At 47.3% G+C, this 72,089-nt stretch overlaps 1 protein-coding gene and 1 pseudogene across 1 annotated transcript; both read right to left on the bottom strand.

Annotated features, from left to right (window-relative positions):
• Positions 1-30,008: 30,008 nt before the first annotated feature.
• On the bottom strand, positions 30,009-33,033 carry LOC125506417 (KHG/KDPG aldolase-like). The gene is made up of 10 exons (XM_048671232.1): positions 32,826-33,033; positions 32,658-32,712; positions 32,412-32,447; positions 32,267-32,311; positions 31,824-31,907; positions 31,439-31,504; positions 31,293-31,331; positions 30,863-30,962; positions 30,359-30,637; positions 30,009-30,268 (listed from the first exon to the last, which is right to left on the bottom strand). The coding sequence occupies exons 1-9, from the start codon at positions 32,954-32,956 to the stop codon at positions 30,486-30,488; spliced, it is 708 nt and encodes a 235-aa protein (XP_048527189.1). The 5' UTR covers positions 32,957-33,033; the 3' UTR covers positions 30,009-30,268; positions 30,359-30,485.
• Positions 33,034-42,654: 9,621 nt separating this feature from the next.
• Positions 42,655-43,423, bottom strand: LOC125507588 (annotated as a pseudogene).
• Positions 43,424-72,089: the final 28,666 nt, after the last annotated feature.

The raw sequence follows: 72,089 nt of genomic DNA, 5'->3' as shown, positions 1-72,089 counted from the left end.
TCCTTGAAGTGGGCACGCGATGACTGGGCGCGGGCGGAGCTGGAGAGCCAGCGCCTCACCTACGAGCGGTTCGAAGCTCGGCGCCGTGGCCTAGACGAGGGAGGCGTCGTCGTCCTCGACGACAGTGACGACGACGTGCCGCGACCACCGATCCGCCAGGGCGACGCCGGGTAGGGGTCCAGCAGGGGCCGCAGCGTTAAGGAGGAGAAGGCCGCCGCCGACGACGACGAGGATATAATGTCGAATATATGTCCAGTTTGCCGAACTTTAGCCGAATACTTTGTCAAATTTGCCAAACTTTGCCGAATACCTTTAAAAAAACAGTGTCTGGGGACGGCCCCGGAGCCGGCGGCTGGGAACCCGCTCATCGCCATGCCGATTTTAGCGCCGGCTCGCCCACAGGCGACGATTTTACGCGCCCTTGGAGGGCCAACGGCTGGAGATGCTCTTAGGTCGATCGACTCCAGAGTCCGGATTATTAACAGATAACTTTTCTTCAAAATCCCCTAGAGAAGTTTCGTTTTTCCCCTAGGTCGCGAACCTAGGGTTCTCTAGTCCTCCGGCGGCGCGACCGCCATGAGTTCCTTCGAGACCCGATCGGCACTCCGTCGATTGGGCTTGTTTCTTGCTCGAGCACCTACCCGCTCCTCCTCTCCATCGTTTTCGCCCCCCAAGTCAATCTGGTCTACCAGGGAGACCTTGAGCAATCATGGTGGAGGGGCAGAGGAGCGGATTGGGCACCCAGGAACAGGAAAACGATACCAGTAGGCTGCTTGAGAGATTGAACCTAGAGGAAGATGAAGCAGATGACCTAGTCTGGGAAGATGACATTCATGCGGAAGAGATTAAACCGAAGTGGCTTGCCCTAGGGCGGGTTCTGACGATGAAAAGTTTTAGCCAGAGTGCCCTGATCGCAGAGATGAAGGCGGCGTGGAATCCTGCCCAACCGGTGGTTTGGAGAAGGATCAAAGCAAACCTCTTTTCTATTCAATTCAGCTGTCTGGCGGACTGGAATAAGGCCATGCATCAGGGGCCTTGGGATTTTCACGGTATGGCTTTGCTCATGGCCAAGTATGATGGATTTACAAAACCAGAGAGAATAAAGTTAGACAGGTTGGAAACTTGGTGCCAGATTCACAGGTTGCCGGATGGAGTTCTGAAGAGTAAGAGTGCTTTACATAATCTAGCTAGCAGATTTGGCTTGGTGGATGAAGTTCAGGTTACATTACCGAATGGTTTCATTGGTGAATTCATCAGGGCAAGAGTGAGATTGGATGTAAACAAAAAGTTGACTAGGGCAGTTGGAATCACAAAGGGAGCTGAGACAGAGAAGTACCTAGTGAAGTTTGAGAAACTTCCAACGTTTTGCCACGCTTGTGGTTTTATGGGCCACTGGCATGAAGAATGCGGTTCTGGGGAACATGATCAATCTAAATTTGAATGGGGGAGCTTCCTGTTGGCAGGAAGAAGAGGAAGAGGTGGTGGCCGAGGTAGTCGAGGCCCTGCGGATAGACAGAAAGAGGGAGAAGAAAATCAAGGTGGGCGAGGCCGAGGATCTGGACATGGGTTTGGAAGAGGCCGGGGCACAAACAGCCAATTCAACCCACCTGATCCAAGTAATGGAGGTAACTATGACAGGCCATGGAGATATAATTATAATCACATGGAAGGGGCGGAAGAAGGAGGGAGGATAGGTGATGAGATTGTTCAATCATCGACTCATGATGCAAGAGTTAATGTGGAGTCTGATAACGTCCTGGGAAAGAGACTAGCAGCAGATAGGAATTCTGGAGCCTTATCTGGAGGTAAAACAAATATGGTTTCAGACCCAAAATCTGCTATAATTCCCTTTGCTGGGAGTAGTTCAGAGAAGGCCCCGGAGATGGCCACCGTTGCACAAAAAATAAATCTGTTTGGGGGAGATGCACAAGATGAAGAGAAGGAGATGGAGCCATCAAACACACCTCAGAAAAACTCGAACAGGAAAAAGTTTAAGGACAAGGATGGGCTAGCGGTGGACAGTAATAAACACCAAGAAAATACGTCGGTGACGTCCCGCGAGGACGATCGCCGGGCGCAATGAAACTACTATCTTGGAACTGCCGGGGGCTCGGGAACGAACCGGCAGTTCGAGCTTTGTTGGACGTCCAGCGAAGCACATGTCCCAACGTGATGTTTCTATCAGAGACTCACATGGATAGTTTTCCAGCTGAATGCTTGAGGAGACGTTTAAAGATGGATCAGAAAATGGTGTGTACTAGTAATGGGAGAAGTGGAGGTCTGATTCTGCTGTGGCGTAATGGAATCACGGTCCAAAGACTTGGACTAGACCCAATGTTCATAGATGTTCAGATCACGTGTGATAATAATACGTGGCGATTTACTGGTATGTATGGAGAATTCCGCTGGGCAAACAAACACTTAACATGGGGTCGAATGCGAGATCTATATCAGAGCAATAATAATCTTCCATGGTTGATGATGGGAGACCTCAATGAGATCCTTTTCTTGCATGAGAAGGAGGGGGGTAACCCATGGCCCCCACAATATATGATAGCTTTTCAACAGGCAATCGATGACTGCAGGTTACATGATATGGGGTATATTGGAGATATTTTTACATGGAGAAGAGGGAGAATTAGAGAAAGACTGGATAGAGGCCTAATCAACAATGAATGGGCTAGCCTGTTCCCTAATGTTGGTGTAGAGCATTGTAACTTCAATCATTCAGACCATCGACCCTTGTTGCTGAACACAGAATTTCATGTTAACCAAGGAGTTGCAAATGGTGGACCTAAGAGGTTTGAAGCGCGATGGTTGAGAGAAGCGCAGTTCCCGGACTTGGTAACAAAAACATGGGAAAGTTTGAAGAATGACCCATCGTCATCGGGGGTGTTCGAGAAGCTTACAAAAATGCATTCGGTCTTTCATGATTGGGACCAGCATGTTCTGAAAAAACCAAAGAAAAGGTTAAGAAAAGCCCAACGTGAGTTAGAGAGGGTCATTTCAGGGCCTATGACTGATGAAAATGAGACGAAGAGGAAGGAGCTTACAGAATTGGTGGAGTATTTACTGGAGTTGGAGGAAATTCAGAGTATGCAAAGATCACGAGTGGATTGACTTAAGTTTGGTGACAGAAACATAGCATTTTTTCAAGCGTTTGCAGCAGCGAGGCGTAAAAAGAATTTTTATTAAAAAATTGAAAGATGCTAGTGGCGATATAATAGAGAATGTGGATGAGTTGAATTCTCATATCCAGAGCTACTTTGAGGGGCTGTTCACCTCGGAGGTATTTGACACGGACCCAGCGTTGTTGCAAAAGGTACAGCCTAAGGTAACAACTCAGATGAATGACATGTTGATGACCCCGTTTACTTATGATGATGTTCGTAAAGCGGTTCATAGTATTGGGGATTTGAAGGCACCGGGTCCTGACGGACTACATGCGATATTTTTTAAAAAGTATTGGCACATTATTGGGGAGGATATTACTGCTACTGTACTACATGCTATGAACTCAAAACATATTCCACAAGAGTGGAACGATACATCTATAGTATTGATCCCTAAGGTGGATTCCCCAGATGTGATCACTCAATACCGTCCAATCAGCCTTTGCAATGTTCTGTACAAGATAATATCTAAGATGCTTTCTAGTCGTTTGAAAAGTATTCTGCCAGATATAATATCTCCAACCCAAAGTGCATTTGTTCCTGGTAGAATGATAACTGACAATATTCTAGTGGCTTATGAGTGCATTCATAAAATTAAGAACACTAGGAATACTCAGGCTGGTCTGTGTGCAGTCAAATTGGACATGCATAAAGCTTATGACAGAGTTGAGTGGGTTTTCCTGAGGAACATGATGAAAAGGCTGGGTTTTGATGATCGGTGGATAGATCTTATAATGGAATGTGTGAGCTCAGTAAGATACAGGGTTCGTTTTAATTCACAAGAAACAGAGATGTTTATTCCGTGGAGGGGAATTCGGCAAGGTGACCCTTTATCACCTTACCTCTCTCTGATTTGTGCTGAGGGTCTTTCTAGCATTTTGCAGTATGAAGAAGAAGTTGGTGGCATTGATGGGATAAGAGTGTGCAGGAATGCACCGTCAGTTTCACACCTTTTATTTGCTGACGATTCTCTAATTCTCATGCGGGCAGATATGTTAAATGCAACTTCCTTACGGCAAGTATTGGAGACTTATTGTGCAAATTCAGGACAGTTGGTAAGTGTTGGGAAATCAAGCATTTTCTTTAGTCCAAATACTCTGTTGCAAACAAGAGATGAAATATGCCAGGAGCTAAATATTACAAACCAGGCTCTCACAGATAAATATCTTGGTCTACCTGCTATGGTAGGTGCAGACCGGAGTGATTGTTTTGAACACTTTTGTGAGAAGATTAAGAAACTCTTGAAAGGGTGGATGGAGAAGCAACTCTCTATAGGGGGTAAGGAAATTTTATTAAAAGCGGTAGTTCAATCCATCCTTGTGTTTGCCATGTCAGTTTTTTGCCTACCAAAAGGAGTTTGCAAAGATATCATGGGTGTCATTGCTCAATATTGGTGGGGAGATGATGAGGAAAATAAAAAAATGCATTGGTTCTCTTGGTGGAAACTTTGTATACCAAAGTGTGATGGGGGTTTGGGTTTTCGTGACCTACACTCTTTCAACTTGGCGCTCCTTGCAAAACAGTGTTGGAGATTGATTATAAATCCGGAGTCTTTTTGTGCTCGAATTTTGAAGGCGAAATATTACCCCAATACAGATTTGCTACATGCTGGGCCAAAAACTGGGTCTTCATTCACATGGCAGAGCCTGGTAGCAGTTCTAACTACTTTTAAAAGAGGGTATATTTGGCGAATCGGATCGGATGAGAATGTAAGCATATGGAATGATCCATGGATTCCCTCCAGCCCGGACAGGAGAGTTATAACTCCTCGGGGACAGATCCTAATCTCACGAGTGGTAGAGCTAATTGATCCAGCTACATTGCAGCGGGATGAACAATTGATACGGGATATTTTTTACCCTGTGGACGCTACTAGAATTCTGCAAATACCACTCAATTTCCAAGCTTTTGAGGACTTTATTGCATGGCATCTAACAAAGCATGGGAGATTTACGGTTAAGAGTGCATACCATGAACAATGGTCGCATAAGTATAGAGGTCAATGTCTCCCAAGCTCATCGTCTAGTAGTACCATGCAAGCTGCGATCTGGAAGAAGCTACGGGAGCTTCATGTGCCACGGAAAATTCAAATCTTCTGTTGGCGGGCATTGAGAGGAATTGTTCCAGTTAAATCCATTCTCGCTAATAGACATATACCTATTGATGGTGCATGTCCAGTGTGTCATCAGGGGGCGGAAGATCTGCGTCACATGCTGTTCCAATGCGATTTAGCAAAGAGCCTATGGGCCGGGCTGGGTCTATCAGAGCATATTGACTTCGCTTTACAAGTAGATAGATCGGGGTCGGCAATCCTGGAGTTTCTGCTGTTGGAGTCAGACCAACCTCTGATAATGATGTCAAATGTGAAGAAAACGGAGGTGATAGCGACCGGATGCTGGTACCTCTGGTGGCTGCGTCGACGACACACTCATCATGACTCTGTTCCTCCTATCTTCAAGTGGCACATGTCTATTCTTGCAATAGTGAAAAACTATACAAACTCTGCGATGCAGAAAGGGACTTTAATGGAGCATAGGTGGAAGAGACCAGAGCCAAGGTTCATAAAACTTAATGTTGATGCTTCATTCCATGCGGATGAGGGAGCAGGCTCTGTTGCAGGTGTGCTACGAGATGATAGAGGGAATTTGATTGCAGGGTTTTGTAAATATATATCACTGGCAGCAGATGTTGTGACTATTGAAGCAATGGCATTGCGGGATGGATTAATTCTGGCGAACTCCTTGGGTTTCAACAGAGTAGAAGCGGAGTCAGACTCGTTGAACGTCATCAACTGTTGTCTAGGACAAAATCAATGGTGGGATGCAGCTGCAGCGATCTTCGCCGAGTGCATAGACTTATCAACGTCAATAGGAAAGGTCATCTTCTCTCATTGTTTTCACGAAGCAAATTCAGTTGCGCATGAGCTAGCAAAGTTTAGTTTTTATAATAAATGTGATGACAATTGGACTAACGAACCTCCTGAGTTATTAGTTAGCCAATTGGTGAACAATGTAACTATCGTTTAAGTTTAATAAAGCTAATCATGATGGCCTTTCCCCAAAAAAAAACTTTTCTTTCGCTCTGCTCGGTTCGTGTCTCCGTCGATGGAAAACCCCAACGGCAATGGCATGTGCCTCCCCATGCAAACCTGCTCCTCGACGTCTTCTGCCGCCTACCGGGCTGCGCCCTCGCCCGGTGACGAGCCGTCTGCCACGCGTGGCGCACCATCATCGATGACCACGGCCTCCTATCATTGTGGTTGGTGTCGCGCCACATCCTAGACGTCTTCACCGGCCGTCTCCAACGATGGGACGATGTGCCCGGCTTCGTCGTCCCGCCGGACATGGTGCTAGACCCGCTGACCAGGAGGGTAAAGCGTATATCATGACTTGCACTAATCCTCGGCGACCTTGTACTCCCTTCATTTTAAAATATAGTGCGTCCGCGCTTTGCAAGGTTCAATTTTGATCATAAATTTAATCAACGAGACCAACTGCGACAGAAGAAAAAATTATATAATTGAAAACGTGTTTTGAATACGAATTCACTGGTATAACTTTTGCTCCTGGCGCAGTCGGTCTCGTTAGTTAAATTTATGATCAAAGATGAAGCACAGGAATAGAGGAAACACTATATTTTAAAACGGAGGGAGTAGAACATATTGGACCCCAGGAAATTGTTCTACTGTAGTAATCAATTAATTTGAACTTTATGGGATTCATTACATATAGAAGCTTTGACCCTTGAATAAGACAAGTCATTGTAAGTTTAAATTAATTCTGTATCTGTTTCACTATCCATACGTTTGTACTTCTAGCACAGCCTCCGTCGTATCGTACCGTGAGTAAAGCGATCGAGAGCTGTTGACTGAAGTTGCTACCAGTAGACTGTAGTTTTATCCCTGGATATCGATGTCCACGAGCCGATCATCATGTCGTAGGAGTAGTAATTATGTGCGTGGTCAATTCTAAATATACTAAATCTAGCTAGGTTTAGTTTATCTGTATTTTTTTGACTTTTTTCTATCAGTGAAAACCGGACCAATGAGGTGCTGCCACCTTATTTACTGGGGGCCTGAGAGGGTAGGCTACTTGTGTGCGCGTTGCATTTTCCTTAGTGATTTGGGTCCTGGTCAACATGGGTTTGATCTGGTGGTGTTGGGTGCTGCGATTTTTTTTTTTTTTTGCAGATGCATGCATGCAGCGGTGGGCTAGGCGGTGGGTTTTTTTAGGTAGTTGTGTTCCTCTTTTCATCTTTTGTGTCGATTGATAGATGTAGGCCATAGTAGATATCTCTAGATTGTCCAGTTAGAAATGTGCATGACTTAATTACCTTTATTTGTGCAAACCATCTGTAGTTGGATGGTTAGAGGGACTATGGTATTCTCAGCCCACTAGGATTGAAATCCTGATGCTCGCATTTATTCTTGAATTTATTTCAGAATCCCCGGCGATGTGCATTCAGTGCGAAGAGACGTTCCCGTCGACGACGAGGTGCCTACGGTGACTTCATAAATTTCAAGATGATATGTCGGCGTAGTCTTTCGGAGGTGCTCATAGGGGTAAGGTATGCGTGTGTGCGTTCATAGGAGTGAGTGTATGCGCGTGTATATAAGCGCTTGTATCTGTACGACTGTACTCTGTACTGATGTTAAAAAAAAGACACCGATAAGTGCCACACGTGTGGGCGTTAGGGAGTCCGCCCACACATTTTGTGTGGTGTATAAGAGGAACAGCCCACACACCTACGTGTGGGCAAAACAACTAGCGTCCACACGCCTCTTTTTTCCCCTCCCGATCCCTCTTACACGCGTGCGTGTGGGCGAAGTTCATAACGTCCACACGCCCGTATGTCAGGCCTCGTACCTCCTGGTCCCGCACGCCACGCGTGACGGTCACCGCGCGCCCGCAGTTGCCATGGTCCAGACCCTCGTCCATGTTCGTTTAACTGCAGTTGCCATGTCGCTGAACTACGGTTGCCATGTCGAACAACTGCAGTTGCCATGGTTGCTCAACTGCAGTTGCCATGTATGGTCTGATCTAATGTAGTTGCCATGATTTCATAACTTTAGGAGTTGCCACATACTAACACTAGGCAGTTGAGAGAGTTGCCATGTGCTCACAAGCATGCTAGGGCAGTTGCCATGTAAAAAGGAAGAGTTGTCATCTGCTTACGTGCACATTAGAGCAATTGCCATGTACATGCACGTTAGGGCAGTTGCCATGTACCATGTAAAAACATATGACAACTCGGTAAAAGAGAGTTGCCATCTGCTTACGTGCACACTAGACAGTTGCCGTGTACCCTGCAAAACACATGGCAAACTCGGGTAAAAAAGGAGAGTTGCCACCTGCTTATAAAGCACACTAGGGGCAGTTGCCATGTGCACTGCAAAACACATGGCAACTAGCAGCTTGGGTGTGGGAGAGGAGACGGGCGTGTGTGTGAGATGGCAAATGCCCACACACTAGCCCTTGTGTGTGCGTGCAAAGTGGCGTGTGGGCGAACTGCTGAACGCCCACACAGCAGCCCCTCCTGTGTGGTGAAACGGCCGTGTGGGCGACCGGCTGAACGCCCACACACCAGGCCAGTCCTACGTGGCATTAGAAACATGCCAAGATTCGTGCGCTCACGAACGGACGCGGGTCCATGTGTGTGGGCGAGATACAAATGCCCACACGTATGGGCGTTAACATTTCCGTAAAAAAAATCACCTTCGTTGTATGTTTCTATATATTAGACTTGTAGCTTACGTAACATGTCATGTATTTGTACAATGTAAGTCTCCATATAAATATAAACCAACGCACCCCTTTGGGGTGTGCGATTGACCCAACCCAATTGTCTAAACCTAATATGGTATCAGACTAGGTTATTCTATCTACGCTTCCGCCCCTTTCGCCGCCGCCGCCACCGCTGCCGCTGCCGCCGCCATGTCTTCGGCTACCTCTTCTTCGAGCTCCTCTGCTACTTTCACCTTGCCCTCCACGCTGTCTACACTGCTGGCCGGTACCTCTAGCGCCGGAACCATCGGAACCATGGCTGCCGGCCCGATCTTCTCTCATCAATCGGGTCCGTCGGCCGTCTTCGCCACCATGCCATCGACTGCGCCCGGTTTCTTCCACAACATGCAGTTCGGTGCACCTGGCGTCTTCTCCAGCACGCAGCCGCCTGCGCCCGGCCTCTTCTCCAGTACGCCGGCGGGTGCGTTTGGCTTGCTTCCCAGCACACAGGCGGGAGCCCCGACGTACTACTCCAACACGCAGGCAGACTCCAGCATGCACGGGGCCACCTCGGCTCTCCATGACGTCTCCGTCCAGGCGTTGGGGGAGGCGCCCTTGCCTTCGCCGTTTCACTTCGGCCACCTCCTCACTGTCAAGCTCTCGGCTGATAATTATCTCTACTGGCGTGCGTAGTTTCTGCCTCTCCTTCGCAGTCATTACCTCGAGGGTTTTGTTGATGGGACACTGCCATGCCCCGCGCAGTTCTTGTCGCAAATTACGACCGCTGGTGCTCCTGTCAGGGTGCTTAACCCGGCGTACCGTGCTTGGGTCGCCCAGGATCAGGCGATCCTCTCCGCTATCCGAGCGTCTCTCACCGACACTGTCTCCGGCATGGTTCTCTTTGCCACCACGTCACAGGACGCATGGTCCGTTCTTGATGGGAGTTTTGCGTCTCAGTCCACGGCACGCTCTATGGCGATTCGTGGCCAGCTTCAGGACTTGAAGAAACGCGATCTTTCTGCCTCGGTCTACTTCAACAAGATCAAGTCACTCGCTGACATGCTCACTTCCATCGGCAAACCGCTCAGCGATGAGGAATTTACCTCGTATGTTCTCAACGGTCTTGATAGTGACTATGACTCTCTGGTTGAGGCGGTCCACGGCCGTGAGACATCGATCGCCCCTCGTGATCTCTATGCTCGTCTTCTTGGGACGGAACAACGCATCGAGACTCGGCGGGCTGCAGAGGTCTACCACGACACTTCCTCTGCCAATGCGGCGTACCGGGGCAGCTCTCGCTCCAACTCCGGTGCTCGTTCCAACAACCGCTCCACCGGCAAGCCACCCCTTCTCTCTACACCATCTCAGCAGGTGCCGTCCACCAACGACGCCAATGGTGGTCGCCAAGGGGGCCAGGGGGGCTCCTCTCGCTCTGGCGGTTGTCCAGTCTGTGGTAACCAGGGCAACCGCCCTCCTTGTCAGCTGTGTGGTATCCCTGGTCACCTCGCCTCCCGTTGCCACAAACGCTTTAAGCGTGACTTTCTTGGCATTGGCAATGATGGGCGCAATAATGAGTGTCAAGCAGCCATGGCGACGCAAGGGCACACTCCTTCCTACCCGGTTGATCCCAGCTGGTACATGGACACCGGTGCTACAGACCATCTGACGAGCGAGCTTAGCAAGCTTGGTGCACATGAGCCCTACCTGGGTCATGACAGGGTTCATACAGCAAACGGGTCAGGTATGCACATATCTCATATTGGTCAATCTTCTATTCCCACATCTACATCTCGCCAACTTCAACTATCTAATGTCCTCCGAGTTCCATCTGTCACTCGCAACCTCTTATCAGTTCCTCGACTTACTTATGATAATAATGTCTCTGTTGAATTTCACCCATTCTATTTTTTATTAAGGACCGAGCCACACGGGACGTACTCCTTAGAGGTCGCTATCGCGGTGGTCTCTACTCATTGGATGTGCCACACATGTCTCAAGTCTTCAGCCGGGTTCGTGTTTCGTCGTCTCAGTGGCATTCCCATCTTGGGCATCCTGCTACTCCGATAGTTCGTCATGTTCTTCATCGTCATGAACTTCCTGTGGTGTCTAGTAATAAAGAAATAGCAGTGTGTGATGCCTGTCAATAGGGCAAGAGTCATCAACTTCCGTTTTCTTCGTCAAGTCGAGTTGTCAACAATCCTCTAGAGATTGTCTTTTCTGATGTATGGGGCCCTGCCCAAACCTCTGTTAGTGGTCACAACTATTATGTCAGTTTTATTGATGCTTATAGTCGCTTTACATGGCTTTATCTTCTTAAGCGCAAATCTGATGTGTTCGACATCTTCATTAAGTTTCAATTGCATGTTGAACGTCTTCTCAAGCATAAAATTATACATGTTTAGTCAGATTGGGGGGGGGGGGGCGAATATCGCAACCTTAACACTTTTTTTCAGAAGCTTGGGATTTCCCATAGGGTGTCTTGCCCACATACACATCAACAAAACGGCGCTGCCGAACGCAAACACCGTCATGTTGTTGAAACCGGTTTAACCTTGCTAGCTCATGCTTCGGTTCCTTTTCGTTTTTGGAGTGATGCCTTCTTTACTGCTTGTTTTCTTATTAACCGCATTCCTACACGTGTGCTTAATATGAAAACTCCTCTTGAAGTCCTCCTTAACGAAGTTCCTGACTACACCTTTTTGAAAGTGTTTGGGTGTGCTTGTTGGCCCCATCTTCGCCCCTACAACAACCGTAAGCTTGAGTTTCGCTTCAAAAAGTGTGTCTTTCTTGGCTATAGTTCACTTCACAAAGGATATAAGTGTCTTCATGTACCCACTAATAGAGTCTACATCTCTCGTGATGTCATCTTTGATGAAAATTCTTTTCCATTTTCCAACTTTTCAACTACATCTGATATTCCGCAATCCTTACGTCCCACCAATTTTTCATCTGACCAATTTGAAGATATTGCACACTCGTCCTTTTTTTGCCTAATCATGGTGCAGGTACTGGTCATGGCGCTCGCCTTGAGCTGCTGGACGATTTGGACGCTCCAGGTTGTTCGGTGCTTGACGTGCATGCTCCAGCACGTAGTCACATCCATGCAGCGCATGGAACTGGTGGGTCCCCGCCTGGGTTGACCCCCACCGAGCCAGCTGGGTCTTCCCCGCCCGAGCCAGCTTCGCCCACTCTGGCTGGCTCGTCCTCGCCAGCTAGGTGTTCCCCGCCTGGATCGCCTCCGCCCGGACCAGCTTCGCCCGCCCTGGTTGGCTCATCCTCGCCACCTGGGCCGCCCTTGACTGGCCCGTCTCCGTCGGTTGCCATGCCTACACTTGAGGATTCATCACCGGCTGGGCTGCCATCGGTTGGGTCGTCCGCGCCGCACTCTCCTACTGGGCGGTCTACGCCAGTATCTCGCAGGATGCATGTATCTTCGTCACCTCCTGCTGCAGCTGATGTACGTCCATCGTTGTCACCACCTGCTCCAGCTCCTGTGGTCTTGCGACCTCATACACGCAGTCGCAGTGGCGTAGTCTATCCAAAAAAACGTACTGATGGCACGGTTGCCTGGCTTGCAACTTGTATGGCTCATGCAGTCTTAGATCCAACATCTGAACCCCGTCATTATCAAGCTGCTATGAGTATTCCACACTGGCGGACTGCTATGGAACAAGAGTATCATGCTCTCCTTCATAATAAAACATGGCGTTTGGTACCTCCTCCTCCTGGTGTTAATATCATTGATTCCAAATGGGTGTTTAAAGTGAAGAAACATTCTGATGGCTCCATTGCGCGTTACAAGGCCCGCCTGGTTGCTAAAGGGTTCAAACAACGCCATGGCCTCGACTATGAGGATACTTTCAGTCTAGTTGTCAAGCCCACAACCATTCGCCTCTTGCTGTCCTTGGCGGTTACTCGTGGATGGTCTCTTCGACAATTGGATGTCCAGAATGCCTTTCTTCATGGTGTGTTAGAGGAGGAAGTTTACATGAGGCAGCCACCAGGTTTTGTTGATCCAGATCATCCGCATCATCTTTGCCGCTTGGACAAAGCACTATATGGTCTGAAACAGGCTCCTCGTGCTTGGCATGCTCGTCTTGTGACTGCTCTACGTGTTCATGGTTTTGTTCCCTCTACGGCAGATACATCACTGTTTCTCTTCCAGCGACCAGATGTCACCATATATCTTCTTGTTTATGTTGATGACATCATTCTTGCCAGTTCCTCAGTGCTTGCTGCCGATCGTCTTCTATCAGCACTTCGTTCTGATTTTGCTATTAAAGACCTTGGCAAGCTTCATTATTTTCTGGGTTTGGAGGTGACACACACTTCTGATGGACTCTATCTCACTCAGAAGAAGTATTCTTTGGATCTCTTGCGTCGTGCTGGTATTCTCAAATGCAACCCTTCATCTACACCCATGTCTGCTACTGACAAGCTTGCCGCTGATGATGGTGATCCTCTATCTCCTGATGATGCTACTGAGTATCGTAGTCTTGTTGGTGGCCTCCAGTATCTTACTATCACCAGACCGGATATTGCCTTTGCCGTCAATCGTGTTTGCCAGTACCTCCATGCACCTCGGGATTCACATCGGTCTGCTGTCAAGCGCATTCTTCGTTATGTACGCCTGACAGCTTCTTATGGATTACATATCTGGCCTATTTCATCTGGTCTTCTTTCTGCTTTTTCGGATGTGGACTGGGCAGGCAACCCTGATCATCGGCGATCCACAGGGGGGTATGCGGTCTTCTTTGGACCTAACTTGATCGCCTGGAGTGCTCGCAAGCAAGCCACGGTATCTCGCAGCAGTACAGAGGCTGAATATAAGGCTGTAGCTAATGCGACTGCGGAACTTATTTGGGTACAGGCTTTGCTTCGTGAGTTACGAGTACCTCAATGACAGCCACCGGTTCTTTGGTGTGATAACATTGGTGCTACATACCTTTCTTCCAATCCGGTATTTCATGCACGAACAAAACACATCGAAGTTGACTAACATTTTGTCAGAGAACGTGTTGCACAGAAGCTACTTCAGATCAAGTTCATCTCATCTAAAGATCAACTTGCGGATATCTTCACCAAGCCATTGTCGTTACCTTTGTTTGAGCATTATCGGCACAATCTCAACTTACGGAACACGGTTGAGATTGAGGGAGGGTATTAGACTTGTAGCTTACGTAACATGTCATGTATTTGTACAATGTAAGTCCCCATATAAATATAAACCAACGCACCCCTTTGGGGTGTGCGATTGACCCAACCCAATTGTCTAAACCTAATACTATAAAAGGAGGTGTTTTCCTCTTTGGTCGCACATCTCCCAAATCCCACCGATAGATGCCTGCGGACTGCGGTCGTTCCCTCCATGACTTCGATGTTGGTCTGTCCCTCTACGAAGCCTCGACCGTCGGGCGTCGGGTCCCCGTTTTCCCTCCCGGCGCTGGCCACTCCATCGCCCTTCCGACGACGCCTCTCCTCTGCCTCCGCTTTGCGTATGTGGGATCACACAACCACTGACCATATGGTCGGTTCCTCATGTCGGGCACCAGATACTCCGAACCTGCGCCATATCATGATCGGCTATGGCGGCTACGAGATGATCACCTGGGCCACCTCCCATGGTCCTCGGCAGCTCCAAATAAGAGGTGAGAAATCACGCGCACCTGCATGTGTTTGATATTGTGTTCAATGATCATAATGGATTCCACATGGAGGGCGGTGGAGCTTCTGGGTCTCTGATCATCACAGACGTGAACATGACAGGCAGGACAGACGGCGTAGGAAAGGCACGCGATCGAGAGACGGCCGCCACTGGCATCACAAGACCTCGATGTCGCCATGGCAGTCAGACGTGTGATGCGTCCGGCAACGCACAGTCACTCCCAGACAACTCGCAGCCGTTCTCCGACGATGACGCTTGCGGCTTACCCCGCCGCCCTATGCAGCCCTCCCGCCGTCAGCGTACGAGGTCGCTACGGCCTGGCTACCTTGCGCCCTCTCGCCGTCTCTCTGGCCACAGCCCGGCGCCGCCTTCCAGCGCAGATGGGAGGCCGCCGCCTTAAGCTCGCGCCAGCCCTGCTGCAAGTCAGTCGTTGACGAGGTCGACCTACACAGACGGGAGACGGCGCAGAGTGCTGGCCGCGCTCGCCGCCGCGGCGATGGGCATCGCCAATACGGTGATGGACGAGATGGTCTACAACATGAACAACAAGAAAGCGCACTACGGCACCCTCGCAGCCTCGCCAAAACCCTTGTGCCCCCGGCCGTATCTCTGGCTACTCCTCCAGCGGCTCCGCCGTCGCCGTCGCCCGAAGCCTTGCTGACTTCGCCCTGGGCACAGAATGATAGAAAGCGGCGGCAGCGTCAGGGTGTCCGCTGCCTATTGCGGCATCTGCAGGCTCCGGAGTCCGTCCCTCCCACGGACTGGTGTGCACTGAATATGTCGTCCTGATGGCACGTATGTTCGACACTGTCGGTTTCAATTATACTTATGCGATATTTGCCCCGCGATGGAGCTAGTCGAACATATGTTGCTTTCATTGCAGGGCCGCGTCGAGCTGTGGAATGCCCTGGGGCTATCACTGAAGCACTATACTCCTCCTACTCATTGTCTTTGTTTCTTTCGAGGTTTAGGACAGTTCGTAATACGCGTCTTCGATAGTATGCACATCTCCAAAACGGTATCCTGCATGAGCATTGTAGAGGTGTGGACCAAAGACGCTGTCATGAAGGGCTTGACATATTCCTCAAAAAAAAGTGTGGGTTGGATGCTTCAGATTATCTCATGTCTTCAAGGCCTCAAAACAATGATCCATGCAGGCCATCATTTTTTATCTGACACAATAAGTGTCTGACTTTGCAATAGTGTCCTTTTCTCAACAAAAAAATGCAAGTGTCCTAGAAATTAGATAGATTTTATTTTTCATGTCTGTAACTTAATTTGATAAGGTTCATCGATCTGCTAATACAAACGTCCATGGCTGGGACAAATTAGGTGGTTGTGTGTCAAGTCTCGGTGTGTTATAGGATGCAGTTCCACTCTGTGTGGTGAGCCAACTTTCGACTGATTGTAAGTATATATATAGTTTCTTAATATCTAAAGTGTTTTTCATTTACTGTAAAAAAATATTTTTTAAATATAAATTCCCATTTCGAAAAAGGAAAAAGAAATTGCAAGCTTGCTGTTGTTATCCCCTGTTTTTTGTGAATAATGTTGTGTATACAGTTTTTACTTTGGAAAAGTTGTGGTTGTGTGGCCATGTAGATACTCCTGTTACTTTTTCTGTTCCATGCGATATGACTACTTGACATGTTTTAATGAGTCAGGGAACACATAAAACACATCAAGCGTGAAATATGAAACTATACATAAACCACCAAGGACACGCGACGACAACTAGCGGTCTCGCGAAGTAAGGGCATATCCATGCACTTAATTTCATCTTTAGTTTCACATCCTTATAATTTTCTAAAGTGCAGAATCCCATCTAGAAATGTTGAACATATGATTTGTGCATGTATATTGTATAGCCCGGCCCACCTCCTAATCATTGTATAGTTGAGGTTATGGCCCACCTTGTACTTCATATATACGTGCGTTATGCACCGATCAATATATCGTGAAGCATTGCCAAAACACTCGTTTCCAACATGGTATCATACCTGCGATCCTAACCCTAACCCTTGGCGTCGCCGCCGCCGTCGCTATCTCATCGCCGCCGCCGCCGCCCACGTGTGCCGCCGCTGCCCATGCTTCCGCCCGCATCACGCCGCGCCGCCCCAAGCCGCGCCGCCACCCCCTTGCCGCGCCGCCTCCCAACGTGCCGCCGCAACCTTGTTCCTCTCTCGGACTCATGGCCTCCCCTGGTTTCTCCGGCACCACCCACAGCCGCCGCACCAACCCGTTCGAAGGTCCCGACCCCGTCGTCATCCGCGATCTCAACATCCTCGCTCGGGTTCCCATCGTCTTCGATCACCTCTCCTCCACCTACTATGCCTGGAAGACGTACTTCTCCCTTGTGTTCGGTGAGTACAATCTCCGGGATCACATCGATGGCTCCGTGGATTCCCGCTTCATGGAGGACGATGAGGAGGGGACGTCCATCGACGCCACTCTCATCCGTTGGTTCTGTACCACCATCTCGAAGGACCTCTTCCACATGGTGGTCTCCGCCGATGATGACGCTCACGCCGTTTGGACCAAACTCAACGGCCTCTTCACCGACAACGCACTCCAACGCAAGGTTTTCTTGCACGGCGAGTTTTTTGGGTGCCAGCAGCTCGACTCGTCTGTCGACGATTATTGCATGCGCCTCAAGAAGCATGTTGACGAGCTCCGTGACCTCGGTGAGAAGGTCTCCGACGAGCTTCTTCTCAGCACCCTCATCGCTGGCCTGAACGACGACTTTGGGAACGCCGCCTCCAACATCCCTCTCATCACCAACCCGACCTTCCCCAAGATCGTCGCGTACCTGAAGCTGGAGGAGAGGCGGATGTGGATGTCGCGCACCCGGGCCACCCACACGACCCTCACCGCCGGTACCCGCGGCGGTGCGCCGCCCACCGCCGCGGCCCGCCCCGGGCCCCTTCCAGGCGCCGCCGCAGGCCGCAAACAGCAGCAGCAGCCGGCTGCCCACGGCGGGGCGCCACGCCAGCCGCAGCAGCACCTCCCGCCGGCACCCTGGCAGGCCGGCTAGAACCCCTGGACAGGGGTCGTTCACGCGTACTCCATGCCTGTACTGCGCGCCTCGTCCCCGGTTTCTTCGGCGCCCGCTCGGCCTCTCATCAGGCGCTTCACGCGGCCCCTCGGCCGTACCCGCCCGCGCCGCTGTACGGCCCCTCTGCGGCCTATGGGCTACCTCCGGCCGATGGGTTCGCGGCGCCGCCGCCACAGCCGCTGCCGTCGGCCCGAGCCCTCCCGCCAGCGCCTTGGGACCCCACGCTTCTAGCGGCCGTCCACACCTTTGCCCCGGTCTATACAATATACACCTTTGCCCCGGTTGTTAAACCGGGCACGATCCACACCGTGCTCCAGCTAGCCGTCTCCCGAGCTTGGCCTGTGCATCAGTTGGATGTTTACAACACCTTCTTGCACGACCACCTCGCTGAGCAGGTGTTCTGTGAGCAGCCCACCAACTTCGTGGACGCCACGCATCCAGACCATGTGTGCTTGCTCTCTCGTTCCCTTTATGGGTTGAAGTAGGCGCCTCGGGCCTTGTACCAGCGCATCGCTGCATTCCTGCAAACGCACGGATTTACATGGACTCGCTCCGATGTGTCCCTCTTCGTGTACCATCACGGAGTTGACACGGCCTACTTGTTGCTATACGTCGACGACATCATCCTGACGGCATCCACTGTCGCGCCCCTCCAGCGGCTCACTGCTCGTCTTCACGATGAGTTTGCCTTGAAGGACTTGGGGCCCCTGCACTACTTCCTTGGCATTGAGGTGGTTTGACGGCCAGATGGGTTCTTTCTACACCAACAGCGCTACGCCCATGAGCTTCTCGGTCGAGCCGGCATGCTTAACTGCAAGCCCGCTCCCACGCCTGTCAACACCAAGGCCAAGGTTTCTGCTCTGGAGGGTTCTCCCGCATCCGATGCGGCCTTCTATCGCTCCATTATGGGTGCTTTGCAATACCTGACCCTGACGCGCCCCGACTTGCAATATGCTGTTCAGCAGGTCTGTCTTCACATGCATGCTCCGCGTGACTCTCATTGGACCTTGGTTAAGTTTAATTATCCTCCGTTACATACGCGGCACCCCATCCATGGGACTTACGCTGCCGACCTCCGCCTCCACCAACCTCGTCGCCTACTCTGATGCGGACTGGGTTGGCTACCCGAAGACACGGTGCTCCACTTCGGGGTACTGTGTCTACCTTGGGCCGTCTCTGATCTCTTGGTCCTCCAAGGGACAGCCCACCGTTTCCCGCTCGAGTGCCGAGGCAGAGTATCGGGCAGTGGCTAACGTCGTTGCCGAATGCTCTTGGCTTCGTCAGCTGCTCCAGGAGTTGCTTTGTGATGTCCACAAGGCCACGCTCGTCTACTGCGGCAACGTCTTCGCCGTGTACCTCTCTGCCAACCCGGTCCACCATCGTCGAACGAAGCATATTGAGCTCGACATACACTTTGTTCGTGAGCAGGTGTCTCTTGGGCGCATCCGGGTCCTCCACCTCCCGACGGCGCAACAGTTCGCCGATGTCATGACGAAAGGACTGCATACTTCTGTTTTCGAGGAGTTTAGGTCCAGTCTTTGCGTCTCCGGCGACACTTCGACTGCGCGGCGGAGGGGGGGGTGTTGAACATATGGTTTGTGCATGTATATTGTATAGTCCGGCCCGCCTCCTAGTCATTGTATAGTTGAGGTTGTGGCCCACCTTGTACTCCATATATACGTGCGCTATGCACCGATCAATATATTGTGAAGCATTGCCAAAACACTCGTTTCCAACAAGGGAATTCCCATATTTTTTCTTTCATCGGTAACTTCCTCTTGAATCCGTTCTCAATGGAAGGTGTGTGATATATACTACATCCCTTTGCATAGCCTATTTTTGAAAATATGCGTCGCTTATCTACCATTGATGACCCTAACTTCATATCAGCTGGTTGACTTCCTCAGAACAGTGCACTATATCACAAAGGAATGCCTTATCTACCATTGTTGCTCTGCTTATTCATCAACAATGAGATGGTCTTCATGAAACACATATCGTGGGCTGCAACCTTTCCAGTTTCTTCTGGTTCTGCACTACTTACAAGATCAGTGTTTTCTTCTTATTTTGTCTTACATGAATGAAATGATCAGTCTCTATGGTGAACATGATCATTGTAATTTTTTGTTTGTTATTCATGCTGGGCTAAGGAGGGAAATGTCTAATTTTATAGCATTGATCAGGTTTTCTCTTCGCAATACTATACTAAAATATAAATCAATGGTGAATGCATATCCCCATATTGCTATAAAATACAGAGACCCATGTCATAATCAATGAAACAAAAAGCGCGCTATTTCACCATTATAGTGTCGTTATAGCGTATTTGGAAGGGGCGCACTATATTTAGCAATTTGCTCGACATGGTGCTAATCGCGCTAAACATAATTACCTTACGTTATAGCACTGTAGTGTGCACAGTGCACCCAACAACATTACACTGCAGACTGTAGCCCATCAGACCATCCAGGGGTGGCGGCGTCTCTGGAGCGGCAGGGGCTGCGGCTTCTTCATCAAGCATTCAATGTTGCAAAAAGAAACTTCTTTAGTGTTCAAGATTTTGCATGAAACTTACAATGGCAACTCAACATGGCCCATCAACATGCGACTTTTCAGAAAAATGAATTCACAAGACAAATCAAAACTCGAACAATAATCTATGACAATTTTTCAAATACCATACCATTACGCATGTATCCACAGCAACCACACACCATTGACTCGATAGTGACATACCCTGGTGTCAAAATGCACAGAACCGCGTCCAAGAATTTGCACTGGCGCTCTACCTCATCACCGACACCAATCTAGCATGTGGTCGTAGAACGATGAAATGATTTACCATAACGACACAAATTTAGAATGCAAGCTCTAATTGTATTCCCCCTTGTATAAAATGTAGCAACTGTTTTATTCAATAAACTTTTCCAGTGTCCACGTATAACAACTTAATGTTCATACATGTGTTATAATGTAGAAAACAAGCAACAACTAAGCCATTGGTTGTACAATTAACAAATAAACTTTTCTAGAGTCCATATATAAGAACTTAATGTTCATACAGGAGTACATCATAGTGTAAAAAAACAAGCAACAACTGAGCCATTAGATGGAAAATTAACACATAAACTTTTCCATCACCACATAAAGAATTTTCATATTATGTTTCAATAGGTGCGGCGTGCTGCCGCGCGGGCATGCAAGTTAGTACTAATACTCATCATAGTCGTGTCCTCGCGAATTCGTCACCGTCATGTGTGTAGCCATGTTACTAGTCCAGACCACTGTGGGCTCACAGACGGCGCATACCCCGTCAGTGGTGGTTTGGCGTGCCTTGATGCTTAGAGCACCTGGCGATTAAAATGTCGAGAGGAGTGGGAGAAAATCTCGCAGGCCATGTGGACGATCGCCTACAAGACCTCGCTGCTGCAAGTGGTGGATAAAAACCACGCGCCGATCTTCTGGCACAGACGACTGTGCATCGTGCACGCGATTATCTCGGAACTTCTTCTCACCGTCGATCTTCCTTTTATTTTGGAAGGAAACTACACTGTTTGCTTTGCCCAGTTTAAGCTATGGCCCAGTTTTTCTTCTATGACTAATAAAGCCTGGTTTTTGCCATGCTATGAGAAAACATTCCCATGGTTCAAAATAAAATAGAAAATAAATTTTACGTGTCAGGGAATGAAAATCAAGAAGCTGTCATATTGATTAGTAAAAAATGCCATGGTTCAAACAAAAAAAGTGCCATGATGCACGAGAAAATTGCCATGGTCTTTTTCCATGCTATGAAAAAAATTGCGATGTTCAAGTTTATGGTTTCAAATTGCGTAAAAAGGAAGAATTCATAGCAATTTGCATCTTTACGTAGTGGCACAAAAATGTACATTAAAAATTTAGGGGGTGCTCTAAATGTATGCATGAAGACACAAAATGTGTATTAAAAAAATCATCATGTAGAACACAAAAAAGTATAACATATATTGTTTGGATGATCATTAATGTTTTTCATCAGTAACGAATCAAACCACTACGTGGTAATATTTTTGTTACTCATATTATTATTATTTTCTATGAAAAAATATAATCAAGTTGTTAAATTGATTTTTTTTCCAATCAGTTTGTATGTGTTAAAAATTTACTGTAATCAATCTTGTATTAATGCATGGTTTTAATGTTTACACATTTATTACAATTGTGTAGCTACAAAATCCACTAATATAATTATGTTTATGCCTAAGAGTTATAAACTGAAACAAATAATGAAGTGAAGCAATTACCATGATATGATAAAGTGGAGTTAGGAAACATGCTCCGGTTGCTCTTCCCCAGCTAGGTATAGCTCCGCCCCCTGCACGTTTCAGTGTACTTGAAGAGGGGAGGAGCTTGGTTCCACCCATGGAGTTTGGCTCTATATAAATCACGCACGCTTCATCTCTCCAGGCGTGCCGTCGTTGTGCAGAATTGCAGGCGTAGGTTAGTACGTAGCAGTGCGTGGTTTTGCCGCATCAACATCACTTTTCAGGAGTTATTAGTACTCCCTGTCTTCTTTTTTCACGTATTAGCTTTGACCTAAGTCAAACTTTATAAAGTTTGATCAAATTTATCGAAAACAATTTAAACTTTCACAATAAAAAATGTATATGGTATGAAAATATATTGATTGATGATTCAAATGGTACTGACTTGATATTGTGGATGCTAAAAAAAATCTGTACAAATTTGGTCAAAGTTTAGAAAGGTTTTCCCGCAAGAAAAACTTTAGAAATTTTGATCTGGGACAAAGCTAACGTGGGAAGCAAATAGAAGCCAAATGAGCATCCTGTTTTCTTTATCGGTTTGCTTCCCATGCGCCCGATCCATCATCCTTTTGCAGCAGTAGACCAGCGGTGCTGTTATGCACTGGGATCTGCACCCAGGTAGGTTCTTTCCAATTAGCCTTAGAATATTTTGGCCAGAGTAGCGATATGTCCAACAATCATTTTACCACTTTGTTTCACCTTGGGATTCATTCACTAGTGCCCTCTTTCTGTGCTGGGAACAACTTGTTCTTCTTTTTGCTACTTGTTCTTTTTATTACTAGCTATACTATGTTCTTTTTTTTGAAAGATCCAGCAATGCTGGCGTTTTCATTGATCATAGCAGAAAGCAACGGAAAAACAACAAAGGTGGTGAGGATCCTAGGATCAAAGGTTTAGGGTTTTGGAAGTGCCACACATGGCCAAAAACCCTAGCAACAAGAGTGGGTTTATCTCTCACGGGGGTCCCCGAAGGGGCTCTCTAAGCATGCAGCTCCTGTGGTTCTCCATAGCTCGATGCTTTCTCGTATGCGCTTGATGATACCCGCCACGCACGGCAGTTGCTGCCTGAAAGTGCTATTGTTTCTCTCCCGCCAAATCTCCCAGCAAGCAAGCCAGCACAGCGTCCGCACTCCCTTTCGCCATCGGTGCGGGGTCTGCTCCAGGATGCCTTGCACGATTGTGGTGGAGCCGTCATTGCGCCAGCTCTCGACCGGGGTGAGGGCCGAGCAGCCATGCCACAGTCCCAGCTCGGCCCACACACGTCTGGTTTCCTGGCAACTCCAAAAGAGGTGGCGCGACGACTCCGGGTTTCTGACGCAGAGCTGGCAGAAATAAGCGTTTGCCCAGCCCCGCCGTTGTAGTCTGTCATTGCACCATAGCCGGTCCTGGAGAAGCAACCAGGCAAAGATCTTGATTTTGCCCGGCGCCCAGGCCTTCCAAACCAGCCGGTCGAAAGGGGTCACCGTTCTCCCCTGGAACTGCGCCAGGTAGGCCGACCTCGCTGTGTAGTTTCCTGAGCTCGCTCTACTCGACGTCAGATCATCCGGCACTCCTGGCTGCAGCTGCGCGGCCGTCCCCTGGAGCAGACGATGAAGGGCGAGGGCATCCGGCAGGAGGTGGCGGTTGTCTCCATGGGCGAGGTCGCGGATCCACGTGTCGTCGCTTAGGGCCTCCCGCACCGATATGTTCTTGCGCCGCGAGTAGCTAAACAACCTTGGGAACTGTTACAAGAGGCAACCCTGGCCGATCCATGGAGAGAGCCAGAAAGAGGCCCGAGCCCCGTCGCCGATCACCACGCTGGTGGAGGCCGCGAAGAGCACCTTGTCCGCGCCGTCGCAAGGCAACTCGGTGCCCACCCAAGGCCGCTCCGGGTGGAGCCAGGCAGTCCAGAGCCAGCGCAGCCGCAGCGCTCTGCCAAAACGATGCAGGTCTGAGATGCCCAGGCCACCGTGCTCCGTCGGGGCGCAAACCGCTGGCCAGTTGACTTTGCAGCTGGCGCCAGAAACCTCATCATCGTGGCACCAGAGGAAACGACGTCTACACTTGTCGATCTCTTTGAGAATTTTTTGTGGGACACGGAGGACGGTGAGGACGAAGGTTGGCATGGCACTCAGCACGCATCTGACGAGGACACGGCGGCCAACCATCGGTAGCAGCTTGCCCTTCCAGCCCGCAAGCCTTGCCTTGATCCTGTCGATGATGAACTGGAGGTGAACCAAGCGCATACGTCCCGTAGAGACCGGCAACCCAAGGTATTTGATGGGGAAGGGGTGATGGAGCCTGCAAAACCCTGTAGCACCTCCTCGACGTTGATGTTCTCGCAACGGATCAGCGAGACCGTGGATTTGGCCGGGTTAATACAGAGCCCCGTTGCCTCGCCGAAATCGCTAAGGATGAGCAGCAGGGAGTCTACCTCTTCTTGTCTAGGGTTTATGAAGATAATTGCGTCGTCTGCGTAGAGGCTTACACGAAGCGCCAGGTCGCGACCTGGGAGGCGATGCAACAGCTGCTGGTCTACCGCCGCCGTGATGAGGTGGTACAGTGGGTCGATGGCCAAAGTGAAGAGGAATGGGGAGAGCGGCTCTCCCTAGCGCAACCCACGGTGATGGAGGATGCTTGGGACGACAGAACCATTGAGAGAGACCGCCGAAGAAGCCGAGACGAGTAGCCAAGCCACCCAGTCCCGCCAGCGCGCACTAAACCCTAGCTGTTGGAGCAGTTCCAGCAAGTATTCCCAGGAGACGGTGTCGAGTGCCTTTGCTATGTCTAATTTTACTAGCAAGCCCGGCGTTTTGCGACGGTGAAGGGCGCGGACGGAGTTCTGAATGAAGAGAAAGCTGTCGTGGATGCACTTCGACTTCAGGAATGTCGTTTGCGCCGGTGAGATGATGGAGCCGATGACTGACGCCAATCTAATCGAGAGAACCTTGGAGATGAGCTTGGTTATTGAATGGATCAAGCTGATGGGCCTGAAGTGCGTGATCTTCATTGCCCCATCCTTTCTTGGCATGAGAATGATTGTAGCGTTGTTGATCGCCGCCTGAGAGATTGTAGAATTGGTGGAAGACGGCCATGACGTCAGTCTTGATGATGGACCAGCACAAGCGGAAGAAAGTGTCATTGAAGCCGTCTGGCCCCGGGGCCTTCTCTTGCGGAGATTTGCAGATCGCCGCCCATACCTCATCCTCGGTGAAGGGGTTGTCGAGGTCGGCTGCCGGCACGGATGGTAGGTGAATGGCATCCCAGTTGATGGTTCGGCTGCGAGGCGGTTTTGTGCCCAGCGAGGATCGGAAGTGCTCATGAATGATCCGCTCCTTGTCGTCGTGGGAGGTGGTGATGGAGTCTCTGGTGTGAAGGGCATGGATGAAGTTTTTTTTGGCGCCGTGAGTTGATTTTTTCCTGGAAGAACGCCATCCTGGCGTCGCCCGCACGTAGCCAGGTGATGTGCGAGGCCTGTCTCTTACGCGCCCTCTCGATGGCGGCGAGTCCAAGGACTCGCATCTTGAGCCTTTTCCGCAGCTGCAGCTCATCTACTGTCAGCTGCCTAGTCTCCTGAGCTATATCGAGGCGTAGCACGATCTCGTTTGCGATATACATTTGGATCTTTGTCTCACTGAAGAAGCCCCTAGCCCAAATCTTCAGGTCTCGGGCCACTCGCGTGAGCTTTGTGCTGATTCTCTTGAAAGCACAGCTAGAGGCGACTGGGCGATCCCACGCCCTCTGCACCGTAGTGTGGAAACGAGGAAATCTCGGCCAAAAGGACTCGAAGCGGAAGCGAGCCGCGCGGCGAGGGGCCACCGCCTCCGACAGCAGCAACGGGCAGTGGTCCGAACACGAGGTGGATGCGGCGTGGAGAAGGTAGGAGGGAAACATGGAGGCCCAGGCCATGGTGCAAAAGAATTTATCTATGCTAACTAGGGTTGGAGACGCGCGCTCGTTGCTCCACGTGAATCTTCTGTTCCTGCACTTGATCTCCTTCAGCCCTGCCGCGTCGATCGCAGCGCGAAATTTTCCCATGATCCTACGGTTTATGTTGGTGTTGTTTTTGTTGTGCGCCTCGTAGATCAGGTTGAAGTCACCGTTGATGAGCCAGGGGTCGTTTGAGGGCGGAGCAGCCCGCGCTAGCTCGACCAGGAAATCATCCTTACTACTGTCGTCGACCGGCCATAGACTGTCGTCAGCCAGAACGTAGCACCGCTAGCGATGATGGTGATCTTGGCGGTAATGGAGAATCAGCCGATGGCATGCGATAGCACCTCTACTCGATTCTTGTCCCAGAAGATTGCGACGCCGCCCCTCGTGCCCGCGGTGGGGAGGACGACACAGTCCGCGAGCCGCGCTCCTCCGGTTTCCCTAACTAGTGCCCTGGTCCATTCATCGATCTTCGTCTCCTGTAGGCAGAGGATGGCGAGTCTATGCGTCTCCGTTGTCTCCAGAACTACTTCTCGTCGGGTCGGCGAGTTCAAACCCCGTACATTCCAGCTCATTATCGGGCAATTTGTGTCACTCATGGGGAAACAGAAGATAGCTCCGACAACTACTACTACTTGAAGTTAAACACGGTTACACCACCATCGGGCTAGGGGATCGCTGGCGGCCACCAACAGGCCCCAAATTCCAGCGGCGAACAACTACACCTTGCTTGCTAAGGGGACCTATACTATTACAATGCATGATGAAACCTAACTCAACCCGGCCTAGTGCATGGGGTCGCCGGAGACTGCTACCACTAGGAAACACTAACATGGAGAGGTGGTGGCCTTCGAGGCCTCTCTGTCTGGACCATGCATGCCCGCGGCTATCTTGAGCACCACGGCGTCGAGGTTGGTGAGCTTCGCAATGGACTTGATGTCGGAGTCAGAAGGGGCTCGTCGAACCGGCGGATCAGCGCCTCCGCCGCCTTGGCCGTCATGGCCTCTTTGGGCCCGAGGATGCCGAGGCCGTGGACGATGCGGAGAGTTGCCCGCTGGCTGACCGAAACGATGGACGGGTTTTTCGCCTGATGGGCGCTCTGGCGAGACAGCGCCGCGGCATGCCTGGAGCGGGAAGGTGTCTTGGCGCGGGTGGGAGGCTTGCCCAGCGCGGATGGCGCGGCGTTGACGAACAGCTGGCACGCGTCACCCTCCCCGTTCGCGTCGGCAATCTGCAGGTGACACACCTAGGAGGTCACCGCGCCGAGCTGCACGGAGTGGGTGGTGGCCGGCCTGGGAGTGTGGCGGGCGAGCGAGAGGGCCAGACCCATGTCGATGTCGTCGTCGATGCCGCTGCCAGCGCCTGCCTGGTCGGTGAAGCTGAGCGGCCTGTCCATGGTGGCCGCTGTCGCCCTGCCCACTGCTGCCGCCCTCGTGTCCACCCTCGGCGGAGGCGGCAGCTCCTTGTCGACCCCGTCGAAGAAAGCGACCACCGGGTCATCGTCCTGCGCGGTGTCCGAAGCCTGGGGTAGAGGCCGGGGAGGCGCGAGCAGCGGGTTGGAAGAGGTGTCATGCGTGCGCGAGGAGGACGCACCACGGGAGCGGCTTGATCCAGCCCCTCCCCCAGAGCGGCGCCCCCTGGGAGCGTGTTCGGAGCGCCTGTCCTTGGAGGGGCCATGTCCGCGGTGCGAGGTTGGGGTGCGGCTGCGGTGGCGCACAGGAGCGGGGGGTGGCGTGGCCGGCTCCTTGCCATGGCTTCGGCCGAGGAGCGTGTCCTTCCATGACCTCCGCTGGCCGCCACTGTCGTCGCGATGGGTGTGGCCCACCGATGGCATGCCCTTGCAACCCGAGGACGCGACTTGCGCGGGCGGGCGGAAGCGCGGCCCCAGGTCCTGCACCGGCCTGCCGTCCTCCATGCCAGCCACCCAGCCCCCCGCGTGGGGATAGCGCGGATACTGGCGGTCGTCGTCGGAGGAGGACGGGAGGCCGCTTTGCCCGGAGTGGGAGGAGCGCGGGGACAGGGGCGCCCAGTCCTCGACCCGGTCAATGTGCACCAGCACATCCCAGCGCAGCAAGTTCGGCGACGGCGCGACTGCCTAGCAAGGGGGCGAGAAGCCGATCATCTCCTCCACCCGGCCAGCGGCTCTGGCGTGCTTCCATAGGGTTCGCGTGGTGGGGATGTGGTGCAGCTGCCACACCCACACCCAGACGGCGAACAGCTTCGTGTCCGCGTGCTCGAACGTACGGCTGTCAAGACGGTCGATGATGACCGCGTCGCCCAGCGCGTCCCTCGCGCCCTCCAGGATCCAGAGCTGCATCGGCAGCTTCACCATGACGACGCGGACATGCGGCATCCAGGTGTCGTGGATGGCGTGCGTGTCCTCCCTCCATGGCTCCAGCAGGAAAGGGACGCCATCCACCACGATCGAGCCCCTCCGAACGGCGAGCTCCTTGTGGGCCGGCATGGTGAAGTGGATGAAGAAGTCTTCCAGGTCGTGGCTGGTGATGCGGAGGAGGTGCGCGGGGATCTGGAACTCCCACTCGATGGCGCGGCCGATGGAGAGGGGACTGGCCGTGTGCATCTTGCTCACCGCGGTGACCACCACCACGTGCTGCTGCAGCACGAAGATCTGTTGCTCCATCTCCGGAGTGGAGGCGATCACCTTGTGGCTGGTTCTCGGCTGGCGCCCGTGGTCGACGCAGGGGGCGCCCGACGGAGCCATCTCCGGTGGAGGAGGGCTGGCCTGGGTAGGGAAGACCAGCCGATCTCGCACCGGACGAGCCTGGAGCCCGTCCCCCTTCTGGTTCCTCCGGTTCTGGGGGCACTCCTTGCCGATGTGGCCCGGGCGCTTGCGGACAATGCAGTGGAGGGGGTCATGGCAGTCGACGCGGCGGTGGTGCGGGCTGAGGCATCGAAAACAGAGGCCTCTTAACTTGCTTAAGAAGGCCTCGTGACCCGGTGCAGGGGGGCGGCGCCCGGATCCGGACCCGCGGCGATGCCCCGAACGGACCGGCGGTGACTTGCTAGCCTTCTTGCTTCTGCGGGACTGGTACAACGTCCATCCATCATCAATGGCGGTCGGCCCGGAAGGGGGGGTGGGTGGGGAGGGCACAACCACGATGGATCGGAGCCGGTGCTGCTCCGCCGGGGGGGCAGATCCATCGGTCCGGACGGGAGGTCGCCCTCGAGGTCAGCACCCCGCAGCAGGATTTGCGGAGGCGTCCCCCACTCTAGCGCAGCCGGAGAACAGGGAGATGCTGGTGCGGCGGAAGATCCAGGGGATCCAGGGCCTCCCCCGAGGCCGGAGCATTGAAGGCGGGCCGGTGGGGAGGGGGGGGGGGGCGGGAGATTGGGGGGGAGCTATCGTCGGCATGGGATGCCCCGGCATTCCGGGCAGGGCGGCGCAGGTGGGGAAGGGGGTGGCCGCCGCGGCCGGAGTGGCCAGTGGCGCGGAGCGGGGCGGAGCGCAGCTCGACTCAGTCGTAGAGATCACACTGTATGGCGAAATCCTTTCATCGCTGGCCTAGCGAAATGCTGGTGGTCACTTGCGTCGCCATTTGGAGGGTCCCCAGTTAATCCTCCGAGAAATGATGGGAGATGAGAAATGGGGTGCGGCGTCTTCTTCTCATTTTAAAGGATTGTTTCCTCTTCTGTCTTTTCCTATTCCATTCATATAACAACATGTTCTTCTGCTACGAACTTGTGCCTAACAGAGATGAAGACAAGGACGCCCCATCAGGCCATCACCATCTTGAGCCTTGCCCTTTTGCTGCTGCTGCTGCTGCACTCCGGTATGTAGTGCAATGTAACCCCACCCACTTGATCTCCAACCCACGCCCAACTGCCTGCCCACGTACGTATGAAACAATCTGAATTCCCCGATTGATCCTGATCATCAATCGCTTCAGGTAAGACTACAACGAGCGGCAGAGGACGATGTTCAGCAATACACCGCTGGGTTCAGAATGTGGGTCTGCACCTGCACGGTGTACCCCCGTCCTGGGCCAGTCGACAACACGACATGCGAGTGGATGTACCAACAACTCGACCAGCGGTGGCGTGCAGGTGCGGGCGTGCGGCTCGGCGACGATTACGAGTGCTGCTGCTGCTCTGTGGCCGATCACGCTATGCAGCCTCCTTGTGCTGCTGGTGATGCTGGTCTAGTTCAGCCGTGCACTGTGCGTCAGGTTCAGAGTTTCTTCAGGATGCATGTAGTGTTGGTCAGAGTGGAGCTCGGCACTAGCCAATTAGCCATAACAAAAGTTGAGAGTCAATGAATGTGGACTCATGGAATAATAGCAGCAGTTAAATGAGTTCGGATTAATTTCCTATGTTAACTAGCCATCTGTCGGCAGGGCTGGGGCGGCAACCGTAGCGAGCCGACTGTACAGACCTTGCCGGGGGGGCTTCAGTACCAGGGAAACAGAACTGGCTTCTTCCTGAAAAGAGATATCATTCTGGATTAGTTTTCTTTGGAACAGATTAAACCATTTCTCTTCTACCCGTTGATAAGATTTCACTTGTTTTACCTCTTCTCATGCAGAGCAGGGAATGTAAGTGGATGGTATTGTTAATCCCAAGCCAAGCAGTATTAGGCAAGCACTTTGTCCCGTTTTCTGAACTGCAATGCTTGCACACTAAGTTTTTGGTTTTGCCTCATCTTCCACACTGTGATGCCTGCAAAGTGGCCTGATTTGCGAGCGCTGCAATTCCAATGAAATTCCTTTCTCTCATCAACTCTTTGTCGAAGATAGCATCGGACAGCACCACTGCAGATGCCCCTGCGTCCATGTACGACTTGATTGAACCTGTATACGACAGTGGCCATAGCATCAGAGTGAATAGTATCGTACAGCTAACCGATATTTACGCTTCGGATAAGTCCGGTAATTACTCTTTTTCTTTGGAAGAGTCACAGTGTTATGAAACATGCACTTGGAGGTTGCTACTTAGACACCAACAGAAGATAGGGACGATATTCGCAAAAGAGGAAAATGAAACAGGGACGATGGGTGCTAGACAAGGCCACTTACCTATGGTAATTCCTTGCGAAGCAACCATTGGTACAAGAGGAAATGGTTTCTTTAGAGCAGACATGTACATCTCTCCACCCATCACCGAAGCTGGGTACACCTAATTAAAGTAGACCACACAAACAACCGAGTGTCATATGCCTATAAGCAGAACGGAAAACTAACACATTTATTCATCACAAAATAAAGTGACACATTTTGCTAGTTAGTATGCAACCAAAATGGTCGTAGAAAAGTACATTGTTTTAAAATGTCTGACAAAAGTTATCATCTACTCCCTCCGTCCCATAATATAAGAACGTTTTTGAAACTACACTAGTTTTAAAAATGTTCTTATATTACAGGACGGAGGGAGTAATATATTGTTAATGCTCTGATATGTTTCTAGTCTCTACTATAACTAAAATAGGACAGGTACAAGTCATCAAACCTTAACGACTTTAGCACCAGCATTGAAAGCATATATAACCTGCAAAACCAAATATAACAAACATGTGAGAGTAAATATTAGGCCGCACTACTCTAAATTGCACCAATAAACTTCATGCAAGTTTATATGTGGAACGTGATACATACCTCAGTTGGTGTCAGCACTCCTGGGATATACAGAACTTCACTTCCATCAAGATCATGAAGTATTTCCTTAAACAATAAGATTGAAAGAATCAATTAACATTTGTATACTGGGATGCAAACACTACAATCACCAAATAGTAGATGACAGATTTCTATTAGATATGTCGAAGTAATTGCGAGCCAAGGGATAGAATGTTAAATTATTGGCACCCTAAAGTCTAAACTACAAGCCTATAAGGATCTCTAACATCAAATATGTTACATTGCCAAACTGTACGTGGAATGTCCCTAGTGATGTGTATAACCAGTAATCACAGACTATGGGAAACATGTGCATTTCTAGCAAAATAAACATTATTACAAATGCAATAGTACTAACTCTTACCATGACTGTGCCAGGGCTCATGAGAAACTGTGCACCAGCTCTAATGGCTTTCCTTGCATCATCAGCATTGAGGACCGTACCAACCTAAATATAGAGTGCAGAAAGATCAGAATGCATCATGAGCAACCTAACATTGTTGCTTATAGTTAGCATACAGGGGTTGTACGGGACAGCTTTGATGGAGTAGTAAATTGTGAGTATTACTTTCCGAAAAACACAGTGGGGCATTGCCACACACACACAGCAAGTTTAAAAGTTCAGGTGTAAAGACTGTAAAAGCCATGGACATGGTACTTTGTAATAAGAGTATCACGTTGTCAAGATTATATGAAAAAGACCAGGCACTCACCCTAGATATATAGTGGTGCTAAAAAGCAGTTAGCTGACAAGTCATATGTTCAGGGAATGGTGCAAAAACCAATGAAGTAATGCCAGAAACTCACCCCAAATGTCAAGGAAGGGTAAATCCTGCGAAGATCCTCAACAGCCTATTAGAAGATTTTATCAATCAATCAAAAGCTAGCAAGAAGGAATGATAATAATTGTTAAAGGGAAGAAAGCTGCAGAAGAATGGTGAGAAAGGCCCACCTCTAGCACTCCAGGAGTGGACATCACAATTTCTAGCTGAACAACATTGCACATGTTTGTTAGCATCAGGGACAAGAAATGGAACACGAAAAGAATACTAGCTAGCATGTACAGTAGCATGGATGGTTCCTCCAAGGATCCGTCCATAAAAGATAGAATTAAGTAGAAGCAAACAACATATCCAGAAGCGCGCTGCCGCTCCACGCACCCAACGAACCAGGGAATGCATTGGAGCAACCGACTCACCACGGAGACGCCGCCGCGAACGGCCGCGTGGACCGCCTGCATCGCCGTCTCGCCACTGCAAGGGGAGCCACACAAACGGAGCAAGAAACAGAAGGTTCAGTCCAGTGAGGCCAAGCGCCGAACAGGTGGCGGGCAGCGTGGACTGGGTGAAATCAGCTTTCTGCTTACTCTTGCGCGCGAAGGCAGGCGATGACGCGCGAGCGCAGTATGGCGGCGAGCGCTTTCGGTGACCGCGGCGGATCTCGCCGAGGAGACTGGGAGGCGAGAAGAGGCAGCTTTGCTGCGGCGACGACGAGCATCCTGGTTCCCGGAGCGAGTGACAGCCGCCAACTGCTGACCGGTGTAGCTGTAGACCTGAGTAGGCGAGCGTATCCTGTCCTGTGAACCGTTGGATGTGAAAGAAGGAGCAGGAGACCGTCAGGATGTGGGCCGATGGAACATTTGCAGAACAAACCTCATAGCCTAAATGATTGGACGAATCATCCTTCTAGTCCAACCCGTTTCTAACTCCAAAAATATCACATGGAAATCAACATTCAAAGGAAATTTCATGAAAACTATGTTTGAAAGTTTCAAACAAATCTGACAAAAATACGAGATGTTAAAAGGGTGACATTCTATTGCCATGCAAAATTTCAAGTTAAAACACGTTGAGGATGTTAACCAACCTGTGGTTGGATGATTAGAAGAATAGTGGTATCTCAGCCACCAGGATTTAAATCCTAGTGCTCACATTTATCCTGAATTTATTTCAGGATTTTCGGCGATACGTATTTAGTGGGAGGAGACGTTCCTGTCAACTACGAGGCGCCTATGTTGACTTCGTAAAATCTCAAGATGACGTGTCAGCTCGGTCTCTCGAAGGTGCTCATATGGGTAGCTACGCATGTGTGCATTTATAGAGATGAGTGTATGCGCGTATATATTGTTCTACAATTCAGTGCTGATTTTGGTTTTTCCATGGCTCATATCCCGTAATGCTTTTGAACTTGGAATTTCCCATCATCCTTCTAATGTCCCCTATTTTTCTAGATTTTTTCAAAACTTCAAAATTTTGTTTTTGCATGGTTTTTATTGGTTTTTACTAAATGTTGGTTTCCATATGATATTCTTCCTTCTAACCCCATTGAACCATCTCTCTCATGTTCAGTTAGCTAATCCGTCTGCTAGAGGTATTGTTACCCTTCTATGATTCTTTCTGGGAGCTTAAAAATGCATTAAGATGCTTGCTGTTTTCTCTCCATCCCAAAATAAGGGCGGGGGAGTACATCATAGGTACATGACGGAAATTTGCACTCGGATTGACGTTTTCTCCCCCTCTGCCCTTCCTGATTTGATATATGGCTTCGGCCGCAACCGCCACTCGTCTCCTCGTCGCCGCCGAAGCGCCGCGGGGCAAAGCCCAAGCGGTGGATGATGCGGTCGCGGTGGAGATTAGCACGGGCGTCCTGCTTTAACATGTGCATCGTCTGACGTCAATGGCACAACAATGAGGATTCTTCCGCCGTCGGTGGCTCACCCAGGCAGGGCGGCCGTTCTCCGCTATGGCTTCGGCCAGGGGTGGTTTGGGACGTCCCCATGAGGCGTGCTGGATGACGGTGGAGGAGGATCTAGTGGACCAGCCGGTGATGGGCGCGAGTTTTCCAGCGAAAGCTTGGTTCGGCCTCGGTCGGAACCGATGATGGCGGCGCCCGTGGGCATCGTTACCTCATTGGAGGTGTCATTGGCGATTTGTGTTCCGTGTGTGCCTCGGGGGAAACCATCGATTCGGTTTCCGGGTCGGATGATGGTGATGTTCCTATGTCCTCGCCTCCATAGGGCATCATCTTTGGGAACGTACTTCGGCTGAAGGGACAAGTGTTTGGTTTCGGTGTCTGGGCGCAGATATCCACATGCTTCTCATGTGGTGACCAAGGTGGAGTGGCATGCCATCTATAGTATCGACAACGACGAGTCTTGGCGGAAAGGTGCAGCAAGGTCTCGGCGCTAGATACAGTTTGTTGAGCGCGTGTAGGAGGGTGACGTTGTCTGGTGTCGTGGTGGCGTCGCCGGCAGTAGGGTCTGGCAAGGGCAATACATCTATTACTCCTGAAGATGGGACGGCGGAAGATGGCGGTGAAAAATTCTACACTGTGCGGACGGGGTGCATGCTAAGAGTTTGCTAGACCGGTTGGTGCTCCTGGCTAGCCGGCGGGCAGCTTGGTGAGGCCATCAAATTTCATGGCATGAGTTGACACGAGGTCAGGACACATCATCAACCTTGTAGGTAGGGTGATAGTTTTTGCCAAAAAGATGACTTTGGGTTGATTTATATATTTGTTTTGTAAGACTTTGTCGAATAATGCAATAAAGATGGTTGTGTGCATCAGCCGATGCAGATGCCGGAGATTCTTCTCCTTTTCGGTTGGTGCTAAGAGTTTGCACTTCTGATGTTATAACAGCAAGACTTGTAAGAATTGCAAATAACATCAGAATGATGTTTGTAGTTGCCCGCAAAAAAAAAAGAGCATGCCTTTTGTTTTTGCACAATTGAGCGCACGATTGTACTCACTCACCGACCAGCTGATGAACCCCATGGCCCTGGGAGGGGCTTCATGTTGCGTCACCAGCCCAAATCTATCACATTTTGAGTGCCCGGCTACGGATACTTCTCTTCTAGATCCATCAAAATCACTGGAATCATAGAGAAAGAGTGACCGTTGCCAACAGAAGGTGCTTTTCCTTCAACAAGATAAAAGAACAATGACACTTTCTGAAATACCATACAAAATTGTCGCCTTTGCTCAGAGAAATAAAATCCTATCCACACTCTCAACATGATATATAGTTTCATCAATACAATAGTATAACAAACTCTAGCATCTACTATTACAATTTATAGAAGATATAAAATGACAACTCTGCAGACACATGTTCACAAGGTAACATGCTTATTAACAACAGACATTAGTAGAAAAAGTTTCATTTGTCCTAGTTCCAAAGGCCCATTTGTCCCGGTTCTGGAACCGGGACTAAAACCCATCACCTTTAGTCCTTGTTCGCTTATGAACCGGGACAGATGATGCTTCACGTGGCCGTTGCGGCGAGTTCAGGCAGGAGGGCCTTTGGTCCCGGTTGGTAACACCAACCGGAATCAAAAAGAGGGTTAATTTAGGGGTTTTATATATTGTGTTAGCTAGCTAATAGAGAGAAGTGACATCTCTTGTCTCCGTGCTTGGTCGACGCTAGGTACTATACGTATAGAGAGAACTCGACACGCTAGCTAGTAAGCAAATGAAGGAAACCATTAAGTACACAAGATCGTCATGAACATATATAGAGAGAAGAGATTGACCTCTCCTTCTCCGAGAGATTGGTCGAATAACAAGTTTTCATATATCTATCCGACGCTACTAGCTACATATATACAATATAAGATCTCTTACAATCCCTAACATACGAAGTCAAGTGCCACATGGTATTCTCCGGGTGGATTGATGACGTGATCAAGAAAGAATCTTGCCAATTCCTCTTGAATTGCGCGTATGCGATCATGTGGTAGGAGTTCATCCCGCATCTGCCAGATCTAAATTGAAGAAGAGAGTCAATACATGTGTATGAATGAAACTCAACACAAATGATGGTAATAAAATAAAATTGTGAATATTTTAGCTAACGCACTTCATATTGTTTTTCAGAGTAGCCCGCTTATTAGAGGTCGTCACGTTGTAGATGAACTCGCAAACGTAGTATCCACATAAATCATTTCCGGCTTCCTGCCACAAGAACTTTACGAGAAATAGAGGTCAATCAAACTAATAAGCAAGCATACTGAATGATATTGATGAAACTAGCTAGAATCAATGGAAGATGCGCAGAACTAGGTAGTAGTACTTACTTTCGGATGTTTAAATCGCAACTCGGTCGCCAGTCCCGGAAAAATTGCGATGAACTCTTTCCAAATCCCGCCAGACAAAGAAAATAATTACTTGATATAAGGAAATGAACAAAGTTGCCGATATGGTGCGGTAATGATCGATTGAACTTACTTCTGGAGCATTCGAGTCATGTCCGCATAGTCCTCGGGATCTTTTCCTCTCGAATCTAAGACGGTCACTTCTCCCCGCTCAAGCTTAATCTCTAGGAAAATAAAGTGGAACCTGCGCACGCATGCATAACTCATCAGTTACATTACTATAGCCTCGAGTAATAAGGGAAACCGAATGTGCACAAGACAGTAACACTCACTTGAAGTTGTAAGGAAGGAGTATTTTATCTTTGCTTCGATTTTTTAGCAACGATTGTAGTAAGTTGTCCTCGGTTTCTGAGACATGGTGCTAAACCTAAATTCATGTATGACATTTGGGTTAATGAACCCAATGTCATAGTTTTGTGCTTTTCTGCATTCGACGATCTTCAATCTGCATAATATATTGAGGATAATTATATATACATGCAATGAAAGAGCTGAGCTATATATAGAGACTTAATTACGGAAGTAGTACTTACAGACAGTAGCAAGCCACGAGTGATTTGTCGAGAGCCTTTTGATTGAAAAACTGAAAGAACTCCTCAAAATCAACAATTAATAGTTCTTGTCCAATGAAGTCGTGGTCTGATGACCCACAAGTATAGGGGATCTATCGTAGTCCTTTCGATAAGTAAGAGTGTCGAACCCAATGAGGAGCAGAAGGAAATGACAAGCAGTTTTTAGTAAGGTATTCTCTGCAAGCACTGAAATTATCGGTAACAGATAGTTTTGTGATAAAGTAATTCATAATGGGTAACAAGTAATAAAAGTAAATAAGGTGCAGCAAGGTGGCCCAATCCTTTTTGTAGCAAAGGACAAACCTAGAAAACCTCTTATATAAAGGAAAGCGCTCCCGAGGACGCATGGGAATTATCGTCAAGCTAGTTTTCATCATGCTCATATGATTCGCGTTCGTTACTTTGATAATTTGATATGTGGGTGGACCGGTGCTTGGGTACTGCCGTTCCTTGGACAAGCATCCCACTTATGATTAACCCCCTTCGCAAGCATCCGCAACTACGAAAGAAGAATTAAGGTAAACCTAACCATAACATGAAACATATGAATCCAAATCAGCCCCTTACGAAGCAACACATAAACTAGGGTTTAAGCTTCTGTCACTCTAGCAACCCATCATCTACTTATTACTTCCCAATGCCTTCCCCTAGGCCCAAATAATGGTGAAGTGTCATGTAGTCGACGTTCACATAACACCACTAGAGGAAAGACAACATACATATCATCAAAATATCGAACAAATACCAAATTGACATGACTACTTATAACAAGACTTCTCCCATATCCTCAGGAACAAACATAACTACTCACAAATCATATTCATGTTCATAATCAGAGGGGTATTAATGTGCATAAAGGATTTGAACATATAATCTTCCACCGAATAAACCAACTAGCATCAACTACAAGGAGTAATCAACACTACTAGCAACCCACATGTACCAATCTGAGGTTTTGAGACAAGGATCGGATACAAGATTTGAACTAGGGTTTGAGAGGAGATGGTGCTGGTGAAGATGTTGATGGAGATTGACCCCCTCCCAATGAGAGGATCGATGGTGATGACGATGGTGACGATTTCCCCCTCCCAGAGGGATGTTTCCCCGGCAAAACAGCTCCACCAAAGGCCTAGTTTGGTTCCGCCAAGGTTCTGCCTCGAGACGGCGGCGCTTCCTCCAGAAAGCTTCCTCCTTATTTTTTCCAGGGCAAAAGACACCTTATACCAGAAGATGGGCGTCGGGGGCCTGCCAGGTGGCCCACGAGATAGGAGGGCGCGCCCAGGGGGGTAGGGCGCGCCCCCCACCCTCGTGGACGGTGGCTGGCTCCCCTTTGGTGCTTTCTTCGCCCAATATTTTTAATATATTCCAAGTTTCAGGACTTTTGGAGTTGTGTAGAATAGGTCTCTAATATTTGCTCCTTTTCCAGCCCAGAATTCCAGTTGCCGGCATTCTTCCTTTTCATGTAAACCTTGTAAAATAAGAGAGAAAAGGCATAAGTATTGTGACATAATGTGTAATAACAGCCCGTAATGCAATAAATATCGATATAGAAGCATGATGCAAAATGGACGTATCAACTCCCCCAAGCTTAGACCTCGCTTGTCCTCAAGCGGAAGCCGATATCGAAAAATATGTCCGCATATTTAGAGATTGAGGTGTCGATAAAATAAAATACGGACATGAGGGCATCATGATCATTCTTAGAACAACAACATATATAGTCATATGGTTTCTTATGCTAAAGTAACAATCTATTCACAATGTAGAGTATGAATCAGAAACTTCATTGAGACCTAGCAACTATAATCTCAGTCATTGAAGCAATTGCAATTTATCATAACATCGGAAAGAGTCAATTTAAGAGCTTTTCAGCAAGTCCACATACTCAACTATTATTTAGTCTTTCACAATTGCTAACACTCACGCGATACTTATGGGTATGAAGTTTTAATCGGACACAGAGAAAGATAGGGGCTTATAGTTTTGCCTCCCAACCTTTTACCTCAAGGCTAATGTCAACAATAATACTTTAAGAAAACTCACATCCAATTAGCTATATATATATATATATATATATATATATATATATATATATATAGATACATAGATACATACTAGCAAAAGGGCCCGTGCGTTGCGACGGGATAAGGGATAATAAAATTTCGGCGTTCAAATCAAGCGATTGAGAACAAAATAACTATAGTGCAACGGGAGAAAAAAAACTTCTCGTCTCTCTAGCTCAGTAAATTTATTTTAAAACAATGACTTATATTGAATGATACATAAGTGCCTTGAATAAATGTTAGTCCAAACCCTTGATTTTGTGATTACACGGGGCATCAATTGTATGTAGATTTAATATGTACTCCCACCGTTCCTAAATATAAGTTTGTCTAGAGATTTCGATAAGGGACTACATACGAAGCAAAATGCGTAAATCTATACTCTAAAGTATGTCTATATAAATCTGTATGTATTTTGTATTGAAACCTTTAAAAAAGACTTGTATTTAGAAACGGAGGGAGTACATAGTCATTTTCTAGTGATCATCATTATGCCCATGGAATTTGGTGTCCTTATGGGAAAGAAAAGTGATGGAAACCAGTGACAATATGTGTAGAAGCTCCGCTGCTTTTTCGGTGCAGTTGTAACTTGCATGGGGGGCCTCTCTCTCGACCCCTCTCTACTCTGTAACTCTTGTTTGATCTGGTTATATGAAAATTCAGGTGGGCAGTTTTTCTGCCTCCCGGTGATGTTAAAAAAAACAACAATATGTGTAGAAGAACTATGAAGACATAACCGACTTACGGGTTGTTTGGTAGCACTCCGGCTCCTTTCAAGCCAGTCATGCATTAACCTAACTTCACAAAGCCAACTTAGCCCAGATCGAGAAAGCTCGCCTCCATCTCTGGTCCTGCCTCTATCTCTAACTATAATGTTTTGCTGGGCAGGTGGAAGGAAACGACCCGAGTTCGAATCCCCACCCAAAAATTCTTTTTTCGCTTATCTTCTGAAGCCCATGAGCAGGCCCATTAGTATCTATGGCCCAGTAAGTACATATCGGGGTTGATGTTTAGAAACGGACGAACCACGCGTCAATATTTTTAACAAAACATTGAAACGTTTTAAAACATAAGAAGTTTCTGTAATATGTTGACGGTGAACGGGCAGAAGCAATCCGTATACTTTATTAGTATAGAAAACATGCCCAACGGGATAAAAATAATATCACATACTCTACAAATAAATGATAAAAAAATATCACACTCTAGCTGAATAAATATTGTTCAAGACCCCCACAACTCCACGCTCCTCTATATCAACTTGGCACCCCTTCTTAAAAATAGTAGCTAGCTTGCGCTCTGACCCGAGTAGCATGGTCCACAGTCCCGCAAAGATTGCATCATCCATTCCTAAAATATCTTCCAGTGAACTTGACAAACTGCCTATCATCCAAAATTATAGGACTAAAAGATGCATTACACATTTCAGATCAATTTATTTTCAAATGGTCTAAAATAGAAGGATTGTCCTTAAAACAACATAAGTAGGCTAAGCTGAAGTACTTGGCGCAAATTATACTCAGGGGTCATTCATACATTGAGCGAGACATGGGATTGTGGCGGCCTCATCTGTCCCTATAGAATAATTGCCAGAAATAATTGTGTGTGCTCAAATAGGTGTACAAATAGCTAAAACAGGAAGCAATGACCACCAACCAAGTTAATATAATGAGATTCAGTAGACCTAAAAATTATGTACAGATCCAAACTTTAGACATGGTTTACTGTTCTTATGTATGTGTTAGTTATATTTTACAAGTATATACTGAGTACACTACAATTTCCTTTTGTATGATGCAAAGTACACTTCATTGGGTCATTCTAAGCTTACTTAAAGTAAACTGGAAATTGTTTGGTCATTCTAAGCTGAAAATTTCTCAATGAGGAAATTCGTTGGGTCATTCTAAGCTGAAAATTTCTTTATATTTTCCAAAAGGGGTCCCTCTAGGCTTAAAGTACCAGTCTTTACAAGTAGAGATCATACATATTGTCATGAAAATCTCATACGGTTTTCTGTTCATATAAACATCACTAATCTGGGTCCTGGCTGCTGTATAAAATAGAAATGATGCAATTCAGTTGTTGTACAACTCAAGTATTTCATCACTAATCTGGGTCCTGGCTTAATTATTTTGGTCGGGAACATTTCTTAATTCTGATTAGGAAATAATTATACACTCTATTAACATTAATAGAAGAAATCTAAGAAGATGGTATATGCTAAACTGTCAAACTACAAAATATTCAAATTCTAGGCTTACTACAGAGGGCAGAGGATTAGCTATACAATGAAGATAATCTGAAATTTAGCTGTGTGTTATGAAGAAACAACAGGTAACACACAACATCCAAATTTCCCCATTGAGAAACGTCATCTGATTTCATTGGCTCACACTACAATCAGCAAATATTAGATCAGGTAATCTGGAAATAGTCTCATGTAAACATCAAAGTAAGCTGGAATCCACATCGCTGAAGCCTCATGTAAACGGTTAGCTTGCATCAAAGTGACCTTGTTGTCTAGTGTTTATACCTCTCTAATGCAAGGTATCAAATTTCAACACTGAAACTCTAGTTTAATATGCAATCCAAATATTTCAAAGCAATAGTTAAGCATCAAGACTCTAGAGTGTTGTCAATTAAAAAAATAAGCATACAAAGACTATGCTACCATTTTCCAGTATATAGTATATACACTACCAAATCCATAATGTCCAGTCTCAGCCAATCTAGCTCATTACAAGCCAATATTGCTGGTGTTGAGTTGAACTTAACCTTGTAATAAGAGGGTTGTGCTTATTTAACCAGCACTCAGTTTAAAACGAAAAATTATGATGCAGTGGTTCCCGAAACATGATCGTGTGTGTGCTCCTCTGGTCTAACTGAACACCAGCGCTCTGTTTCAATTCATGGGTGCTCTATGCTTGTCATGGATGGGACACTCACCTCCATAACCAGTTTGTTCTACATGATGTACATGGTACGGCAAGTAGAGGTAAGATTGGGATTGAGGCGGAGAAAGCAAGGGAGAGAGAGGAACATGTAAAACCAGTAGGCACCGCTACACTGTCAAGGTCCTCGCGCTGCCCATCGCCCTTGCTCCTAAGGCCTGGCTTCCCATGCTCTTGTTCCCCAAGTCCCATCACCAGTCAGCCCATCCACACACTCACACGGCCGCGACATGTCGCCGCAGCGGTGGCTGACTTTTCTCCTTGACTCAGTACAAAAACTTAATGTACATGGACAATTCATTTATCTATCAATTTGAACTGTAGTAAATCCTTATAATGAGAACGTAAAGACAAACCACAATACAAAATCATAATTCACAGACATTAACACCATATCGATCTTTAGGCTTTAGTCTAATCGCGTCCTAAAAATTCCTCGCCCTTAATCTTCCAACTTCATACCAGGTATGAAAAACATTTGGCAGCCCTAACCCTAGTGTCAAGCAACCAGGTACGCAAGCACGAAAGCAGAGCGTAACGTAACTGAACAGAGGAGAAGCACGGGACGCATGACATACCTGGCTGCGCGGCCCATCCCTGCTCCCCTCCCTTGATTTTCTCAGGGAAGGCGTAGTTCACGGTGAGGACGCGGCCGAAGAACTCGGCGCCATCCATGTTGTCCATGGCGGTGGCGGTGTTCTCGCGCTCCAGGAACGTGAAGAACCCAAAGGAGCAGTGCTTCTGCGTGGCCTGGTCGAGCGGCCTCTTGACGCCCTTGATCTCCCTGAACGGCACGAACACCGCATGCAGGATCTTCTCTCCCCCTCCTCCGCCAGTCCACCTGCGCCGACGAAAGCAGGGACGGAGCTCGGCTTAGTTTTCCATCGCACAGGAACAAGAAAAGGCAAGGTCCTTTCGCACCCGGGGAAGCAACCCGGAGAGCAGCCGGGGGCGAACCATGCGCATCTCGCTGAGAAATTTCGTCAAACAGCTGGCGAGCGACCGAGCGCGGACAGCGGCGGCAGAGAAGAGGTTAGTGAGGGAGGATGGTGCCACCGTGTACCTATGTAGGGGGTGTTCTTCTGCACCGGCTGGTTCATGGAGGCGACGGTGGTGGCGACTGCGACGATGAAGCTGCGGGGTCGGTAGGAGCCGGGGATTGTTTGCGGGGAGGAAAACAGAAGTAGGGGACCCCAAGAACGGATGGACGGAGAAGACCGGCCGCGCGTGGCAGCAGCGGCGGCGGCGGCGCCATACCCTTACGCATCGAGGAGGAGGTCCCAAGTTCGTGTGTTCTTTTTTATAAATCTGCTCCGAGTCCATGAGGCACAACCCACCGGCCACGAAACGCTTTCTCTGTTCACCACTTAAAAACAGTACCGCGGGTTCAATTGTTAAAAACTACAGATACCTTTGTGTAAAAAGACCACGACGGTGAACCCGGAGACTCAATCCGTGCTTTATTATTATTACTAGCAAATATACCCGTGCGTTGCAACGGGAGGAATGAAGATATCGTCATCTTTCCCGATAGCTCAAGACCCCGCCCCCCCCCCCCCCCCCCCCCCGTTTTCACCCACACACTCGATGACATCAACAAACTCCTGAAATACTTCATGGTACAACAAAAGGAACAACATGATAAACTTCCTAACATAAGCGAAATTAGTAAGATATTAAACTGCAATTTATAACAGTAAGTTTAATATCTTACTATCACTTGAAATTGCATTCCATGTTATGTAGTCAATATTTGTCTCGTGTATCTCTAGTCTTTACACATAGTATTCCTAACATAGTATGAATGCTCTTCTACATAACATGGACTTCTATACAACTTGGTATGTTGAGTTCACATTTTCCAGACAAATTAACATAAGCGAAATTAAACTGAGTATCATGAGGGAGTGTATTACTTCGTAGCAGCTCAGTTTATCGGTGTTATCATTCTGAAACTTTATTCAGAGAAAAAATATTGGTTGCATATATGCATGCAGATGCTGCATCCAGAATAGAAACATAGATAGTCGAGCAAGTAGTATCATTTAGAATGGAAGCATACAGAAAAAAAGTATTGCTGTGCAAAAAGAATAGAAAAACTTCTTGTGGTGACATGCATTGAGATGTTACATCTACAATTCACATGCTGATGATATATGAAGTATACAAAAACATCTTGACTTCAATTATGTGATTTTTTTAATAGAGTCTCAGTCTAACGATAAGAACAAATATTGAAGGGAGAGTCCAATTATTTTGTACTTTCTAATATCACAGACAACTTACTAAATCATGTTATTTTTAGCAGGCACTGGTCAGAATACCTTTTGGTTGTCCATCTAATTTATCCCTTCTACTCCTAGCGATTTTCACAAGCACTCTCTAGTGTTGGCTGTCAGCACATATGTTCAACTTTTGTAGTTACTTCTTTGCTAATATTTCATTCATGACACCACTCGATTATTATGAAATCAATTGGAAACTGAAATATGACTTTTCCTGTTTGTTGAAAAGTTTTCCAACAAACATATTGCAAATAGAGGGACCAGGCAGTGAATAATTTTTGCCTTCTTCCCTTGAAACTGAAATCGGTTCATCCATAGTTCAATGACGCTACGCTCACTTCCTGGCTTGCTAAAATTATGCTATGCACAAAATGTTGGCCCTGCGAAACGACGTCGAAGTTCACCACACTTCACACAGAACTTCTTAGTTCCTCTTAACTCCGAGGTACAAATAAATTTTTAACTAAAAGAAAATTAACACTATCACATTATACTCTCACATGCAGTCTAAACACTCAAAACTACAGTAAGAAAATGAAGCCACCATTTAGGTCAAACATATACTTAGTGGTCAGAATAATAATTAACTGGATGTCAGTTCTCACCTTAATTTCATGACGACTGGCCCAAATTCAGAGCTTGCATCATTGGCCCAACCCAAGATCCTCACCGGTGGACGGATCTATGCCAGATGGAACCATGCGCCATGGAGTCTCCTCTAGCCCTACCACCGGGGCCATACAACCAGATGATTCCGTCGACTGTAGCCCTGAATAGTAACACTGCACATACATGAATTCGCTAGTTACAAAAAATTCACATTGCATAGCAGATTTAGTAATATTCTGCCAATATGGAGTATTGGACATTGGACGTTAGCGAAGCTCTAGGCGACTTCGCCGTCAGGGGGGGTGCCATCGACACTGAAAACAACAGCAAGGAGAGGTCACACAGGCGTGTGCACCCGAACACGTGAAAGCGAGTGGACACCGAACCAGGATCATTGTGAAGACGAACACGTGAAAGTGAATGGCCTATCTCCTTCATTGTTGTAAAGTCTTGTAAGTTAGTTGTGGCTCCGCTTCATGGGCAGCCTCTGCCTGATTTCTGGGCTGCCGACTGCCTCGGGCTAGAGTGTATCATGCGGCAGGACGCTCCAAGTCGAAGGCCATCTCACTCGCCCCGGATGGAGCCGTGCGGTTGGCATCACCTCTCTTTGGAGGGAGTCAAGCCGGCGGCCACCAGGTGCTCTGTGCTAGGAACTGCCTCCACGCTGGGCATGGGAGCTGCGTCGGCCACCGTCATCGTTCACGGAGAATAGTCAGCAGCCGTCACCGTTCACAGAGATTAGTCGGCTACCGTCGTGACGATGAGGGCCAGTGTGTGGACTCATATTCGTAGAATTTACTCTAGGACACTTTCCGGTGACTGGGCCAATCTGAACTTACAGTACCCACTCAGCGACCACGCATACTCCGCACTCGGACCAAAACACCGCACTCTCTAGCTCTGCGCCAACAACATCATCGGTCTAGACGGCAGACTCGGAGTCGAGATGGCGATTATGTTCCCCCGTTCAGGCCAACACTTTAGCGTTGCTTTCTCTAGTAGAAGAAGGAAGGGCCTTCCAGAGCTTGTACGTGGAGCTCGCAAGAGGGAACATCACCGCCATCATGGAGGCCACACGAACAAACACCTACCATGACGACTCGATTGATGGCTCTGCGTGGCGGGTATCAACTGATCTTGTTGCCAACCTCTTTGGGGATTTCGAACGAGATCGGACGGATTGTGTACACAGTAGCACCAGGTTGCCGCCACCGTCGTTTCTCGACAGCCCTGAGCCGGTCGACCCCGTGGCCTCTTGACAGGAACATCGAGGGCTCCTGCATGTACGCGTACGTTGCCCTTGCCGACGCTGAAGCTGAACCGCGGAAAGCTCGTCCCTTGCTCTGCGTACTTGCTCCTCCTCCTCATCCAGTCATCCCTCGATTTGTCGCGCGAGACGACCGGTGTTGGGCAGCGACGACATCGACAGGTTCTTGGCTGATTGTTTGTTGACCGGAAAACGCTAGCGTGGACCACCTTCCCTATATGTTTTAAATTTAAACTGAAAGCGTAAATTTACGGGAAGAAGCGTATTATGACGGTGAACCCACGGAGTCAATCCGTCCTTTATTATTAGGGATAGACTAGCAAAAGAGCCCGTGCGTTGCAACCGGGTAACAAAAATTATATTTCGCCAGTTATCACAATTGCTCCGTCCCCCATTGTCATTGACCTATTCATCCTTTCGCCCTTTTGCAAGTTTTATTATGTACACGAGCTTGTGGTTTTCATCATCATACTGAGCAAATGCCAGTTAGAAAGGAGAGGTGGAGGTCAAGGACTACTTTAAGTGCCATCTTAATGACTGGAGCCTCGATCTGTTTTACTCGGAGTGCCTTACTCGAATGAATGCAACATAAAAAAATAGTCCGTTGAAAGAATTTTTCAGGTATGCATGTAAATATATATTTAAAATTTATACACATTTTTTCTCAGGAATTATTCACATATAACATGTTATATTTTGAGTTAGTGTCTGATAGTTAAATATTTTGAAGAGTATTTTAATCTATCAGAACGCAATGCCTTCGACGTGGTTGATCCCATGATGATAATCTCGACTACTCCGCTCGCAGCTGACATTGAACCACGCCATCACAAGTGAATGTCTAATACTCTCTTTGGTCCTTTTTACTCTACATATTAGAATTCTCTGAAGTCAAACTTCACAAAGTTTGACCGCATTTATATGAAAAAATATCACATCTGCCATGCTAAAGTTATACAATATGAAACTTTAAGTCATGACACATCTATTGATATTGATTTCAGATTGTGAATGTTGGTACTTTTTTCTGTAAAGTTGGTCAAACTTTATGAGGCTTGATTTCAGTCAAATCTTATATGCGAACTAAAAAGGACCGGAAGGAGTACTTTTAAAACTAATCTCCTCAAGTTGGACGTGACAGTCGCCCTTCCCGTTCTACGGCTTACACCTAGTCCATACGCTCGTCCCTTATACACCCACTCACTTTTAAATTGTACATATTGTTTTTCAAAATGCATCAACCTTCCATTTAAAACACATAAAGACTTTTTAAATCACATGGACCTTTTTAAAGAGCATAAATATTTTTTAAATTACGGATATTTGTATGTATGTGAACACTTTTTAGAATTACATGAACATTTTTAGAGAAAGGGTGAACATTTTTCAATTTATATGAACATTATTTTAATACGTGAAAACTTTTCTTAAAACCACACTAACAATTTTAAATGCATGAATGATTTTTAAAAATTGTATAACATTTTCAATAGGCATATAAACACATTTTAAATGTGTCACTCATATTAATTGGATTTCGAGTGTGATCACGTTACACACACGTGCCAAGTTTATTCTCAAAGATTTAGTCATCTTTCCGCTGAACACGTCTCACCAAGAGTAGCAGGTTGATTTGGCTCATAATTCTGGTCGAGCCGTTTCATCGGGACACAGGCAGCGTCGCATTTTGATTGGACATGCATGTCCATGCCCGGCAAGCACCCCATGCTTCTTTTCGAGGCTGAGTTAATTTCCTCGTTTCTCTTAAGCGAATCCTCTGTTTATTTATTGATGTCGTGGCTTGTTGATTGTGGCAATTCACGTGTATATAAAATAGGTGTGATTTGATGTCAAAAAGCAATGTGGGACTATGACTTACAATACTGGCCCTATAGTTGTTACATCAGCACATCAGGACCAGTTGGCCCATAACACACTGGCGAGGCTTCGTTGAGCCCAGCGTAGGCTGCCTCCGCCTTGCCTTACGTGGATAAGTGGGCCAACTTGGAAATATAACATCAGCCCAAAAGCTCATCGCTCGACGTTTAACCTACGAAGGAGACGAGACCTCCTCTCTGGCGCCTTATGCGCCCGTCCGCTTAGCGGGCGCTCGCGCGCAGCCTCACATGGGCCGGCCCAGGTAGCACGCTCTCTTTCTTTCTTCGCTGCGATCGCTCGCTCACGTTTCCTTTGTTTGTTGTTTTTTTGATGTTCGTCCTTTCGTTCACAAAACTGAAAACGCATGAATCTGAAATTTATGAATCTGAAAAACAGTTCATGAATTTCCGAAAGTTCATCAATTTTGAACACAAAAAAATGAAAAAGTTCATCAGATTTGAAAAAAAGTTGATCGAATTTGAAAAAGTTCATCAGATTTGAAAAAAAAGTTCATCGGATTTGGAAAAAAGTTTATCGGATTTGAAAAAAGTTCATCGAACATGAAAAAAGCAGTTCATCCAATTTTGGAAATGTTCGTTAAAGTTGAAAAATTGTTCATGAAATCCAGTTACTTTTAATTAGAAAAAGAATAAAAGGACAGAAGAAAAGAGGTAAGAAAATGAAATTGACCGAAAGTGGCGCGTGACGCGGTGGTTATGGCGTGGCACACTTAACCGCTAGGGCGTGGGTTCGAATCGTCATCCCCGCACTTGATTTTTTTGCATCAGTTTAAAAAAAAAGGGGAATGTGGGCTGGCCCGTTGCGCATGGGGAGGTGTGCGCCCTGTACGGTTAACGCTGTATTCGTCGCTGAGTGCACCAAATAGGATCCAGCCCTACGAAGCATAGACTGGATCAATTGTTGGGACGGACATACATCACCCAAAAAAAAGCAAAAAGGTTAGAGAGAATAGTACCACCTCGGATGTAGGTAAAAAAACAGAAAGCGTAAATTCACGATAAGAAGCGTATTGTGACGGTGAACCCACGGAGTCAATCCGTGCTTTATTATTAGGGATAGATTATTATTATTATTATTATTATTATTATTATATATATATAGGACAACACTATTCTAATCCCAAGATTAGAATAGTTATTTGGATTACAGCAGGCTCTATATAGGGCCCGACAGGGCCCTCCTGAACTTCCCTGAACTGCCCGGTCCGACCCGAGTCGCCCCGACAGGATCCCACCCGATCTGAGATGCCTCGACAGGATCCACCTGATCCCCTCGATCCCGAGCCGCCCCAGCCACCCTCCTCGCCGCTCCTCCCCTCCTGGCTGCCGATCTTCGCCGGATCCGCCGCCTCCCCCCCCCCCCGTTTATAGCTCCTGGCCGGCCACCGGCGCGGGCGAGCAAGCGACGGCGGACGCCCGGCGCGAGGGAGCCCGCGTCGCCTGGACGCGGCGAAGCCGCCATGGACTTCAGGAAGTCGCATCCTCGTCCCATCGCCACCACCCGAAGCCTTGGCCGACCAGATGACGGGCCCGACGCAAGCTACGGCGAGCGGCGCGACCAACGGAGCAACTCCTCCGCGGAGGCGGCATCTGCTGCGCCCTCAAATTCAGCGGCAACAGTACATGAACTTCCTCCCAATTTTGCCTTCTTCTTCAATCTTGCCTTCTCTGACCTTCTTGCTTCGTGCAGATGAACTTCGCGCCCTCTACAAGACATGGATTGCCATGGAATTCCTCTCATACCTCCACGACGAATTGTTCTCAAGGTGGCTTATCAGCTGTTGGAAAAAGGTTGGTCGAACTTCTAGCCAGGGTATGGTTGAACTTCTTCCTTCCTTGGGTTTGTTATTTGCTTACAGCTATGTGAAGTTCTGGTAGTGTATGAGCCTCAGTCCAGGCTACAAAACAGCATTGTAAAATCTGCCTGTCTGCTTACAGGCATGTGAAGTTCAGGTAGTATGTGAGACTCAGTCCAGGCTACAAACACTATAAAATCTGCCTGCATTCACATTCACATGTGGAAAAGCCATGTGAAGTTCAACTAGTAAGTGTGCTAGAGTTCAGGTTGGTATGTGTCTGGTTCTGTGCAAAAAAAAATAAAAGGAAAATAGAACATGCATGTGATATGACATGAAGGTCAGGTTGGTATGCACCAGCAGTCCAACCATTCAAAAACTCATGAAGGTTCAGGTTTTTTAACTGTAGACAGTATTTCCCCTTTGCAAAACAAGAAGTTCAGGTTGTGGAGAGTGCTCAGTTCAGGTACATATAAGTAATCAAATATTGTAGAATTAAAAAACAGGATGTGAAGTTCATTCTGTGAAGGGTGCTCAGTTCAGGTACAAAGGCATTGGCAGATGCTTAGCTCAGTGCATAGTGTGATGGCTCTCACCACTTTTATATGAGAAGTTCAGGCTGTGAATAATGCTAAGTTCAGTTACAAAGGTATATGCAGATATAACTTGTGTGCTAATAGACATTTTTTTTCTTTTATGTCAGCAAGACGAGAGACGCATGAAGAAGCTTAGAAGTTCCCAGCAGCAAGTACACAATCCAAAGCCTGTACGCGTTGCACCACCCCCTCAATGGGTCACACCTCAAACGCAGCAACAACATTACCAACCTCCTCCAGACCAAAAATGGATGACACCCGAAACACACGGAAACTTACAAGATGTTGGGTCACAGCCCTATCCGCACAAGTTTGCACCTCCACCTAATTGGGTGGCACTGGAAATCCCCCGCAAATTCTTTGTATCCACCAGCAGACTCCCAAGCACGCTGATGGAGGAGGGGGTTAGCTCAAGTCCTGCGTGTAACTCTGGAGGTTATCCTGGTGTGCCTCATCAATGCCAAAGCGAAGCAACTAAACCGGATCCCAGGACAAATCCAAAAGCAACACACACACACACACACAGAGAGAGAGGAGAGTGCTCTACACACTACCACCGTTGGATCCTGCTGCTGCTACAAGTCAGAATTGTACGGGGCATAAGGTAGATGGATTGCTTCACAAAACAAAAGAGCAAACCAAGACCAGGATCGCAATACCTCCACAACCACCTCAAGCAAAAAGGACGGAAACAAGAAAGAGGCCATCTTCAGCCCTCCTTCCTCCTCGTGATCCACTGCTGCATCCTTCTATGATTACTCCGCCATGCCCCATCCCAGAGGGACAGCAGCCGACACCGGCAAAGTTGCGATCATACACGCACGTAAGTGAAACAAAAAAATATTTATATACGCATCTTGTATTATCTGCAATTTTTCTACTCCCTCCAGGATAACAAGTTCATAAACTGCATTTTAACGTGCTGTTTTGGATTATTTTTTTCTTTTTCTGCAGACGCCGGATCTACCGGATTATCTAATACCAAGACTAAAGATGCGATTCAAAGATGTAGAGAAAGCAAGGGAATTTTATAACAGATACGCCAGACACGCTGGTTTTGGAATCAGGAAGACGGGAGGAATTGACAACCACAAGTATTTTGTTTGCGCCTTCCAAGGGATACACACATCTTCTGTTTCAGAGGCCAATAGGAAGCGAAACAAAACATCGCAAAGGACGGGCTGCAATGCAAGAATGAGGTTAAGGTGCAGGAGGATGACACATGCGTGGCAGTGGACATTGAGTACAATCATAATCACGAACTCATGCAAACTGATGACATGCTGGTATTTTTGCACTCACACAAGAATTATGACCCCACTATTTTGGAGTATGTAAAGCTCCTGCAGTACCATGATGTCAAGCACACAACAATCATGTCCATGCTATCTAAAAATGAAGATGGAAGCTACTTCCTAAGCATGACCGGATGAGACCTGCTAAACTAGTAAGTATTCAAACACCCACATACTTTAATGTAAAATAGCATCCTAGCTCACAACCCTTTGCTAGCAAAAAATAAACAAATGCATGTTTGCATGTGATTTGCAGGAAAGCCATGAATGCAAGGAAAGATGATTTGGATGATGTATTGAAACTTGTTTCATTCTTCAAAGACATGAAGGCAATAAATGATGAGTTTTTTTATGACATCCAAGTGGACAAGGACAAGTCAATTAAAAACATTTTCTGGTCCAATGCAAGCTGCCGAGGAGCCTATCAAGACTTCGGCGATTGCGTAACATTCGACATGACTTACAAGACCAACAGATTTCATATGCCCCTGGGAGTGTTTGTTGGAACAAACCATCACTTGCAGTCAACGATATTTGCTGTTGCCCTGATAAGAGACGAAGATGCAAAGTCATTCAAGTGGTTGTTCGATACATTTCTACGGTGCATGAACAACAAGCACCCAACTTGCATTCTAATAGGTGAGTTCAAAAAAAAACTCTTCAAGTTTCATCATCTTTTCAGTCTATGGGTCTGTGTTGGGTACATTGGTTTTGTCTGAAAATAATGTAAAGAATGCAGTTCAACCACTGTTAGCACAGAAGTCCAACTAGCAGTACAAAGAAAGCAAAATTATCTGTCACATGTTTAGAAAAAATTAGTTATGAATGTGAAGTTTAAATACATGAATCATAGAAGTTCAAGGACAAATCTGTAAGATAAATATATGTAGCATGTTCAGAAAAATATAGTTATTTACGTGAAGTTCAAGCACCGCCACCACAGAAGTTCAACAACAATGCTCTAAGAAAAAATTTGATTGCGACACTACTAGTTTGACCTACTACTAACTGTGAAGTTCAAGCACTGATACCACAGAAGTTCAGCAACACTGCTGTAAAGAAAAAATACATGTGACATTCTTAGATACCATACTGCCAAGATGTGTAGTTCAAGTACTTGTACAACATAAGTTCACCATCGGTACAAAAAAAGAATCAAGTTTCATTTTTTAATTCATGCAGACCAATGCCCATCGATGGCAAAAGCTATACCACAATCATTTCCAAACACCGTCCACAAGCTATGTCGTTGGCACATCATGAAGAAGTACAGGGAATACCTCGCGTTGCTGTACAAAAAGTATAAAACATTCAAAGAGGAGTTCACAGCTATTTTAAACTGGCCGCTGATGCCAACGGAGTTTGAAGATGCCCGGGCTAAACTAGTGCACAACTACAACCTGGAGAACGACCAGATGATGATGCAGCTCTGGAGTGATAGGAAGATGTGGATTTCAGCATATTACAAGAACATTTTCTGTGCTAGAATGACTTCCACACAACGAAGCGAGAGCATGAACCACGTGCTAAAGAAAGGGTTTGTCAAGGGGACCCAGAACCTACACAAGTTTGCTAGGCGGGTCAATGCTTGCATACAAACTCGGATGCAGAAGGAGAACGAGCAAACAATGACCAGCATGGTATGATGACAAGTACAAAACACCCCCATCATGTTCTGTTTTACCTTCAACATGTGCACTTTGAATTTAAAAAAATGAAACCCATGACTCTGCTTCGACTAATATCTCACTATTTGACATGTGCAGACCAATCCTGTGACAAAAACAACTACGGCTACGAGGAAGACATGTCTATCAAGTACACGAGAGCCGTGTACACCGAGATGAGGAATAGGATGAGAAAGGCCACGCTATTTCGCGCAAAGCGTACAGCAGAGCCCACCAAGTACCTTGTGTACTACCACAACAAGCCTGGCCATGATGATGAAGAAAGATTTTCCTGGTCAAAGCATGAATTCCAGGTTATAGCTAACCCAGAGAATGAAATATACGAGTGTGAATGCAAGCTCTGGACACACACAGGTGAGCGAAAAAACAAGCTCATTAAATAGCTAGACTAGTAGTATCATATCAAAATTTATGAAACTCATTGCTGGCTCACAAACTATGTATTCTGCATTCATCACAAAATGCAGGCATGTTCTGCCTTCACATCATGAACATACTGGACTACCTCAAGCCTGACAAATTTCCAAACAAGTATATCCTCAAACGGTACACAAAGACTGCAAGATCACAACCAACCTTTGATACAAGGGACTACAACACAACCGCATCGGATGGCAGCTCAAGGCTATCGAAGCAAGACATCTTGCTGTAGCTGAATTTGATGGTTAACAAGAAAGCGATGAGATGTGACCAACAATATGACAGAGCCTACTATGTTCTCAAGAGGCTTGTGGAAGAGCTTGATGCAATACATTCAGCAAATCAAGCGGATGCTGACGAAAGGATGGCTGAAGAGGACGCTGAAATTGAAGATGACTTTCATTATTATGCAGCTAAAATGCTCAATGCCGCCGCTGAAGCCAACCAATGCAAGCATGGTGATGGCCAATCAATGGAGCAGTGATAGCAAGAGACGATGAAATTGCTGTTGTATTCTGAAACAAAGGGTAGGAAGAAAATTACTGCAGCAAAGAAAAGTGACAAGAGAGCTCAAATAAAGGCACCACCTGCAGGAAGAGTTGTCGTGCACGATGAGAACAGAGTGCCACTTGGACACAAGAAATGCAGTGTGTGCAACTAGGTTGCGAGACACAACAAGCTGACATGTCCAATACTCTTGGAAAGAAACAATGCCGAGGAGGTCAAGCAACCCAAATCTCAAAAACAGCAGCCCAAAGTTATGGAACAAAAGAAGGGACCACACCCAAAGAAAGCAAGCAGTAGACTTTGTAGCATATGCAAGGAGTATGAACCACATAATGCAAGAACATGCCCGAAGCGCGCAGATGTTGAAAAGACAAGCAAAATGCCAGAGAAGAAACAGAAAGCAAGACCCAGAGCCAACAACAAGAAAGTGGTGGAAGATGAAGAGGAAGACGAAGATGAAGACACCGTTGAAGAAGAGGAAGACGAAGAGGAAGAGGAAGTGGAATGCGACGATGAAGAGGAAGACGACGATGAAGAGGAAGAGGACGATGAAGAGGAAGAGATACATGTCAAGGAAAAACCTCTACCACCAAAGCCTAGGAGGAGCGCAAGGCTCATGAACAGTTAGAATAGGTCAATTAACACAATGCAAAGTTATGTCATGTCAATGTGCAGAACATTATGCCATCCCCTGGTAATATACACTGTGAAGTTCAAGTAATATTACTGCAGAAGTCCTGGTATGTTATGGCGGGAAGTGATGTGCTGGTGTTGTATTGCATGAAAGTGCAAGCAGTAATAAAAATTGAAAAACATACACTCTGAAGTTCAAGTAATATTACTGCAGAAGTCTTGGTATGTTATGAGAGGAAGTGATGTGCTGGTGTTGTATTGCATGAAAGTGCAAGCAGTAATAAAAATTGAAAAACATACACTGTGAAGTTCAAGTAATATTACTGCAGAAGTCCTGGTATTTTATGAGAGGAAGTGAAGTGTTGGTGTTGTATTGCATGAAAGTGCAAGCAAGAACAAACATGAAAAACATACATTGTGAAGTTCAAGTAATATTACTGCAGAACTCCTGGTATGTTATGACAGGAGGTGCTCGTGTTGTATTCCATAAAAGAGCAACCAGCAAATAATCATACAGTTTTGAAGTTCATGTCAGCTTACAAAAGAAGTTCTGGTATGTAAAATCGATGTAGGAAAAGAATATGCTTAAAAAAAAAATAAAGTTTCGCTGCATAAACTAAGGTTAGCAAGCCTAAGACAACGCGTTCAAATGTGAAGTTCTGCTTGGATACGTGCAGAAGTTCATGTACAATGCCGACAAAGATAAAGAAATGTCAACAATATTTCTGCACAAAGTTACATATGAAATACATTCGCACTTGAAAAAACACAAAAAAACAAATATAGATTCTACGCAAAAGCATACATATTGGTTGGGTTGAAAATTACCAATACAATACACAACACAGAATATCCTCTCCATCTGAAACCAGCAGCCCAGTTGTCGTGGGTTTGTCACGGCAGATGTCCTTGTGAAAGGACTTAGTCGTGGAGCCATCGCTACGGGTTAGATCAAAGGGGTTAAACCGGACAAGGGGACACGGGGAGTTTTATACTAGTTCGGCCCCTTCAAGGAAGGTAAAAGCCTACATCTAGTTGTGATTGGTATTTCTAGGGTTTCGAAGGACAGGGAGCGAATCCGCTTTGTCTAGCTCTTGAGTTGTTGTCTGTCCCTAAACCGCTGTCGGGTCGTCCCTTTATATACATAGGTTGACGCCAGCCGGGCTACAGAGTCCCGAGGCCGGATCATAAACGTGTCCGGTTCGATCTCTGTCCTTCCTATCTTACAATACAAATTACATGACTATGTCGGTTTACATTTACAGGCTTTAACCCGCCTTTGGGCCTTGGGCCTTCGTGAAGCGCCATCAACCTTGCATCTTCATGGGCTTCTAATCTTCAAGGAGTTAACCTGGCTACACCTGGCCGGTTTACATCCAATAGTAATATCCCCAACATTAGGCCCCAGATTGGTTTGAACTTGTTCATGTCAATCTTCTACACTTAGAAAAATTCCTCCCTCATATCTTCACCTTGATCTTGTAAACCGTTGTGACGTCATACTTCAAGATTATGATAAACCGCCCTGATGTCATCCATCCGTTGATGTCGAAGATTACCTTCATTTAATGTGTATTCAGTCACCGAGGCGACACCCTTATTAACTTATCCATTTTTGGGCTCCTCGATTCCCGCACTTGCCATTTCATCACTTCGCCTTATAAATAGGGGCAGAGGACCCCTTTATTTTCTTTTCGCTCTCCTTTCCTCCCTTCTTCTTCCTCGCGACGTCTTCGCATCTGAGCGCCGCCGTCATCGCCAAGCCTCGCCTCTGCTTCACCGTCGGCCGCTGCATCGACCTATTCGCACCAGAGCTCTGCAGCACACCTCCGCTGCTTCCGCGGCCGCAGTAAGTCCCCCCTTCCTTTCTAGATCCCTTAGGGTTTCCCTGCTCTTCGCGATTCTTGCAGTTCATCGGAGCTTTTGGTGCTGTTCTTCCTTGGCCTGTACATGAATGCTTCGCACTTATCGTATCCCTTGCAGTGGCTAATCTTCTGTTACCACCATAAATCCTTATGCGCAAAAGCTGATGTAGTCCTTCATAAACTGTTTCGGGTCTTACCCTTTTTAGGTCAAAATATTTTTGCTTTTCTGTCTTACCTTAGATCCGAAATTTTCATATGTCTCTGTGAAATCTGTTTCTCCCCACGCTAACCTAGGCGGTTTAACTTTGCATAATCAATCTGTACCATTAGTCCTCTGATAAACCGGAGGAGCCCTTTACCTTTATAGTTATACTCCGGTTTAATAGTGTCTGAGTACCCCTGTCCTGGTATTACCTTTTTCCCTTATTGCATTGGTCTCCGGTTTATGCCATTTCACATATCGGTATGTTTCTTACTCCATTGTATCTTGCATATCATCATGCATGATTTATAAACTGGCCTTTCATTTTCAGCTTGTTCGTTTCACAATGGCCAAACAATTCACTGCTTGCATCTGGGCTCGTTCCCGGGTTACTGAAACTCAGCTGAATGAGATGGTTAGCATCGGCTCCTTGCCTAAGAAAACTGAAATTAAATGGCGAGTTCCAGGAACAGAAAATCCTCCGACCCCAAGGCAGGGTGAGGTGGTGGTCTTTGTTGACCACATAAGCCGTGGCTTCAAACCGCCAAGATCAAAGTTTTACCGGGATGTGCTTGCCAATTTCCAACTCCATCCCCAAGATATTGGGCCAAATTCAGATCCAGCCTATGCAACTTCCAGGTCTTCTGTGAAGCATACCTACAGGAAGAACCAACTATAGAACTGTTCCGGGATTTCTTTCACTTAAACCGGCGCACAGAGTTTGTAAATGGCCCGATCACAGAACTTGGTGGTGTCTTGATTCAAAAGCGGAAAGAAGTTGAGTTTCCTCATGCCAAACATCACAGCCACCCAAAGGAATGGAACCAAACTTGGTTTTATTGCAGAGACACTTCGCCTGAAGACGAAAATCCCCTTCTAGGCTTTCGTGATCACCGGCTTTCCAATACCCATCCGATGCCGCAACGCTTGAGCTCCGCCGAAAGGGCGAAATATGCCCCTCAACTCGCCAAACTCCGGGCCTTTATGGCCAATGGTTTAACAGGTGTGAATTTCGTGCGCTGTTGGATATCTTGGAGCATCTTGCCTCTAAGCCGGCGTCCCGGTTTAATGTGTGAGTATACTGGTGAGGTTGACGACCCTCAACGCCATTGCAACCTTCAACTATCTGATGAAGAAGTCACTGAAGGTGTAAAGAAGATTCTGAATGAATCGGAACTGGTCTGTAGCCAAACCGGTTTGAGTCCCTTCTATGCCAAGAACAAACCGCCTGCTGTAAGCATTATACTTCCTTTTTATCTCTAATATTTTCATTTTGTGCAACCTGTAATCCTTCTTCTGTGTATGTATGTATAGGGTGATGACCCCTTGTGGAAATGGAAAACCGTAGAAAAATGGTAAAACCAACTGTGGACAAAGCGGTCAAACCATCTCGCCCCAAAACCAAAGCCGTCAAACGGACGTCAAAATGGAAAACGGCTGACCGGATCAACATGGAGCTTGATGACGACACTGATGATCCGGAAGTTGAGGTAGAACTTGAATAACTTCGCTCTCTTTTCATGCATCTCATTAACAATGATATTCCTCAGGAGGACGTAGAAGGCAAAGCTGATGATGTAGAGGTAATTACCCTTTCCTCCGGTTCAGACTCTATGCCAACACAAAAAACCCGCCAAGCAGTCCAGAAAGTAAGCTTATCTCGTCCTCTTGCTCACTTGGATCCAACATTTATTTTGAAGACTCAGCAGCATGAAGCTCGCCGGACAACCCGGCACAGTGGCCAACAGGTCACTTCATCCGGTTTACCTGACACCCCGGTTCAGAAGCGCCGGTCTGAGGTCTCCCCTTCTCCTGACCATTCTTACCCCAAGTCAGGTTATTTCAGACAACCTCTTAATCCATCTGATTCAAATTATCAGGTGACACCTCCCTCATCATCTGGCGAGTCAACAGCAACTCAACTCCCTCCTCTAAAAATTGTGCCCGGGTAAGTTGTAAAACCTTTTCCTCCAATGCATCATAGAACTTTGAATAAGATATTAATCCTTTTATGTTTTTGTTTGCAGGGCCAAAGCCAGACCCAGCAAGAAAGCTCGGGTCACCAATCCGCCCGAAGACCCGACCACTTTTGAAGAAGAACCTAGAGGTGACCCGGAACAAACTTGTGAACCGGAGGGCCTTCATCCTGAAGCCGCCTCTGGTGAACCGCCCCTTTAGGGCAAAAACACCGATGAACCAGCTGACGCTGAACCTGCCGCCCCTGACGTTGAACCGGCAGAGCCAAACCGGGCTGGTCCGGTGAGAAATGCTGATACTCCATTGTCACCGGCCAAACATACTGAAGGTCAAGGAGACGATGTTATCATTACTGGAATGGGCCATAGCTCTCCTGGCCATCCCGTCATCTTGGCTCAACATAGTGCCAAAGAAGAGCAAGCTGCTAAGGAAAAAGGCAAGTGGAGTAGTGATTTATCAAGCTATGCTCATTTCAATGCTGAAGAGCTTCATTCTGGCTTCTTGAACCATCTGCACTCAAACCGGGACTATGAAGCCGGTTTGGTGAACTTGATGAAAGAGCGATATGAGGGAAATTCGTCTCCCTTTGTTTATTGATTCATAGCTGAGACAGTAGCCCAAGTAGCCCCCAAGGGCCGTTTTATGATGTTAATTATAAACCGGGTCTTTGTAACCAAGACTCATCTTTTAATAATCAGATAACCTGGTGTAGCATAACCCCCAAAGGTCGGTTTAACTGGGCAAGTTAATCCGGGTTTTAATCCATGCATCCACTTTAGAACAGACGCACATTAGCCCCCAAGTGTCCAGGATAATGCTTGTATTGTTCTGGAGACTTATATAAAATGCAGTACTTTAGAGCGAACAGGCATTAGCCCCCAAGTATGAAGTGCATAACTGGTTATACGCTTTGTACTTAGAACATATACAACATGTTGCTTAATATACCTTCAATGTTGCAGGCTGAACTGAGAAGCAAAGATGCTCGAAACTCTGACTTGCAAGAGAATGTGAAGTCTCAACAGGCAGAGGCTGCAAAAGCCAAAGAGGAGCTGACCCAAGCCCTGTCCGTAATGGAGAGGCTGAAGGAATCTTTCAACAAGGATCGGGCTAACTGGGAAACCGAAAAATCCGGTTTAACCAAAAGAGCTGAAGACGCCGAGGCAGCCCTGAAACCAGTTGTAGATGAACTAGCTAGTTTGAAGCGGCAAATCAATGCTATGACTTCTGCTATCTTTGGTAAGTGTTTGCTTATGTGTTTTGCGCAAGTCGATGAACCTTATCACTGACCAGCACATTGAAAAAATCTTTGGCAGGTACTCGGATTGCTCATCTTGGTACAGATATGCAGATGAAGCTCAAAGCGGCATATACATTGGTTGAACAGCTGTACTCTAGGTCTCAGCAGGCTATTTGCATGGCAGCTTACAACAAACCGGCCCCAACTTTGATTAAGGAAACACTTGAGAAATTGGCCATGTTACCAGCCCGTATTGCCGAATTGAAGAAAGCAGCTGCCAGGTCAGGAGCTTTAACCGCACTTATTCGAGCCAAAGCCTGGATTCCAGATCTTGAAGCGGAGGATATCATTAAAGGATACCCAGGTGTGAAGGAAGACGGTTCAAACTTTGATAATGATGACCTCCGGCGGCTGACCAAACAGATGCGGCCAGTAGCCAGCAAACTGGGTGATGATACAGACTTGTCCCATTTTCAACCGGTTTATGACACTGAAAGGAAAAGACAGCCGGCCGACATCCATGAAGTTGAAGAACTTGTGCCTCCGATGCGTAAGCACACTTATGCTCCTGATATTAACCCCTCCAATCTTATCCATGAGGAAGCAGTATTTCAAGCTTTAACTGGAATCGATTGCTCGACGGTTGATTTCCAGTGTCTGGGGAGGGATGAAGAAGTGCCCACACCAACTGACCCTCAACCATCAAACCGTCCAGACGAAGCATCCTAAGCTGGTCGCCGGTTTACTGGCCACCGTGTGCCGATCTTGTGAAAAACAATTATGCCATTGGAGCCGCTTTGAAAGCTTCTTGTAATAGGATAGCCAAAACTCCGTTATTTGCCATGACATCGAGCATGTTTTGTAATGCCTCATGACAACTTGTGCCACCTTTTGGGATATATTTATGCATAACCCATGATGAATTATGTTCCTGGGTACAACAACTTAGAAGTATCTAGCGGTTTACCGCTAGACGGGTCATAATGTCCATGAAGTGTACAATACATAGATGAAATAATCGAAGTGTTTGTACAAAAAGCAATATACATAACATACCTCATTGGTTGACCAACGGTGTATACGACAAAGGTGTTAATACCAATCAGGAACGTTGATAACCCCATCTTTGTAATGCCGGTCTATATATTAAACCGTACCGGGATAACTACCGGGTTTTCTTTATAATACTGGTGATTTAGTCAAACCAGACTGGGTCAATAAACACAGGTTTATAACTGATCATGTGCCGACAACTTGTAGTTGAAAAGCAAGCCGGGTCAAGGACGCCGGTTTATCAAAAAAGACTGATGAACTTCAACAAATAAAACTCAAAAAGGAAAATATACAAGGCTTTTTACGAGCTGCCAGGCTCCAAATCGAGGCTTTTCATGGGCTGCCAGGCCTTTGAGTTAAACCATTTAACAAAGCCTTTTAAGATGGGCCTCCAATTAACCAATCATCGTTTTAACTTTGACAAGTTCAGGGTCTATAAAAGATTGACATGTCAAACATTCAATGGGTCATACCAGGATTACCTGGATAGGAGTGGCTTACTTGATGAAGGCAGGTTAACCCGGGGTTTTAGGTGAATACACCAGGCTTCCAAGCCGTGGCTTGATAGCCAATTACAAGGGTCCTTTCAAACTCTTTGTTGCTTTGCAAAAAGAGCCCCCAAGTAACTTTGTGAGCTGTGCTTAGTGTGTGCCCATGTTTGAATCTGTGCTTTGTGCAACACTCTCTTTGGCTCCACATATTTTTGTTTTGTGGCCTAAATGCCTATCAAGAGGTGTAGCTATGGTGTGATAACAACCAAGCCCCTAGTGATATCCCTTCATGGTTTCAAAACCGATTAAGAGGTGTAGCTGTAGTTCAAATATGACCAAGACCCCTAGTGATTTTCTTTATATCCGTGTAACTGCTAAGACCGGATTAATAAAAACTCCGCTTTGTCAGTAAACTCGTATAATATACACGGGATGGAAAAAGAACAGATACCCCGCTTATAACGGAGGCTTCGGTTTATTGTATAATATATATACTGTCATAAATATGTACAGATGAAGAGCCTATGGCTTCAAGTATAGTAAGGCCGAAGGAGAGCTATGTTCCATGGCCGCTGGGTCTCCTCCTCCGATTGACGTGAGTCTTTGTGCTCTCGAACATCAATGAGGTAGTAAGACCCGTTGTGCAGATTTTTGCTGACCACAAAGGGTCCTTCCCAAGGTGGGGATAACTTGTGCATATCAGTCTGATCCTGGATGAGCCGGAGCACCAAATCGCCTTCTTGAAAGGTTCTGGTTTTAACCCGGCGGCTGTGATAACATCGGAGATCTTGTTGATAAATCGCCGATCGTGCTGCTGCCAGATCACGCTCTTCATCCAACAGGTCCAGAGAATCTTGATGTGCCTTCTCATTATCAGCTTCAACGCTGTCACACGGGGCGAGTCATGACGGATGTCACTAGGAAGAACTGCCTCCGCTCCATAGACCATGAAGAAAGGTGTATAACCCGTAGACCTATTGGGTGTAGTATTGATGCTCCATAACACAGAAGGTAGCTCCTCAACCCAACAACCCGGCGTCCGCTTTAAGGGAACCATAAGCCTGGGTTTGATACCCCGTAGAATTTCCTGATTTGCCCTCTCTGCTTGACCATTAGACTGGGGGTGAGCCACCGATGCTAGATCAAGCCGGATGTGCTCACGTTGACAAAATTCTTCCATCTCCCCTTTTGACAGGTTAGTACCATTATCAGTTATAATGCTGTGTGGAAAGCCAAACCGGAATATCACCTTTTTGATGAATTGAACCGCCGTGGCTGCATCACACTTGCTGACTGGCTCTGCCTCCACTCATTTGGTGAATTTATCAATTGCTACCCACAGATGGGTCTTTTTGTCCTTGGATCGCTTGAAGGGTCCAACCATATCAAGTCCCCAAGTCGCAAATGGCCACATAATTGGAATCATCCTCAACTCTTGAGCCGGAATGTGCGCACGATGGGCGAATTTTTGACACCCGTCACATCTCTTGACTAAGTCTTCCGCATCAGCATGTGCCGTCAACCAATAAAAATCATGGCGAAAAGCTTTAGCAACCAGAGACTTTGAACCAGCGTGGTGACCGCAGTCCCCTTCATGGATTTCCCGCAAAATCTCACAACCCTCTTGAGGAGAAACACAACGCTGAATTGCTCCTGAAATGCTGTAATGATGTAACTCCCCGTTGAGTATGGTCATGGACTTGGAAAGCCAGATTATCTGTCGGGCCAACGTTTCATCGTCTGGTAACTCACCCCGGTTCATGTAAGCCAGATATGGGATTGTCCAATCCGGTATGGCATGTAAAGCTGCCACCAACTGAGCCTCCGGGTTAGGAATAGCCAAATCTTCTTCGATTGGTACCTTGACTGGCGGATTATGCAACACATCAAGAAAGACATTTGGCGGGACCGGTTTACGCTGGGAACCAAGACGACTTAAAGCGCCCGCCGCTTCATTCTTCTGCCGGTCTATATGGTCCACCTAATAACCCTTAAAGTGACCAGCCACTGTATCCACCTCTCGCCGATATGCAACTATGAGTGGGTCCTTAGAATTCCAAGTGCCAGACACCTGCTGAGCCACTAGATCTGAATCGCCGAGGCACTTAACCTGGCTTAAATTCATCTCCTTAGCCATCCAAAGACCGTGGAGCAAAGCCTCATACTCAGCTGCATTGTTAGTACAAGGGAACAATAAACGGAGGACATAACAAAACTTGTCACCTCGTGGGGAAGTTAGTATGACTCCAGCCCCTGAGCCCTCCAACTGTTTGGACCCATCAAAATGAATAGTCCAATATGTATTATCTGCTTTCTCTTCAGGTGCCTGTAACTCCGTCCAATCATTGATGAAGTCCACGAGTGCGTGGGATTTGATCGTTGTGCGGGGTATATATTTGAGCCCATGAGGTCCAAGCTCAATAGCCCACTTGGCAATCCGGCCAGTTGCTTCTCTGTTTTGAATGATATCGCCCAGAGGAGCTGAACTGACCACTGTGATGGGATGGCCCTGAAAATAATGTTAAGCCTCCGACTTGCCATAAACACTCCATACACCAGCTTCTGCCAATGCGGATACCTCTGCTTTGACTCAATGAGCACCTCGCTGATATAATAAACCGGCCGTTGAACCGGGTATTCCTTGCCAAGATCCTTGGGCTCTACCACAATGGCTACGCTAACAGCCCGGGCATTAGCAGCCACATATAGTAATAGCGGCTCTTTATCGATCGGTGCTGCAAGCACGGGCGGTTCAGCTAGCTGCCTCTTCAGATCCTCGAACGCTTTATCAGCTGCCTCGCTCCAGACAAAGTTATCTGTTTTCTTGAGCATCTGATATAAAGGGATGGCCTTCTCTCCAAGGTGACTGATAAACCGGCTCAAGGCTGTAATCCGGCCGGCCAGACGTTGAACATCGTTGATACACGCCGGTTTAGCCAAGGATGTAATTGCTGCAATCTTTTCCGAATTAGCCCTAATGCCTCTGTTTGACACCAGAAAACTCAAGAGCTTGCCTGCCGGGACACCAAAGACACACTTCTCTGGATTGAGCATCATCTTGTAAACCTGGAGATTGTCAAAGGTTTCTCTCAAATCATCTATCAATGTCTCCTCCTTTCTGGACTTTACCACAATATCATCCACATATGCATGAACATTGCGCCCAATTTGCTTATGAAGGAAATTCTGAACACATCGCTGGTAAGTTGCCTGGGCACTCTTGAGTCCAAAAGGCATGGAAACATAGTAGAAGGCTCAAAAGGGAGTTATGAAAGCTGTCTTCTCCTGGTCCTTAATTGCCATCTTGATCTGATGATAACCAGAATACGCATCCAGAAAACACAAATGGTCACAACCTGCCGTCACATCAATTATCTGATCAATGTGAGGGAGAGCAAAGGGGTCTGCAGGGCAAGCTTTGTTTAAATCTGTGTAATCCACACACATACGCCAAGTGCCGTTTTTATTAAGAACCAGCACCGGATTAGCCAACCACTCTGGATGAAAGACCTCTACAATAAACCATGCGGCCAATAGACGGGCTACCTCTTCACCCATAGCCTTACGCCTTTCTTCATTGAAGCGGCGGAGAAACTGCCGGACCGGTTTAAACTTAGGATCAATGTTGAGTGTGTGCTCAGCGAGTTCCCTCGGTACACCTGGCATGTCAGAAGGTTTCCATGTAAAGATGTCCCGATTCTCACGGATGAACTCGATGAGCACGTTTTCCTATTTGGGATCCAGGTTAGCGCTGATGCTGAACTGTTTGGATGAATCGCCAGGAACAAAGTCAACCATCTTAGTATTTGTGGCCGATTTAAAATTCAATGCCGGATCGTGTTCCGTGGTTGGCTTTTTCAAAGAAGTCATGTCTGCCGGATCAACTTGCTCCTTATAGAATTTTAGCTCCTCCGTGGCACAAACCGACTCAGCATAAGCCGCATCACCTTCCTCACATTCCAAAGCGATCTTTCTGCTTCCATGTACTGTGATAGTCCCCTTATGACCTGGCATTTTAAGCTGTAAATAAACATAACATGGCCTTGCCATGAATTTAGCATAAGCCGGCCGCCCAAACAAGGCATGGTACGGACTTTTGATTTTTACCACCTCAAACGTTAATGTTTCTGACCTTGAATCATAATCATCTCCAAAAGCCACCTCTAAGGCTATCTTGCCAACAGGATATGCAGACTTACCAGGCACCACGCCATGAAAAACAGTATTTGATGGTTTAAGATTCTTATCTGTCAACCCCATACGGCGGAATGTGTCATAATACAGAATGTTGATACTGCTTCCGCCATCCATGAGCACTTTAGTAAACTTGTATCCCCCGACTTGCGGGGCTACCACCAGGGCCAAGTGACCCGAATTATCAACCCGGGTTGGGTGATCCTCTCTACTCCATAAAATGGGTTGCTCAGACCAGCGCAAATACTGAGGCACTGCCGGTTCGACAGAGTTTACCGCCCTTTTGTGAAGCTTCTGATCACGCTCACAAACTAGTAGTGAAAACATGATATTGCTCGCTATTTAGCTGCTTGGGATTGCTCTGGTAACCCGACTGCTGTTGTTGCTACTGATTCCCCTGATGGTTGTAGCCTCCCTGGTTGCCTTGGTGCCCTTGATTGATGTGTCCGGTTTGGTTGCCTTGGAACCCTAAATCGGAACCACCACCTCCGTAGCCCGGCCTGTGGAAACGACCTCCTGAACCGCCGGGCGGGCCGTTATCATACTGGAACATATTAGAATTCTTGAAATCCCGCATGATATAACAGTCCTTCCAAAGATGCGATGTTGTCTTCTCCTTTGATCCATGCTTTGGACAGGGCTGATTCAACAGGCGCTCAAAATTGGGGCCTAAACCTCCACCCCTCTGGGGCTGCTTTCCCTTACGGCGCTGGCCATTCTCTTGAGCATTGGTATTAGCAACAAAGTCCAAGCTGCTATCGGCCTTGCGCTTACCGTTGTTCCCATGGCCGGCCGGATTATGCTGCTGACCCTTGGCATTACCGTTCTTTTTCCCTTTCCCCGGTTTATCCTCCTCTGAATCCGGGTCATTGGTATTATCTGAATCGGCGTACTTAACCAAAGCAGCCATGAGCGTTGACATATCATTACAGTGACGTTTGAGCCTTCCTAATTTCTGTTTGAGCGGTAGGAAATGGCAATTGCCCTCTATTGTTAACACTGCGGTGTCTGCATTGATACGATCTGATGAGTGCAAAACCACTGAGACCCGTTTGACCCAATGGGTCGTGGACTCCCCTTCCTCTTGGACACAAGCGGCCAGATCCATGATTGACATTGGCTGCTTACAAGTATCTTTGAAGTTCTGGATAAATCGGTGCTTCAATTCAGCCCATGATCCGACAGAGTTAGTTGGTAAGCTCTTCAACCAAGTACGAGCTGTTCCTTCCAACATCATGGTGAAATATTTAGCACACACTGCCTCATCCACATCTAACAACTCCATTGCCATCTCATAGCTTTCCACCCACGCCTCTGGTTGCAAATCAGCGGTGTAATTTGGTACCTTATGAGGTCCTTTGAAGTTCTTGGGCAGTCTCACATTACGCAAAGCGGGGGTGAGACACGGCACCCCTAAGGAACTGAACACCACACCTGGCTCTACTGAAGCGGTAGGGTGAACCGGAGTATGTTGTCGTGCTCCGTGTCGAGCTGCTAACTCGGCCTCCCGACGCGCGCGGCCGTGGTCCACAACATCCTGCGCATTAGCGCCTCCCCCTGCCGGGTTGTTTCCTCGCGGTGAATTTCGGCGACGCGCACTGCTGGACACAGCCGATTCGTCCTCAACGTGTCTACTATAGCTCCGGCTTGGACGGTGAGTGGAATGAATCCTTTCACGACTGTGTGAATATGCCTGCTGTTGATTTAGCGTTGTTTGAAGGAGATCCCTAGCCCGACGTGCTTCAACCGCAACTGGTGACTCGCTGTCGGTTGGGAGGGCTGCCAGGCGTGAAGCGGTGGCCACAATATTGTTCAACGGGTTGGAATAATGCTCGGGAGGTGTTGGTACATACTGTGGCACAACGTTGTTATAGCGAGGCGGGTCCATCGTGCGTGGTTGAACCGGCGCTCTTGTTCCCAGTGCCTCCGCCCGGTTTAGTATGGGTTGGTTACCAGCTCCTGCTCCTGGTGTGTTGAAGAGATTCTGCGGCTCATAAACCGATGGGAGACGCGATCGGTACCTTCTTCTCATGACTTCCTCTGAAGCATTCTGGTCCAGCCTAATCCGGTAGGCCTGTGCTTCCAATTTGGCCCGTTCTGTAGCCATCCTAGCGTTCTCTGTCGCCAGGTCTGCTTTAGCCTGAGCTATCTGATCTTTCACCTTTGCAATCTCCGCATTGTGGTGATCCCTGGCCACTGCATCCACCTTCGCGGCCATCAACGTTGCCAAAGCGTCGAACAAATCGGACAGGACTTGGGCCAGAGGCGGCGCAGAGCTTCCTGCCCCTGTCGGTGTGGCCGTTGTTGAACCGGAGAGTATTGCTGCAGCGGCCGATGAATGAGGTGTTGATTGTGTGTCGGCCATGAAGATGGCAGCCCGGTTTGGCAGATCAGGGGAATCCGGAATACTGTTGCCCTCGGATCCTCCATCAATCCGGCCGTCCTGTAACTGGTAAAGTGATTCGGTCTCTCCAGAAGACTCATCATCAGAACAGACCACGGTCTCTCCATCGGACACCGGCCCATCCTCATATCTCGCTCCATGGATGACACCTATGAAAACATGCTTTGCCGTGGGCTGAACCGGCGAAGAACATGCACGCCGAGCCGTTTCGATGATGTCGGTGCAGATGTCCGGCTCAGGGGCCGGTTCGCCGGTCTTGCCGATGAAGACATGAATCCCACCGAAGGGGACCCAGTATCCGTACTCGATTGAATCGGCCTCGGGACCCCATCCTACATTGTTGATCTAGAGCTTGCCGCGATGACTCTTCGTCATCCGGCCCACAGCGTATCCCTTAAGTCCATCAAAGCTGCCCTTCAAGAACTCAAAACCATCGTGCGATAGCCCCACGGTGGGTGCCAACTGTCGTGGGTTTGTCACGGCAAATGTCCTTGTGAAAGGACTTAGTCATGGAGCCATCGCTACGGGTTAGCTCAAAGGGGTTAAACCGGACAAGGGGACATGGGGAGTTTTATACTAGTTCGGCCCCTTCAAGGAAGGTAAAAGCCTACGTCTAGTTGTGATTGGTATTGCTAGGGTTTCGAAGGCCAGGGAGCGAATCCGCTTTGTCTGGATCTCGAGTTGTCTGTCCCTAAACCGCTGTCGGGTCGTCCCTTTATATACATAGGTTGACGCCCGCTGGGCTACAGAGTCCTGAAGCCGGATCATAAACGTGTCCGGTTCAATCTCTATCTTTCCTATCTTACAACACAAGTTACATGACTATGTCGGTTTACATTTACAGGCTTTAACCCGCCTTTGGGCCTTGGGCCTTCGTGAAGCGCCATCATCCTTGCATCTTCATGGGCTTCTAATCTTCAAGGAGTTAACCCGGCTACACCTGGCCGGTTTACATCCAGTAGTAATATCCCCAACACCAGCCACATCTTAAAGCAGAAGTTCAAGTCTACGATCATATGTTGGCGGCCCAAAAATAAACAACACAAAAAAATCAAGCAGTTCAACCAAAACCGAGGCAAAAGTTCAGGTACATCTGTTGGGGCAAAAACATTCAACACATGGATACTGAAAAACGACGTAGTACATTGAAATTCACAAAGCCAAATCATTCTTCACACCAAATACATTTGTCCACAATATCATAAGTAATAGTGCTGCACCTATAGATACACAAATCACTAAAAATATTCTTACAACCAAATCTTTACGGAATTGTTCCAATCATTATCAAACCTAAAAATCTGTACGAGATCAAATCTACAATGAAACTAATGCTTCGAATTCATGGGCCAAAGGACTGGATCTCTTTAGGGAGCTCTGAACGCATGACTTCATTCTTCTCGCTAAAAATCAGAGTGTGCATGAACTCGGCCTTCCAGTCATCTGCAGCAGCCTGCAAACAAAGAAAGGTGAAAAGGATGGTTTAGTAACGGATATCTAAAACCACAGTAGGAGCGTCTCAGCAAAAACACACAAGAAAATCAAAGGATGATGAGATAAGAACAAAGACAGAACATACTTCCACATCACCAAAATCTTCAACAATCTCGTCGCCATCATACGAAGAGCTGAACTTCATGGCAAAGAAACCACAATCATTACTCTTTTGCTTCGGAACATCGATGAAAGTCGGCCTCTTTGCAATAGTCACCCAGTTAGGCTGCTTGCTCGCCTTGTACGCAGCCTTGCCGTACACCTCCTCGAGCAACCCAACAAATCTCTTTATCTCCTGAAAATAAAAAAATTAGATGAAGTCAAAAACATGTTAACCAAAATAGTTAAGTTCAGGTACATAAAAAAGCGACACTTGCATAAGATCCACCTAAACAAAATAGCAGAAGTTCAACTTCTAAATGATAGTCAGTTCAAGCAGTATTACCAAAATAGAGACATCAACATATTTTGTCAACACAAGGCATAATAAACTTCGTGTCAAACAAGAGAATGTGAAAGGAGGTTCAGGCTAAGAAACACTCACGATATTTTGGCAGTCACCATGGAAACTCGATCGCGACGTTTTCATATTATCGTAAGGAAGTGAATCAAGGATGTCAATGCTCCCACGATATCTATTCACCACGTACACACTGTAGTGCGCCATTGTGCCAATTGGCTTGAATAGAATCAAGAAAACCTACCAAGAATGAAAGGACCGGTGAACACAAACTATAAAAGCATATGTACTGAAGAACCGGCATGAACAAAAACTTCCTGAAAAACTCAGCAAAAGGATGCACATGAAATTAAAAAAAAGCAAGAGTTATGAAAAACTAACCAGCTTTGCGTTAAGAAGGTCTTCTTCCTTGCGAACAAACATTGAGAGGAGACCAGAAGATTTTTTTGCATCAAACTTTGGAACTGTTGCACCGAAGAAATCATACTCCAGGCAGTATTGTGCATTCACAAAAACACAATTAAAACACCTCCCAAATTCCACTACAACAAAACTAAGGCAAAAAGAAGGAGATAGGGGTGCAAAGAACTAAAACCTGTATGAAGTATGGACTAGGTACAACCCTGTCAGCACTAGTGAATATCTCAGAGGTCTCCGGCTTATCCTTCCACAAATTTATGAGATAATCCATTATGTATCCTTCCATCTACTGCCCCTCACCGAAAAGCGTATAAAGGACACGTCCTGTGAGGTCAATCACATTCGCAGGGATGGTAAACATGCACTAGCTTGTCCTGCAGAATACAAAAGGATGGTAAAAATAATATTAGAAGTTCAGATACAACAACAAACAGAAGTTCAGACACTATAACTCAAAAGGCAAAGAGGAGACATAAAACAGAAGTTCAGATACTACAACAACGACAGTTCAGATAATACAACAAACAGAACTTCAGACACTATAACTCCAAGGCAAGGGAGAAATGAAGAGAAGCCCACATACTATACAACAACATAAGTTTCAGACACAGAGTAGCATCTCTGGCAGCAACAAAGTTAAAGAAGAAGAAAACTCACTCAGAATACTTCTCCAGACCGTCTTTACTCAGCACATACTGTTTCAACTTCCGGGCCTCGGATAGATAAGGGTAACTGTATTTTTTCAGGGGAGCGACAGGAGAACGCCACTTAAAAGGCAATCTTGATGCTCTCTTGGAGGAAGTTATGTTCCCAGACTCAACTGCCGGTTTCCTCCTGGTGATGACAGCATTCTTCCCACCTCTACCAGCAACAGCACCAGCAGCAGATTTACCATCCTTCGGGTAAGCAATCTTCTCAAAATCATCATCGGACGAAATCACTTCTGCTTCGGCTGCTTCGACTACATCAGCCTTCCTGTAGCAAGGGGTTTTTGGAGTACCACGAATACCACCAGCCTGCTTCCCCAACTTGGAAGGAATAAGGGTCCGAGGTCTATCATCTTCTATCGGAGCTGTACTCATCGGTTCCTCCCTAGG

The sequence above is a fragment of the Triticum urartu genome, chromosome 5 (genome assembly GCF_003073215.2).
Source record: "Triticum urartu cultivar G1812 chromosome 5, Tu2.1, whole genome shotgun sequence".
Classification (NCBI taxonomy): Eukaryota; Viridiplantae; Streptophyta; class Magnoliopsida; order Poales; family Poaceae; genus Triticum; species Triticum urartu.
The sequence above is the reverse complement of the archived record's forward strand: the minus strand, read 5'-3'. Positions and strand labels throughout refer to the sequence as shown.

Excerpts from the sequence above, each read along its gene's own strand:
- LOC125506417 (XM_048671232.1), bottom strand. The coding sequence starts at position 32,956 with ATGCTCGTCGTCGCCGCAGCAAAGCTGCCTCTTCTCGCCTCCCAGTCT. Across the intron at positions 32,448-32,657 it reads TTCGCGGCGGCGTCTCCGTG|CTAGAAATTGTGATGTCCAC; the intron begins GTGAGTCGGTTG and ends AATGTTGTTCAG. Across the intron at positions 31,332-31,438 it reads GAGTGCTGACACCAACTGAG|GTTATATATGCTTTCAATGC; the intron begins GTATGTATCACG and ends TTGGTTTTGCAG.